Source organism: Euphorbia lathyris, chromosome 7, assembly GCF_963576675.1.
Source record: "Euphorbia lathyris chromosome 7, ddEupLath1.1, whole genome shotgun sequence".
NCBI classification, from domain to species: Eukaryota; Viridiplantae; Streptophyta; class Magnoliopsida; order Malpighiales; family Euphorbiaceae; genus Euphorbia; species Euphorbia lathyris.
In genome coordinates, this window is record NC_088916.1 from 16436785 (window position 1) to 16508873 (window position 72089).

Sequence of the window (72089 nt, forward strand, 5' to 3'; positions counted from 1 at the left end):
AATTCAAAAGGGTGAAGTCAAAATGGCATTAAGTAAGATGAAGTTGAAGAAAGCAGTAGGACCTGATGGCATCCCTATTGAGATTTGGAGATGTTTGGGAGAAAGAGGAATCGAATGGTTGACGACGTTCTTCAACAAAATTTGGAGAAACAATAAGATGCCATCAGAATGGAGGAAAAGTACCTTAATCCCTTTGTATAAGAACAAAGGCGATGTCCAAGATTGTGCCAACTATCGGGGAATCAAATTAATGAGTCACACTATGAAACTTTGGGAGCGAGTGATTGAACAAAGGCTAAGGAGGACGGTGAAGATCTCGGAAAACCAGTTTGGCTTTATGCCGGGAAGATCAACTATGGAAGCCATCCATCTAATGAGACAATTAATGGAGCACTATCGAAATAAGAAGAAAGACTTGCATATGGTTTTCATTGACTTGGAGAAAGCATATGATAAGGTACCAAGGGAAGTACTTTGGTGGGCCTTGATAAGGAAAGGCATTTCGCGGAAATATATTGACATCATAAAGGACATGTATGAGGGAGTATGCACGAGTGTACGTACTAGTGTTGGGAAGACTGAAGAGTTTCCTATTACGATTGGAGTGCATCAAGGTTCCGCACTAAGCCCATTTCTTTTTGCCATCGTTATGGATGAACTAACAAGTTCACTTCAAGATGGTATACCATGGTGCATGCTGTTTGCAGATGATATTGTGTTGGTTGAGGAGACGAAAGAAGGAGTGGAGATGAAGTTGGAACTATGGAGGCAAACTCTAGAATCTAGAGGCTTTAAGTTGAGTCGAAGTAAGACAGAATATTTGGAGTGTAAGTTTAGCGGCCGTAGGAGTAGGGAGGCAGGGACAATCATCCTAGATGGGAGAGTTGTTCAGGCCTCGGATTGCTTCCGGTATTTAGGATCTATTATCCAAACGGATGGAGAAGTGGATGGAGATGTTGCTCATAGGATTAAAGCTGGTTGGTCGAAGTGGAAGAGTGCTACGGGTTTCCTTTGTGATCCCGGCATGCCTAATAGATTGAAGGGAAAATTCTACCGGACGGCAATTAGACCAGCATTGTTATATGGTATGGAGTGTTGGGCAGTGAAACACTGCCACATCCATAAGATGTCGGTGGCGGAGATGCGTATGTTGAGATGGATGTGTGGTCACACGAGAAAGGACCGGGTGCGTAATGAAATAATTAGGACAAAAGTAGGGGTCACATATATTGAGAATAAAATGAGAGAAAACCGACTAAGGTGGTTTGGCCATGTGAGACGTAGAGCGCTTGATGCGCCGGTTAGAAGAACCGAAGAGTGGCAAAGGGATGTAGTGGTGAGGGGTAGGGGAAGACCTAAGCAAACTTGGAGGAGGGTGATCGAGAGTGATATGAGTTTATTGGGAATTGAGGAAAATATGGTAGTGGATAGGACGGAGTGGAGGGAGCGAATCTGTGCCGCTGACACGACTTGATTTTCACGGTTTTATATGATGGTTCATGTTAGCCGACCCCGAATCATTTCGGGACTAAGGCTTTGTTGTTGTTGTCAACCAAACATGGTAATAGAATCGCTATTGCATTCCATTACATTACAATTTTGATTACATTACGACTTTGATTACATTACATTGCATTACGGAATACCAAACCAACCCTTAAAGTATACTATAAATATTATGTAAACTTATTTAGAGATCTATCTTCTCTCTCTCAGATCTATTTCTCTTTTTCAGATCTGTCTTCTCTCTCTCAGATCTGTTGTCATGGTGAAGAATTTGTATGAAGATTGAGAGTTTTGAGATCTATCTCTTCTCTTTTAGATCTTTCTCTCTCTTTTAGATCTATCTTCTCTTTTTCAGATCTGTCTTCTCTCTCTCAGATCTGTTGTCATGGTGAAGAATTTTTATGAAGATGGAGAATTTTGAGATCTATCTTCTCTCTCTCAGATCTATTTCTCTCTTTTAGATCTTTTTTCTCTCTTTTAGATCTATCTTCTCTCTCTCAAATCTTTTTCTCTCTTTTAGATCTTTTTCTCTCTTTTAGATCTATCTCCTCTCTCTCTCTCTCTCGGCTAGGGTTCATGGTAAAGCGTGTTAGGGATAGATCTAGGGAGAGGGGGGCTGTGGCCGGCAAGGGGGGGTCGGATCTGGAGGGGATTTGCGGCAAGAAAGGGGGCGGCGGCCTGGTGGTTTGGGGCGAGAAGGGTGAGGCAGGTTTTGTTGGTGGCGAGCGTGCGCCTGGTGTAGATCGGGGCGGGGCGCTTGGCGGGGTGGAGGCAGGGGAATCCAGGGGCGTCGGTAGGGATCTCGTGGGCATGGATGGTGCATCGGCAGGGTTCTCGTGGGCACCGCCCATGCGGCTGGGGACGGATCTTTGCGATCCACAGGCAGCAGATTCGGCAAGGTTGTCGCGGCTGGGTGCGGATCAATGGGAGATACGGACGGCTGGGTTTTTTGATGCCGGGGGTAAGGCTCCCCCAATCTCGGGGGGAGAAGTGGGGCGGGGGGTACCTGGCATAGGGCTATACGCCGATAGTGCCGGGCACTGCCCAGGCGCTGCCGGCTCCTCGGCCGGGCAGTGGGCTGGGGCTGTCGGCGCAGTGCCTTGCGCGGGATCCTCTCCTCCGGGCTGTGAGGGGCAGGCAGGGGCTACGACGGGGAGGCAGGCTGCCTCGGGTCTGGATGTTTCTAATAATTCGGGAAGGGTGGGTGTTGTAGGAGTAGCTCATGGGAAGACGGTCTCCCCCAGACCTAGGGTTCAGATGAGCGAGATTGGTAAAAACTCTTGGAAGGACACGGTCATGGGGGTGGCTGAGGAAGAGCCGGTTTTAGAGGAAGTTTTAATGGTGGGAGATTCTGATGATATGTTTTCGGATTCTGATGAGGAAGATAATGGCCAGGAGGATCCTCTCTGTCCGATCATTAGACTTTCCGCTGCAGAGAAGCGTGAGCTTAGAGAGAAGTGGAAGGTGTCTTTGATTGTTACTGTCCTGGGTAAGCGAATTAGTTTTAACTATTTTGCCCAAAGAATACAAGCGCAGTGGGCAAGGAAAGGTAAAGTCAGTATTACTGACCTGGAAAATGACTACTATGTCATTAAATTTACCAGGGTTGAGGATTATAATTCGGTTATCAAGGGAGGCCCATATATCATTTCCAATCATGTTTTGGCCTTAAAGCCTTGGGTTCCTAATTTTAATCCTCACGACTGTTCGGTTAACAGGATCTTGACTTGGGTAAGATTCTCGGGCCTTCCCATTGAGTACTACAGTGAAAACTTTCTAAGTAAAATAGGAGGTTTGGTTGGTAAGGTCCACCATGTGGACAAGACTACAATTGGGGCCATTAGGGATAAGTTTGCTAGGGTATGTATAGATGTTGATCTGGCTAAACCTTTACTTTCAAAGTTCTGTGTTCAGGATAAAGTGTTCTTTATTGAGTATGAAGGTTTACATAACATCTGTTATGATTGTGGCATGTATGGTCATTCTCAGCCAAATTGTATCAAAAAAGGCCGGGTTTAGGCAGACTTTACCATTAGGTGTTCTCTACTTTCTTTTTTTTTACTTGGTTGCCCTAAAAGGGAGAGGGTTGTTATAGAGAGGGTTGAGAGTAGTGTGCGGATTACTGGAGGGAACCATGGGTATGAAGGGAACTTTGGTCCCTGGATGGTGGCAAAGAGGCCCGCTAGACGTAGGAATCAACCTGCAGTGGTTCACAATTGTCCTCCTGATATCAACACAAATTCTAAGTCCCTTTCTCCTAAAGCTACTATTATTCCAAATGTCAAGGAGAAGCCTGTCCTCAAAGCTAGAAAGGAGGCTGGGGTTTCTTCAGTAGCCTTGCCTGGGTCCAGATTTGGGGCCCTGATGATTGAGGAAGTTCAAGAGTCGGACCAAGATGAGAATCATATGGATCAGAGTATTCCAGGATTGGAGTCTGTAGATCCAGTCGAGAAGGTGGTTGAATCTGTGAACCCGCTTTTTGTCTCTAAGGATGAAGCCAAGGGGGGGACCCTGACCCTTGCAGCTAGAAGGATGAAGAAATCAAATGAGGTTAGTATTCCTGTTCCTGGTATTGATCCTGGGATTGGGAAATCTATGGGAGTTAACAAAACTAATATGAAAAAGCTTAAAGGAAAACAAAAAAGTGGCCTTAACACTTTGGCGTTTCCAGATAAGAGGGGGCCTGGGGGTACCTCGGTAAGGCTCTCAGGAGCCCCTAGTAAATACCTGGCTTAGGGTAGGGGTGTGGTCAGTTGTCCTCCTTTCTATGGATTTGTTATTTTGGAATGTTAGGGGTGCGGCTAGCAAGGCTACCCGTATCCATATTAATGATCTTATTAAGCAGTTTAATCCATCTTGTTTTGCTCTTTTGGAAACTAAGATTAGTGGTGAGAAAGCAGATGAGGTGGTTAAGAAGTTTAAGAACTGGCACTGTGTTAGATCGGAGGCAATGATGCGTCCCCACCTAAGGTTAGATGAGGACTCACTAAAGGATAAGTGTACCCCGTCGTTATCAAGTAATAAATTTCTGGTTTAAGTCCAGGTTATCGTCCACAGGATTTATTTCTGTAAGTATCAAGCTACTTGGTCTCGGATGTTATCTAGGCTTAGGGGGTTTTGAGTTTGGTTTGTTTAATTAATCTACTCCTAGGTTGAATTATACTAATCCTAGCTAAGTTATCTAATTCTAACTAAATTATCTAAGTTATTCTACGCCTAACTAAGTTACTCTGCCCCTAATTGATCTTTCATTAATGAAACTATTCGAAGGAACATGATATGAACGATAATAATAAAGATAGATTATCAAGTCTATTGAATAAAGACCTAATCTGAGTCACTTGTATTCAAGGCGATTAACCCTACTTACCCTCCTGAGGTTCCTAGCGCGTGATTCCCTAAGGTCGAAACTAGGTCTAAGGCTCAGTAAATTGGCGCTTAATCAACTAAGAGTTTGTCAATCTCCTAGGCTCTGACTAGGTCAGATTCAGCTCGCAATATGTGCCTACTAGATTTTGGGGCTTTTGAATGAGTTAAACTAATTGAATAAAGCGTAAGACAAGGATTAGACAATAAACATAGAACAAAACAAGAGCTAAATTATTATTAAAGGCGAAGGTAATTGTCACAAGATACAATAAGTCAAGTTCGGCAACTGTATCAAAGAGTACAAACATGGAAAGATAAAAGGAGATACAAAAATCCCTTTCAGGGAACCTGTTTACTCTGCAGCCGGTGACTTGATCTTAAGGACGGACCTTGATAATTCCTCGGTAGAAAGCTTTGAAGGAGCTTCAATGGAGGTTGAGGAAGATGGAGAAGATGAAGAGGAATTACAAGGGGAAAGCTAAAATAATTTACAAAAACGAAAGATTCCTAATTTACAATTGAAAATTCCTATTTATAGACGCGTCTCGGGCCTCGTTTTGACCTATTTTCGTGTCCTAGTTGGTGTAGGAAGACGTGGGGCCGAACGTGGCTTCGTGGGGGCGGAATTGGTCTTTTTGACCAATTCCCGCAGGGCTGCTCGCCGAGCAGGAAAGGCTGCTCGGCGAGCAGGGCTGCTCGCGCCGAGCAGCCCCCTGCTCGCCAAGCAGGCGCCTGGCGCCCTGCTCGGCGAGCAGGCCACCAGGGGCCTGCTCAGCGAGCAGAAATGGCCCGTGGGGCCCTACTCGCCGAGCGTTTTCGCCCGAAGCGCGCTCGATCCAAGCTCGATGAGTTCCGCGACCTTTTTCGTGCGACTTCACACCTGCACATGCATAAAAACTCCGGAAAACATTAGTCCAAAAGCCAAATTGATCCGTCAATCGCTTATTTTGAGCAAACGCTTCGTTTGGTGCGACTTTTGACAGACCAATTAGCTTCAAAAGATAACGGAATTCTAATACGCATGCTATTTCGGTGGTATTTGCCTAAATTGATTACAAAACGAGCCTAAACGACGAAAAGTAAATAGAATGTTCTCAATTCCTAACTAACTCACACAAAAGCATTTAAATGCGAGAATTGCTCGCTTATTAGCCAAATAACTCTAAAAACCGTCCTAAAACCGTACCCAAAGATAGGGGTTTTTGACCCCTATCAAACCTCCTCGCACTTAAAACTTTACTTGTCCCCAAGTAAACTAAAAAACTAAACCCGCCATCACAAGCAAGCTAGAAAACTTCCCAGTTTGACTAGGTGCTTGACACAATTTCGAGTATCTGTAATTACATGCATTCGGAAATACAAAGTAGAGACACGATATCCAAAAGCCGCATTTCAATTACAATAGGTCATAGTTTTAAGCAAAAAGGACACATGTTCAATTAAACGAGCTTGAGGGGATCGCTAAGTAAAACACCTCACCATAGGTAGTTCACTCATTCACACAATTTTTGGTGGCTAAGGTGTTTACTCTCGGCTTATGTTCTTGCTTAGGATTACGTTGATTTTGCACGTTCATCCGAGTTCCTCTACTATGTTATATGACTCCGATGATATCAAAAACAGCCTCTAATTGGGGTTGTAATGTGGTTAGAGGGTTAAAGGTACAACAAAGGTTAAATGTTCTAGCGCTACAAAAACAAAGTTTAAATGGCTTTAGCAAATATGAAGTGACTGAGCTTTTTATTCATCCCTTATTATTTTCGTTTTGGGGTGTTTTCTTTGAGACGTTTTTGATTTTTCTAAAAACTGGGGAATGGAGTTCTTCCCTTTTGTTCATCTCTTTTCTTTTCTTTTTCTTTTTCTGTTTTTCTCTTTCTTTCCCCCCCCCCCCCCCTTTTTTTCTTTTTGGGATAGTGATGCTCATTCACTTTTTAGTCTTTTGGCTTGCTACTGTAATGCCATAAACAAAGACAAAGCGCTAGAAGAAAACAAAGGCTCAGTTCGAGCTTTGCAAAAACAAAGGTTAAGTGGCGAACCAAATTGTGGTTCGCAAAAACGGGTTAGAACGAAAGAAAAATCTACAAACTACAAAAATGTCAGCTCAAAGGGGCTTCCTAGAGTGGATGAAAAAGAAAAACAAGGTAAAGAAAAGGGTTAATTCTAATGAGGCTGATTCATCGTTTACCATCTCAAATCATTGCATGTAGGTTCAACACAGTATTAGGTGCAAAATCTGTAATCTTCCACAAGTCAAAGCATTCACACAAAAATGTCAAGAAAAAGAGCTTTTTGATGTTCGCTCTTTAGGCTCAAATTTAGCTCACAATTCTTTGGGTTTCAATTTTGTGTTTACTAGTTTTCCCCAAACTCAAGTTTAATATCACATGCCTTCAATTCTTAAGTTATCTACCTAAGTAATGATTTTAGCATTTCATCAAAAGTAGGGTCTAAATGCAAACTGTAGCTCATGCTTTTACAGATATAAGAGTTGTGTCCTACGCCTAAACTAGTTGTCATGCAATTTTAGATTCGGTTCTCAGCCCTCAAAGACAAATAACGAAGTTTAGATTCGAAGGAGGTTCACGGTTTTAGGTCCTAAACATGAAAAAAAAACATAAACAAAACCTAAAAACGCTAAACTAAACTAGACACGACGCAACAAAAATTTAAAATTTATACAATTTTTGTAAGTTTGTCTACCCCTCCTCCTCACACTAAAAATATGCAATAAGTTCCAACATTGTATCATAAATCATGAAGTACGAGTGTAAAAAGTTAGGGTGGAGAAGACAACTTACTGATCGGCCGGGGGGTATGGCCAAGGCATGTTGTAGCGCTCGCAGTAGTCTGCCGCTACGTACTCAAGACCCGAAAGCCTTCGGTCCATGTTTTGCTCAAAGTTGGTGAACCGTTGGTCCATCTGCTGAACAGTGTTAAAGGTTCGTAGGTTAAGATCTCGCATTTCTGCCATCATAGTGCTGATGGCTTGGAACTGGGCCTCCGTCCCCGGTGCTTGGTGTTCCCTTTGGTCTCCTGCTGTCGCAGGTTCTTCTTCCTCGGGTTCCTTGTCCCTTTGTTGCGGACCCCGTGCTCTTTTTCTTCCCCCTCCGCTGGAACTTGCTCCTCCAGTTGGGTTCCTGTTTAAGACTTTTTGAAAAGTAGATTTCCCCAAAAACTTGGAGTTAAGCAAAGTAGGGTAAATAGCAATTTCGGGGTTGTCCAAATTTTTAAATTGGCTCTCAAGCAGGTTGGTAACTAAGTGCCCAAGACCTAGGGAACCACGTTTTCTGCTCGTTTGGCTTGAGAAGCCTTCAAATATGGTCTTAACATTATCCACATGTTTGTGGTTGGCCACGCACCACAGTATGAGCAATTCCGTCTTTGAGACTTTATTGCTCTCGTTTTTGCCCAATAAGTTGTGGGCCACAAATTTGTGAACAAGATTGAGAAGTGGGTCTAGGAGAGCGACTGGGCTAGCAGTCTGGGAGTTAAAGTCTGATATGCCTGTGAGTTGTTCCCAAGCTATATCTTTTGTTATAGGCTTCTCAAAGTCTGAGATCGCCTCTGGGTGATTATGAACTCCCATTAGGGCTGCTAGTGTGGTAGCATCAAGGCGGTAAGGTTTACCGTTTAGCCTAAAAGAATGCTTCCCACCGCCCAAGGGTAGCTCCTTTTTCCAAGTGGTCAAGAATTCTATAGTAAAGTTGTGATAAACCGGAGTCTGTGTTGTGGCTAGTCTATACCAGCCGTGGAATTTGAGGATTTCATTGAAATCCTTCTTTAAGCCTAGACTCGATAAAAAGGTTTGATCGACAACTACGTGTGTAGCAAGGTCTTGCTTGGAAAACCTATCGTACAAAATTCCCTCACGTTCATCAATAAGACCAAAGGGTGGATCATACTTAGCTTGGAGGCTTTCGTCGAACTCGACCTCAGATTCGGCTTCGTTCTCGACGACGATCTTAGCTTTGCCTTTCCGACCCATATTTCCTGAGGAATAGACCAAAAATGGAAGAGTTAGAAAATATTTACAAGTTTCAACATAAACCCCCAATAAACCATTCATAGGCAACAATCATAGCTTTAGGCACTTAGGGACTAAACCATAAGTATTTGGTCCCTAAGTCTTTTACCCGAAATTCACAAAATTCATGCAAAATTGAAGATACCCAATGACTAAAACATAAAAAGAATGCAATTCACAACTCTATTGACAAGTTTCTAACTATGATTTGAATAGTTGAACTTTGAGCTAAAATGGGGATTTTGCCCAAATTGAGCAATTTCTCCAAATATTCATAAATTGAGAATAGAAATCACACCCAAACTATAGATTAATCATTATGTTAACATAAATTACAAGGAAATTAAGAGTTTAAAAGCAAACAAGACATTAATTTGAGAAAAGGAAAAAAAAACCAAAACTTAGGTTTTTCTCAAACCTCAAAAATTATCACCCTAAGCTAAAATCTAAGCCTATGAACATGTTAGAAATCAAAAATAGGTAAAGATTCATACCTTATATCTTGAATTCGGGTTAGAATGAAGAATTTGGGGGTTTAGGTTTTGAAGAAGCAAAAGAGGAAGGAGAAGGGAAGAATGAAAGAATATGATAAAAAGAAAGAAGAGAGAAGGAAAGAAGATGGTGGAGAAGGGGATGATGAGTCACCCCCCCTTTTTCTTTTCTTATTCTTTTCTTTATTTTTTTTTTCTTCTTTCTTTCTCTTTTTTTTTTTTTAATAGAGTGCGGGGGAACAAAGTTTGACAGTATAAATAAACAAACGAGATCAAAATTCAATTAACCAAAATAATAAAAGGAAATAGGAGCAAAATAAAAACAAAAGGAAAAGAAAATGCAGAATCAAATTGTTCAAACTTTGGATTAAAAACCGAGGAGAACCCGATTTCTCCCCCTTACTCAATCCTTTCTCAGGATCTTTGGATTCTTCTCCGTTGTGCTCGGGAGAGAACCCTATGGCCTTTCCTGCCTGTCCCTATTAATCTGAGCCACCTGATTGCTCAAGTCCTTACAGAAGGCTTCGTTGTTGGCAAGCCTAGCTGAGATCTCCTTTAGAAGAGTGATCACTTCGTCAGATTCCTTAGGGTGTTGCACTAGCCCTTGATTTTGCTGTTGGTATGGGGGCATGCCAAGCCCCTGCTCTCTATGCTCTTGAACAAATCCGCTAGGAGGTCGGAGCACATTCTGATTTGAATTCCCGTAAGAGAGGTTCGGGTGCTGAGGCCTCCTGTAGTTGCCATTGTTGTTGTAGGAGTTGTAGTTGTTGGGGTTACCGTTGTTGTAGTTCTGATTGTATCTCGGCTGCCCCCCAACGTAATTGACCATATCCACCCCATCTCCAGAGAAAGGGCTACCTGCTTGACAATCCTTTCCATTATGGTCGCCGCCATAGTGCACGCAGGTGGGAGGTCGGCTAAGCGTAGCCAACAGTACATCCATCTTCCTACTCAAATCCGCAACAGCTGGATTTTGTTCCTGTTCTTCTACAACAAATACCCGCTGCCTAGTGGGGCCGACGAGCTTCTGTTCTTGCCACTGCACACTCTTTCTGGCCAGCTCATTAATCATGTCATATGCCTCTGCTGCTGTCTTTCTAAACAAATCTCCACCCGCTGCGGAGTCGACAATGGCTCTGTTTGTGGGTGTCAGTCCGTGATAGAAGACGCTCACTAACTGATGCTTGGGTATGTCATGATGAGGGCACATGCGCAGCATTTTCCTGAATCGAGTCCAAGATGTGTGGAGTGCCTCATGCTCGGGTTGGTGGAAGGATGTGATCTCACCCCTGAGCATTGCTGTCTTCGAGGGAGGGAAGTAGTAGGACAAGAATTCCTTCTCCAACCCTGCCCATGTTGTGATTAAACCAGGCTCCAGTGTTCTCAGCCATTCCAAAGCTTGCCCCGTCAAAGAGAATGGGAACAGTTTCAGTCTAGCAGCATCTTGGGGGACCCCGTTGGTCCTTGCAGTGTTTGCGCACATTAGGAAGCGATCCAGATGATCATTCGGGCTCTCGTGTGCTTCTCCTCCAAACAGTCCGGTCTGTTGGATCAAGTGAATTATACCAGACTTGATTTCATATGTGTTTGCCGGAATGTTTGGAGCAGCAATGCCTGACAGATGCTGATGTCGGTGGGGTGCCAGGATCTCACTCATGAGACGAGTGTCGCTCTCTGGTCCGGTGTTCTCATTGTTCCGTTCATTGTCAGTCATCTTGATGGGCTCGATAGGCTCGATGATATCGTCTTGCTTCAGCTTTCCGATCTGTTTGCTCCTGCGAAGAGTACGTTCAAGTTCAGGGTTAAGAGGGACAACCGGTATTTTCGCTGATCTCGTAGGCATACGCTGAGAAAAGATAAATACAGAAATAAATGAAAGCTGAAGGGAAATCATACAAATCATACAGTTTTGTACAAGTATAAGAATGGTATGGGTAAACATATACAGACACGTATAGGTGAAGTTGATAGCTACATGTTCGTACAAATGAATACACACAAGCGTAAGTATAAACAAGGATGGTTATCATAAATGAGTATATATAAATAAGTGTATATAAACAAGTATAAACGGTATAGATACGTAATAAAAAGAATCATGATTATAAACAAGTATATATGATATTAACAAGGAAAGTATTCACAAAGAATGCCTAAACTAACAAGTCGACCTTTGGTTCGATATTGCAGAAGAAATAAATCCCCGGCAACGGCGCCAAAAACTTGATGCGTCCCCACCTAAGGTTAGATGAGGACTCACTAAAGGATAAGTATACCCCGTCGTTATCAAGTAATAAATTTCTGGTTTAAGTCCAGGTTATCGTCCACAGGATTTATTTCTGCAAGTATCAAGCTACTTGGTCTCGAATGTTATCTAGGCTTAGGGGGTTTTGAGTTTGGTTTGTTTAGTTAATCTACTCCTAGGTTGAATTATACTAATCCTAGCTAAGTTATCTAATTCTAACTAAATTATCTAAGTTATTATACGCCTAACTAAGTTACTCTACCCCTAATTGATCTTTCATTAATGAAACTATTCGAAGGAACATGGTATGAACGATAATAATAAAGATAGATTATCAAGTCTATTGAATAAAGACCTAATCTGAGTAACATGTATTCAAGGCGATTAACCCTACTTACCCTCCTGAGGTTCCTAGCGCGTGATTCCCTAAGGCCGAAACTAGGTCTAAGGCTCAGTAAATTGGCGCTTAATCAACTAAGAGTTTGTCAATCTCCTAGGCTCTGACTAGGTCAGATTCATCTCGCAATATGTGCCTACTAGATTTTGGGGCTTTTGAATGAGTTAAACCAATTGAATAAAGCGTAAGACAAGGATTAGACAATAAACATAGAACAAAACAAGAGCTAAATTATTATTAAAGGCGAAGGTAATTGTCACAAGATACAATAAGTCAAGTTCGGCAACTGTATCAAAGAGTACAAACATGGAAAGATAAAAGGAGATACAAAAATCCCTTTCAGGGAACCTGTTTACTCTGCAGCCGGCGACTTGATCTTAAGGACGGACCTTGATAATTCCTCGGTAGAAAGCTTTGAAGGAGCTTCAATGGAGGTTGAGGAAGATGGAGAAGATGAAGAAGAATTACAAGGGGAAAGCTAAAATAATTTACAAAAACGAAAGATTCCTAATTTACAATTGAAAATTCCTATTTATAGACGCGTATCGGGCCTCGTTTTGACCTATTTTCGTGTTCTAGTTGGTGTAGGAAGACGTGGGGCCGAACGTGGCTTCGTGGGGTCGGAATTGGTCTTTTTGACCAATTCCCGCAGGGCTGCTCGCCGAGCAGGAAAGGCTGCTCGGCGAGCAGGCGCCTGGTGGCCTGCTCGGCGAGCAAAAATGGCCCGTGGGGCCCTGTTCGCCGAGCGTTTTCGCCCGAAGCGCGCTCGATCCAAGCTCGATGAGTTCCGCGACCTTTTTCGTCCGACTTCACACCTGCAGATGCATAAAAACTCCGGAAAACATTAGTCCAAAAGCCAAATTGATCCGTCAATCGCTTATTTTGAGCAAACGCTTCGTTTGGTGCGACTTTTGACGGACCAATTAGCTTCAAAAGATAACGGAATTCTAATACGCATGCTATTTCGGCCGTATTTGCCTAAATTGATTACAAAACGAGCCTAAACGACGAAAAGTAAATAGAATGTTCTCAATTCCTAAGTAACTCACACAAAAGCATTTAAATACGAGAATTGCTCGCTTATTAGCCAAATAACTCTAAAAACCGTCCTAAAACCGTACCCAAAGATAGGGATTTTTGACCCCTATCAGGCAACTGGCCGGGCTGGGGGGATTTGGCTTTTTTGGAGGCCAGATCGGATTCATTTTGATATTCTTAGCATGGATAAGCAGTTCATTCATTGTAAAGTGAGTATTTCCGGCAATACTCCCTTTTTGATTACCCTTGTGTATGCTGACCATATCTTGTCTAATCGAAAACGGCTCTGGGAGGTTCTCTATTCTATGAGTGTCAGCATTTCGGAGCCCTAGTTTGTGGCGGGTGACTTTAATGATATCGCCTTTATGAGTGATCAGAGAGGGGGATCCAATCATTATGTTAATCGATGTCTGCATCACAAGAATAGTATGGATTTATGTGGGATCTGGGGGCTTCTGGTCATAAATTCACTTGGAAGCGTAATAATACTTTTGTTCGATTGGACAAAGTCTACGCTAATGTCTTAGCTCTAACTTCCTTCCCCGAGTGCTCTGTGTTGAATCTCCCATTCCGTCATTCGGATCATTGTCCTATTTTGTTTAGACTTTTGAGATGTAAGCATCCTAGGGGTAAGAGACCGTTCCGGTATCAGTTGGCTTGGGAGTCCCATCCTAAGTTTAAAGAGTTCGTTCATGAGAGTTGGAGACCTCATTCGTATGTACTGCAAGCTGCTGAAGGGTTCAGGAATAAGGTGCAGGGGTGGAATAGGAATGTGTTTGGGCATATTATCAGAAGGAAGAACAAGTTATTAATGAGGATGGAGGGCATTCAACGCAGGTTGGAGGGGAGGTTTGATCATAGCCTTGAGGGCCTCCTCAGAACCCTTTAGAAGGAGCTGGAGGCTGTGCTTAGGCAGGAGGAGTTCCTTTGGTTCCAGAAGTCTCGGAAGTCCTGGATTAGAGATGGGGATCGTAATACCAAATACTTCCATCTCTCTACCCTGATCAGAAGGCAGAGAAATAGAATTGAGGCCATTAAGGATTCTAATGGTGATTGGGTTTATGAAGACGAGGTTATTCGGAACTTAGCCCTGGATTTCTACAGAGAGCTGTTCAAAGAGGAACCTGTTCTTTTGGAGAGGGCTCACTCTATTGCTACATTTCCTTTAATCAGTGAGGATTGTAGTCAAGAGGCCTTTCAACCTATTTCCCGAAAAGAGATTGACCAAGCTATCTTCAGCATTGGGGCTTCTAAAGCTCCTGGGATTGATGGTCTTCCGGCGGGCTTTTACCATAAGCATTGGGATGTCGTGAAGGAAGGCATCTATAATTTTGTCTTAGGGGTGTTCAGTGGTTCGAAGGATATTGAGCTGGTTAATAGAACCCTCCTGGTTCTGATTCCTAAGATTGATAAGCCTTCTTCCTTTTTGCATATGAGATCTATCAGTCTTTGTAATGTTCTTTACAAAACTGTTACAAAGATTGTGGCTAATAGAATCCATGGCATTCTTCCTGCGATCATTTGTCAGAATCAGGGTGGCTTTGTGCCTGGTAGACAAATGATGGATAATGTGGTGATCGCCCAAGAGATGGTCCACACGATGACGATTAGGAAGGGGAGGAAAGGCATTGTGGCTCTGAAGCTGGATTTAGAGAAGGCCTATGATCGAATTAATTGGGATTTCTTGATGGAGAGCCTTGAGAGAGCTAGAATCCCAGACAGTTGGAGAAGTTTAATTAAGGTATGTATTTCTTCTCCTGTGTTTCAAGTTATGGTCAATGGGGATATGTCGGAGGAATTTTCCCCGGGCAGAGGAATCCGTCAGGGGGATCCTATGAGCCCTTTCCTTTTTGTTATTGCTATGGAGAGGCTCTCTCACCTGATTCAGGATGCGATTGATAATGGGAGTTTCCACCCTGTGGCGATCAACAGCTTCTGTCCCCAGGTGACTCACTTATTCTTTGCAGATGATGTCCTTATCTTTCTTGAGGGTAATGAGGAGCAGTTGAGAGTCATTATGGATATTCTGGATTGTTTTTGTTCGGCCTCTGGGCAGAAGCTTAATATCCAGAAATCTAGGATGATGTGCTCTAATAATGTGAATCAGAGAGTCTGTAAGAGATTAAGTGATCTCCCAGGTATTCCTCTTACTGATTCTCTTGGGAAGTATCTGGGCGTTCCCCTCCATAGTGAGCGTGTGTCTAAAGGCTCCTTCAAAGAGACTTTGGATAAAGCTAATTCGAAGTGTGCCACTTGGAAAGCCAAGACTCTGTCTCTCGCTGGCCGCCTCACGTTAATTCAATCTGTTAATTGTGCTGCTCCCAATCACATCATGCAGGCTTGTAAGCTTCCGGATCCTGTGCTTAATGATCTTGACAAGATTAACCGTAGGTTCCTGTGGGGGGAAGCTGCGGAGGGCAGGAAGATCCATCTTGTGCCTTGGAGCGAGGTTTGCCAGCCTAAAGATTCTGGGGGTCTGGGTATTAGGAAAGCAAAGGACAATAATAAAGTTTTATTAATGAAACTCCTTTGGCTTATGTGGCAAAACCCCTCCTCTCTTTGGGTTCGCCTCCTTTGTGGTAAGTATCGGAAAGACAAAATCTTCGGGGGCCCGAAAGAGAGAGTTGCTAATTGGTCCTTCCTCTGGAAAGGACTTAGTGCTGTGTTTGATGAGTTCTGCTCGGGAGTTGGCCTGGAGGTGGGAAATGGTAAGTCCATTAGTTTCTGGTTTGATAACTGGATTGGGGATAAACCGTTAATTGAGGTGTGTTCTTCCCCCCCGCCTAGTGATATACGCAACTGGAGGATTGCCGATGTGGTTGACTCGGAAGGGGACTGGATCTGGTCAAAGTTTGATACTTTCTTTAGCCTTGAGACTCTCCTTAGAACGCGGGGAGTGAAGGTGAGTAATCAAGAGGAAGACTTGGATAGGCACTGCTGGGCGCTGACTAACAATGGAGTTTATTCTTGCAAATCGGCCTTTGAAGCTTTCTCTCTCTTTAGATCTGATCCTCCCTCGGATGTGTGGAAGTCGATTTGGACCCTTAAAGTTCCTTTCCGTATTAGGAGTTTCCTGTGGCTGGGCGTTAAGGACAGGCTTCTTACTAATTCGGATAGGCACAGAAGGCACTTGGCTGATTCTGGAGCTTGTAGTAGATGCAGAGGCCATGTTGAGATTTTGGGCCATGCTCTTAGAGATTGCTCTAATAGTAAAGAGGTTTGGAGGAAAATTCTCCCACACCATATTTTCTCTTCCTTCATGGCACATTCTGAGGTCGACTGGTTCTCTGATGGTGTTAGAGGAAAGTTGCTTCCATACATGGAGCATGGTGACATTTTCTTTGCTATTATCTGTCACCAAGTTTGGAAATGGAGAAACGAGGAGATTTTTGGAGATAAAACTGTTTTTATGACAAACTTAGCTGATTTCTTCTCGAAAAAACTTTTATCTATTATCGATAGTTTCAAAGGAGAGTCCCTTGCCAGAGCCTCTCAGTGTTGTGATGTCCATCTCGTGGGATGGAGCAGGCCAAGAGAGGGGGTTGTGAAGCTGAATACTGATGGTTCCTACCTCAGTAACGGTAAGATTGCGGCTGGAGGTGTGCTTAGAGATGCAGGGGCGCCTGGCTTTCCGGGTTCTCCTAGAATTTAGGGTTGGGTTCTTCCTTTTCTGCGGAGCTCTGGGCTATTCTTACTGGAATCAATCTTGCTAAAAGGCTGGGTGTTAAGAGGCTCTCTGTGGAGTCTGATAATTTGGAAGCAATCAAAATGATTTCTGAGAATCATTTTATGGGTCTTAACAGTCGCAACCTCATCAAAGCTATTAAAAGGCTTTGCTCCTCCTTTGAGTTCGTAGAGTTCAGACACATTTTTAGAGAGCAGAATCGTGTTGCTGATTGTTTGGCGGCGGCGGGCCATGAAGGGACGTTAGGCGTTACTACCCTTCCTGTTTCCCCTAGTTTCATCTCTCCTCTTCTCTTAGAAGATAGAATTGGGGTTAGCTTCCCTAGGCTAATTCCTGGGTAGTTTGTTGTTGTTGGTTTTTCTTTTCCTTTTCTACCAAAAAAAAAATGAAATATAAATTTACCGAGGTATAATTTATATAGTGCTTTTTTTAAGAATAATTTATATAATGTTAACGCATAAATTTAAAGTAGTAAAAATAGTGTAATCTTTCAAAAAAAAAAAAAAAAAAAGGTAAAAATAGTGTAATGGGTTTCTAAAAAAAATCTAAAATGATAATTTTTTTTGATATAACTGTAAAATAAAAATAAAAATAAAAAACTGATTTTATACTTAAAAAAAAAAAGTGTAATGGGTTGTGCGACCAATCTACAGACGGGTGCACCATAGTATTTGTACGCTTAGCCTTGTGTCTTCTCTACTCTAAATTCTCGGGGACTGTCTTTAAGCGTACCATTTCACTCCAAAACCCTCACTGTCTGTGAAACTTCCTCTGTCAAGATGATGAAGCTATCTCGACTACTGCAACAATCTAGGTTTGAACTTCATTTCCGTAGCTTCATCATTATCGTCCTTCATGTTTGCTTTTTCCTCTGTTTTCTATCCGCGAAATGTTTTTTTTTTTTTCTCTCTATCTGGTGTGAGTAAAGGAAGAAAACGATGTCTTTAACGTACCAACTAGGGTTCCAAGGTTTTGATTCGGGGAAGTCTTAGGATTAGATTTCAGTGTCTGCTATACTTATTGGCATTATGCAGGGAAAACTCAATAACGATTTAGCTTTTGGATGCTAGGATAATTTGAAGGTTCAGTGACGAAAGTTCCTCTGCTGTATGGAATTCAAGATATGTAGTTGTAGTCTTTGTTTGGCACACTTTCAGAGGCTCATGGATTCAAATTTTAGGAATAGGTCATGAACAAAAATGCTGTGAGAATATTGCACATATAAACGCCCCTTCAAACCTAAAATCTGGCTCGCTTATGTGTATAGCACTATATTTTCAAAATGTAACATAAAAAGGATGGTATGCCGTATGCCTATATCTCTCTTTTAACCGGACAACTAATAATGCAGTTCCTCCCATGTTCTTTTTGTAGTTCTTTGTCATTACCCTCTGGATTTTTTGTGTGGAGAAACATATAGAATTATACATTTGTTGAACTCTTGACAGCAGAATGCGCCTTTCGGAATTTATCTTTAGATGTCCTTTTTCTTGTACCATGTTTCTGGTGGCAGATAAGTTTTGTATTGTGCTTTTTTTTTCCCAGAAGTACTTGTAATTTTTTGGACACCTTTTATGCTTATTATATATATTAGTGTTGGGTTCTGAAAGTTCATGTTCATCATATTGACATGTCATTCCAATTATGCTAGGTCTTCAAACTTTGATCTTTGAACTTGTAGGTGATTTAGAAGTTAGGTTTTGTGCTGAACTTGAGATTTTAAGTTTTTTTTTTTTCCCCCTGAACAGGAATCAGATTGGGAACTCTGTTGATGCTAAAGATGCTTTGAAGTTGTGTGCATTTTCATCTCAGGCTAACCATTCCACCCTTCCCACTGCTAGACAGAATTATGCTACCAAAGGTAGTAATAGAATCAATTATAAACAATTTTCTTATTTTCTTGCAAAATTGGATAACGTGTCATTGTAAATCTGAAACTGCAAGAAGTTTTTCAGAACGGATATTTGCTCCATACTCTGTTTTCAAAGGAAAAGCTGCACTCTCATTTCAACCTGTAATGCCAACTTTTATTAAATTGGACGTAAGTATTCCACTTTTCTGTCTATACTTCTGCATGAATTTCCGTTGAGGCAAATGCAGGTTCTCCTCATTTCCTATACATGTTATGCAGTCTGGGCATCATAGGATTGAGCGTCGTGGTGTTATGCTGTTGACTTTCATGCCTTCTGTTGGTGAGCGCAAGTATGACTATGAAAAGAGACAGGTGAAGTTTCTATAAATTCACTTGACCTACAATCTCAATCTGTTTATTAAAGAAGTCCTGCTAGGATCCCACATTTTCCCCCTGACTCACCAGTGATTTGTATGTGTTTGTCATTCTATCATCTATCTCAATCTGTAACTGATTCTGTTGATATTTCTTTTAGCATTTTGCTTTGTCAGCAACAGAAATGGGAACCGTGATGAGCTTGGGTCCTACAGGTTCTTCAGAATTCTTCCATGATCCTTCAATGTTATCAAGGTTGATTCTCTAAGACTCTCTTATCTCGTTTGTTCAAATTTTGCATGCAATTGTAATCTATATACTGGACTCAAGACAAGTCTGCCCCCCCTGCTTTAGGTAGCATTATAAGGTCTCGTTCACTAATATTTTTCTCTGAACTTATGTCACAGTAATGCTGGTCAAGTGAGAAAGAGCTTATCAATTAAGTCACAGTCTGATGGTGGTGGTGGTTATTTCATATCATTGAGTAAGCTTTCTATTTCATCATGATTGCATTTGGGTAATTGGAGTTTACTCTCACTGTCATGCATTTTTTTTAAATATAATTGCACGATAGCAGAGGGCGAGCCTTGGTGCAACGGTAAACGTTGTTGTCGTGACCAAGAGGTCACTGGTCGGGCCGCTCTTTTTTTATAATTGCATGATAGCAACTGTTCTGGTTATAAAAATTTAACATCTAGTCTTTTTTTTTATGGTGGTTTTGGTGAGGTGAATAACTAATAGGAATCATGTTACTAGAAACTAAAAAGAGTCAATACAAATGAAGAACCATAACAACTCAAAAACAAAGAAACAATGTACAACTGGCAGAACAGAAGCTATATCTGCTAGTACTCTCCAGCTATAGAACACAGGCATTATTAGGTTAGAGTGTTCTTGTTCACTATTGCCAATTGTTAAGTAACTGTTTGTCTAAATGGGCAAAAGACATGCATTTGCTTTGCTCAGTTATTTTCTGTTACATTACATCTCTTCTTCCAGTTATGGTAAATGGCTGCCAGTAGAACAGCTTTTTTAATTCTGTTTGGAATGTTCTTTCCTTGTGAGTTATGCATTATGATTATGCACATGCACTTGTTCTTATTTAAAGCAAATCTGGGTGGAAGATATTTCTCATCAACTCCATCCATTCATACTTAAACTTTTCTTTTTCTAATTGAGCATAATATTAAAATACTAAGAACATGTGCTTATTCTTTTAATTTTAATTATGGATTATAGTTTGTAATTGATTGTATAGAATTTTTGTTACTGCATTTATGGTTGATCAAAGGTTTTAACAAGGATTCTGTCTAAATATGTTTTCTACAAACTGAGGGTATAATCCTTCTTTTGCCCTTAGTTCAGAATTTTCATTCATTGGTTTCTTTAATATTTTTTCTTAGTTCTTTATTTCGGAAAAAATGTAAAAGATGTCAGTACTCTTCCTGATGATCTCCTTCCTTTCCTGCCAAATTAATTACAAAAATTTATGTGCTCCTTTGGAGATTGCCTTTTGTTAACTAGAATGGAATGGAGAAAGAGAAACACAGTCCTAGGGGATGCAGCAGGGAAATAACATTCACTAGGCAGTTTATGAGATTTGTATGGGCGCTGTTTATTCCACTCCTTTCTCTTTCCCCCTCTGTGTCTATTCAGTAGTTACATATCCAGTCCATGCATATTTTGGTTTGAAGATATTGACTTGTAGTTTGGCATTACAATATACTAAATTTATTTCAAAAGTCCATTTTGACTATAAGAATTCATATTAAACTAAAACTGAGAAAAAAAAGACGGAGACAAAAGCAGACTGGAGGATATGTTTTCTTTTTGAATAATTGTTGCATCCACCATATATTCCTTCTTTAACTCCCTCCAGTTGAGACCATAAAAATTTAAAATCTTATATTGCTTTTGACAAGTTTCTCTGCAAGAACTCTAGTTTCTACTGTCATGGATCATGAGGATGATGATTGTGTAGTGTTTAACCCTCATATCTACCAAGGATCTTTCACTTTGTTGCACTGGTTCACCTGTTATTCTCTTTCAGTTTAGTAATAGTTACCAACAATTTCACTAACATATTTAAGTCCATGTGTTTAAATATGTTAGTGAAATTGTTGGTAACTATTACTAAACTGAAAGAGAATAACAGGTGAACCAGTGCAACAAAGTGAAAGATCCTTGGTAGATATGAGGGTTAAACACTACACAATCATCATCCTCATGATCCATGACAGTAGAAACTAGAGTTCTTGCAGAGAAACTTGTCAAAAGCAATATAAGATTTTAAATTTTTATGGTCTCAACTAGAGGGAGTTAAAGAAGGAATATATGGTGGATGCAACAATTATTCAGCTATGGAAGCCATCCATCTAATGAGACAATTAATGTAGCACTATCGAAATAAGAAGAAAGACTTGCATATGGTTTTCATTGACTTGGAGAAAGCATATGATAAGGTACCAAGGGAAGTACTTTGGTGGGCCTTGATAAGGAAAGGCATTTCGCCGAAATATATTGACATCATAAAGGACATGTATGAGGGAGCATGCACGAGTGTACGTACTAGCGTTGGGAAGACGGAAGAGTTCCCTATTACGATTGGAGTGCATCAAGGTTCCGCACTAAGCCCATTTCTTTTTGCCATCGTTATGGATGAACTAACAAGTTCACTTCAAGATGGTATACCATGGTGCATGCTGTTTGTAGATGATATTGTGTTGGTTGATGAGACGAAAGAAGGAGTGGAGAGGAAGTTGGAACTATGGAGACAAACTCTAGAATCTAGAGGCTTTAAGTTGAGCCGAAGTAAGACATAATATTTGGAGTGTAAGTTTAGCGGCCATAGGAGTAGGGAGGCAGGGACAATCACCCTAGATGGGAGAGTTGTTCAGGCCTCGGATTGCTTCCGGTATTTAGGATCTATTATCCAAACGGATGGAGAAGTAGATGGAGATGTTGCTCATATTAAAGCTGGTTGGTCGAAGTGGAAGAGTGCTACGGGTTTCCTTTGTGACCCCGGCATGCCTAATAGATTGAAGGGAAAATTCTACCGCACGGCAATTAGACCAGCATTGTTATATGGTATGGAGTGTTGGGCAGTGAAACACTGTCACATCCATAAGATGTCGGTGGCGGAGATGCGTATGTTGAGATAGATGTGTGGTCATACGAGAAAGGATCGGGTGAGTAATGAAATAATTAGGACAAAAGTAGGGGTCACATCTATTGAGAATAAAATGAGAGAAAACCGACTAAGGTGGTTTGGCCATGTGAGACGTAGAGCGCTTGATGCGCCGGTTAGGAGAACTGAAGAGTGGCAAAGGGATGTAGTGGTGAGGGGTAGGGGAAGACCTAAGCAAACTTGGAGGAGGGTGATCGAGAGTGATAGGACGGAGTGGAGGGAGCGAATTTGTGTCGCTGACACGACTTGATTTCACGGTTTTATATGATGGCTCATGTTAGCCGACCCCGAATCATTTCGGGACTAAGGCTTTGTTGTTGTTGTTGTATTTAAACACATGGACTTGTAGTACTCTAGCTGGATTGATCATCAATACAAATTTAGTAATCTGTGGCTTACTTGTTTCTAGTAGTGTAAACTTCGCTCAGCTTGTTCTATTGTTATTGCATGAAAAATTGAGATATTGATATTTTCATCTAATTCAGGTCTTGTTGTTGCTTTGACTTTATGTTTTTATTCTCTTTCTTATAGCTCTTTCCAATAGAATGTAGATTTTTAGTTGCTAGTTTCTCAATATGGTTATTCTTTGTGCAGGTGTTGTTAACAATATTTTGAAGTTTAATGATCGGTTCAATGTTCCTCTAACAGCTGGTGAATTTACAGTTTTAAAGACAGCTTGCAGTGTATGCCAATCCTTCTTTTCTACTTGCTGCTTCTCAATTTAACAAGAATGATGGCCCTTTAGTTTCCTTCTCCCCTTTCCTAATCCGATTTAGATATTTTTTGGACATGCCATAACTTTATAATCATCATAATCTAGTTTTGCAATCTGTATGAATATGAAAGGTGCTTCCTTATTTTTGCTTGGTTAGGAATTTTTGGGAACTTCAAAATTAACCAAATGCTATAACTGTCAAAGAACCAATTGAACTAAAAGCTTAAGCTGATAGTTAAAGCCCAAGAATAGTGTTATGTAAATTTCTGACACCCCTTACATGAATGCCCCTTGGGATTGAAGCATGTACAACACATACCCATCTTACATGTGCTAAAATTTAATCAACAAATGAGGTTGCCAGGATTGGAACCATCGACCACTTGGTCTAAGAGTCTCTGATAAGATGAAACCATAGTTTTGTTCCATGTTTAACTCTACTTGGACCTGGTCAGATGGCTGCTTTTTTTCTGTATACATTATTTGAAGCCAATAGAAATCCAATTTTACTTCATTCTGCCGTTTACTTCTCTGCAATAGAGGAGATATTTGTGCCTATTCTATAATGTTCATTGATGATCAACAATAATATTGGATTATATTGTATTCTCCTCTTTTGTTTGTTAGACACCGGGGGTATATTTTCACATGATGTCATCTATTGGTTTTTGTTTACATAAAACCATATTCAAACTTCAAATTCCAAAGTCCTTGGAATCTTGAAGGTGTTCCTAACACTTTCTTGCAATATTCAGACGCTGTAAATTGTGCGTCGAGAACAAAATGCTCTAGTTATTGAGATGATGTGTTCAGTGACCGGTTTTAACTGAAAAAGAAAGTGTACTACTTCAAGATGATCGATTGATTGATGGCCTGTTAGCAATTAAAATGGAAAGAAAATCCTAGAGGGTTGTGATGCCACATATTTATGCAAGTTCGCCATGTATTATGTGATTGTAATAATGTTTTGCATTCTTTTCTGCAGTTTGCATTGCCTTATATCATGGGGTGGGATCAGTTGACTGGCAAGTTACCTGAAGGCATGGCTAACAACAAGTACCTTAAAGTCGTGGTTGAAAAACCAGCTGTTGCAGATCGGGAGCAGCCTGATTTAGAATGGGACAGATGAAAAGGCTGATGATGCATGTTAGGATGTTTTCTGCGCGGCTTCATAGTACCATCTCATGCTTTGTAGATTTTGCATATTTTTGAATGGGGCTTTGGCTTTGGCTTTGCTAGACTGTACTTTTGCAGTGTTGAATTTGTCCCTTTAAACAGATGTTCTTTTTCCTCCCTAGTCATCTGAATGCCATCAGCCCTTGTAATCCGTAAGCGGCATATGCATTGCATAGCATATGTAATGTCTCTGGACGGTTTTCTGGAAGACGTACACATTTTTCCATGCCTAGATAGCTCCTGAATGAAAAAAATGCCTTTGTTGAGCTATAAAATGACGTCGGCTCGTTTTTCTAGTGTCTTATTGTTATAGTGTTTCAGGCAAAATGATTTCATTAGGAAACAGTTAGAATAAGGACTGTATTGAGCTTCATTTAGTAAAAAGCATACAAGTTTTAGGGCTAGTGAAATTAGTTTTTGAGATTTACACATGAGAAGTTAGTAGAAATGAACTGCTTGTGTTTGATAGATATTACAGAAAACCTACAAACTGATTGATAATGTGGTAACACTGACATGAGTTTCATATAGAATGAGTTGCACAAATTTAGGATCAATTGAAAATTTCACCGTCAAATCTGTCTTCAATAGAGCTTGGGTAATACCATTAGAGTCATTAGAGTCGAGTAGTGTTGGGTACCTGCAAAATCCGTATCCATTGCCATCCCTCACTACAATTGTCCAAAATTTGGAAGTCAAGGGAGGAATTCTTCCCATCCAAAATGAACGCAAAAAATCTTTATAGTGTAAAATATTAAGTAGTGTAAAATATTAAATAGGGTTAATTTAAAAAAAAACCCTATGGTTACATGGATTCACAAATAACGTTCTTGGAGTTAATTTGATCATTGATGACTTTATAATAGAAAATTTCAAGAATTAAAATTATTTAGTGCCATATTTTAGTTTGGAATTATATTTTTTATTTTTCAAAATTATCGTTTTTAGAGTAAAAGCTGAAGAATTAAAGTTGTTTAGAATGTCATCAAATTTTTAGAATTTTCTATTTCGAGATCATCAATGATCAAATTTGCAGTGTCAATTCAAAAGTCATTGATTTTGCAAATAAGTGACAAGCACAGTTCTTATTTTGAGGAAAACACACACAAGATGTCATTTGCAAATCAACGAAACCACATGGGTTATTTTTAATTATCTCTATTAAATATTAATGTGAATAGTTTACTAGAACCAATAATAAAATTTAAATATGTGTTAATAAAATTTAATATTAAAATGATTCAAAAAAATAATAATTTAATATTAAAATAAAAATATTCGGTCTTATTTAATTTCTCTTATATAATCATTAGAAATATGCACTTCAATATTGAATTTTATTATTTCTTGTTTGGATTTTATTATTGGTGTTATGTATAATATTCACATTAATATTTTTGAAGAGTTCACATTAATATTAATAGTTATTTTGTTTACCCATTTTACGTAGCTTTTGATTATGTGTCAAATTATAAAATTTTATATTTTGTAAAAAATTTAAATATTTGTTAGAATTTAGTTTACCCATTTTATTGCACAATAATTATAATTTAATACTAATAAAAGACGATTGAATGTATCAGACCTACCATGTTCTTATAATTTTTCATCAAATATATTATATTCTCATTAAGATTTTTGTTCATTATATTAAAAAATAATGTTATTTCTTTTTTCTCTCTTACCTTTAACTTATGATTTTTCTGTGACGGTGAATATGAATATTTCTCTCTTAATTTCATATCATAAGTATTGCTAAAGTGATTTTTCTGGTCAACTTCGACGGTGTCTCCCTTCCAGGGGTAGAGACAGGAGGGCGCGGCCCCCCCTCCCCCCTCCGGCCGCCGGAACCACTATGGTTACGAATAGTTTCATCCCCCTAAAATTAGTCTATATAGACTCTATATCATAATAATATTCCATTGTTTAAAGATAGATGAGATTGTTAAAAACACTTACTTTTTTAAAAGATCCTAAGTTCAATATTTATTTAAATTTTATTTTTTCAATAATTATAAAACTATGTTACTATTATTAATTAAATTATTTATTTTCATAACACTTTTGAACTCATTTTTATTATGTCTTTTCTATTATAAAAAATTAATTTCTTATCTTTGAGACTCAAACAACTTAATTTCTAAATTAACTTTTAAAATTTGAAAACTAAAAATAAAAAAATAAAAAAATGTTATAATTTTTTTAGAAACTAGTATTGAACTAATAAAAAAATTAAATATATCACATTACGATTACGATGTTAGGCTTGTCCAACATTCAAAAGTTCAATATTTTGGACCTATCAGGTACTCCCTAAATCCAAATTTCTAATTTTTTTTAGGTCTGTTAGGCATTTCTAAACCCAAATTTCTAATTTTTTTTGGCATGTTAGGCTTCTATAAATCTAAATTTCTATTTTTTTTTGGCCTTAGACCTCCTTAAATCCAAATTATTAATTCTTTTTTAGCCTCTTAGGCTATCTGAAAAATCAATGTTTTTAATTTTTTTTACATGCTCAGCCCTGCCTAAATCCAATTTTTTTTACATGTTAGGACTATTAAACGAAATCTAGCTTAATTTTGAGAAATTGTATATTAATACTTAAAATTGGTTCTTGACCATTCAAATTATAACACACATATATACAAAAAAAAAATTAAGCAAGTTCGATTTAGCAAAAAAAAAAAAAAATTTCCGAACGCCCGTGTAAAATCGGTCTCCCAACCGAATAATCATGTATTCGCCACTGCTCCCCGCTTATATTTGGCCCGAGAAAGTCACCTACGCACCTTTCCACTACAGATTTATGTTTGTAGAAGATCTGTAGCTGACTGTCATCTGCTACGAAATTTCATTATTCCGCTACAGAATTTTCTGTACCAGATCAGTTTTTTTTTTCTTTCTTGTAGTGTTTTATTTTCCATGTAAGAATCAAGGTTCGGAAAAAGAAAATAAAAACGTACAGGTTTTTTATTAGTATTTCATATTTCAAATTCCTTGATTTTCTATAAAAGGGAAAAAAAAGTAAGCTTCCAATTAATGAATATAATTGAACGATTAAAATAGTACTTATCAGCATTTCTCTGTCAAGAAAAAAAAAAAACATCACCATTTATATTTCTTAACTTTTAGTAATTAATATACCCTATTTCAGTTAAAAATACCAAAATCTTGTTATCTAAAATATTTCTTTTTATAGTTTATTGGATTTCTCGGTTCGAAGATCGTCGGACACCCTTTAGCTAAATTCTATCCCAATTAAAGTTTTTTTTTTTTTTTTGCGTACACTAGGACTCAAACTTGAGATATAACTTAAGCGATTTGAAGCTTTTAACCATTCAAGCTAACGGGTAATTATCTAAAATTATTACTACTGCTATTTAACAATCTTCTTAGAACTTAACAATATAACAATCTTCTTAGAATTATAGACGTAAGCATTTTTATAATGGTATCCCTCTTAAATCATTAAACGTTTAATGATTTAAGGAGGAACTAAGAGACTCTTGAAGTTAGATTTTGCCAAAACTCCTCAAGATTTAAACTAAGAGCCTAACAAAAGAGTCAAGTTAGATATGCTCTAGTAACAACAACAAATAACTAACAGTAACAGTCAGCAGCAACAACTAAGCCAAACATGCCAGCAACAAGCCTTTTAGCCCTTATTCCTAAGTCTAATGGGTGAGGTAAGGCCACTTTAGATTGTGTAACAGGGCCTTGCAGTTTAACTTGCTCACTAAAGAGTGCAAAATTTTGTAAAGAAAGAGACAACCAATGTACCTCATTTGTAAATGGAGTTGTCCTCCAGAACACCTGCATCAATAATCAATCAAGAGGGTGCTCCTATAAAATAAAAGACCATGCTGTAAGGAGCATAAAACTGTAGTTGATATAGGTAGGGGTCGAGAATAGTTAGGGTATCCGCAAGTAATGCCATTCCCGTACCCTTACTCTTTTGTTATTGGACCTACTCGTCCCATCCCATGCCCCGTCCGATTACCCTAATGGGTATAAATTTTGAATCTCATTGCCGTCTCATTTACTGTACCCGTTAAGAATCATCAAATAAATTACCAATTTAATGAAAACTTAAATAAAATAAATATTCTATAATTTTAACAAACCATACAAAAATTTAACAAACAAATTCAAAATTCAAACGTTTAAAGTTCTAAATAACTAAGTAAGTAAAAGACAATCAAAATAAGTAGTTCATCTTCTTACTTTTCATTTTTTCCTCCATTTTTTATCCACGTACATGATGGGTAACGGGTACCTTAGAGGTGTTCCCTTCTCATCTCATACTCGTCACGGTGTTCTTTTAAATCTCAGTCCCGTCCCAAGCCCTTTTATAAAGGGTTAGGTAGTTGTTATGAACCTTAGCGTAGGATCTAGTCACAGGTCTAGACACAACAGAGCTCTTCTTTGAATCTATATTGAATTGACAAAAAGCAGACTCGTCCTTGACAGAGCCCCTTTCTAATTCTGAATTTTGAGAGAATAAAAGTTCTTTCTTATTGAATAGAAAAAACCTTTATATATAGGCTGCAGATACAAAATAATTCCAGATCCTAAATTATAGGGATAATTATATCATTCCCTAAATTATAGGAATCAATACTAGCAATTAAAGGAAACAAAATAATGTTTTAAAATGACAAAAGGAAATAAATTTAAATTCTTGAATAGGAAAGTAAATAAAGTAAATAATAGGAAAGTAATCAGGATGAGGATTTCTTCTTTCTTTGGTAATGCCTTCCAATAAAGGCGTCCGTATCAGTAGTCCCATTAGAATCGGGTAGTACTGAATACCCACGAAACCCATACCCCTTACCATCTCTAGATATAAGGTTCAGGTGGCCATAATATTAGTAAAAGCAGTTGAGTAACTTTTATGTTAGGTTTTGAAGTTGAGTGGCCATAATGTTAGTAAGGACAAAGTTGAGTAGCCACGGGTATAATTTTGTTACGATTAGGGATTTTTGGAAGTAGTGAATAGAGAAGAATTAGGGTTGGAGATAGGAGAAGAATAAGAAGAGAAAGAGAACAGAGAATTAGGGAGAGAATATCAGAAGAGAGAAAGAAGGAAAGAGAGAGAGTTTCATTCAATATTAATCTGATACCTTTTCCATACAAGGCATGACTCTATATAGACCAACCTACTGCTGATGTGGCAGCAGTTACAGAATCCTACAGCTGTAAATAATACAACTGTTACCGCTGCAAACAGTCCTAAATAACAACTAATTAACACTTAAATGTAAAACAATCACCCGCTCTAATTTTTTTTTTTTTTAAAGTTTAGGTAAGGGTAGGTCTACCCACTCCCAAGGTCAGGGCAAACCACAGACCTCGATGAGGGTTTACAGTGGAATTTACAGATCACCCGCTCTAATAGCTAATAATTCCCCTTTTAATTTCTCTAATAATTCGAATAATCGTGACAAATTTACCCCATTAAAAAACCCTTTAAACAAATCAATCCGCTACATAAGAGAAATTCAACACATTGAAGCAACTTTAGTATGCTATATTCACACAAATATATGTTAACATGTATAATTGCCATGAGAATTGACTTCCATTCTATTTTCCAGAAAATGTTTCTGATTGATATGCATTTTTTCCACAAAAATTAAAATTCCGAGCTCACACATAAAAAATTTCACTTCTTTTTTCATAGTTTCCAAGTTCAATTGTTGGAATCAGAGAAAGACAGATCAATTTGTAAGGGAAGAAGGTAAACCAAAATATGGTGAATAAATACACAACATATTAAATGCATATAAGTAGCCTCAGCATTTTTTACAAAGAACTAGATAATCTTCTAAACTCACATGTAATATATGCATTGATTCTATTAAACATAGAGTGAATCTGATAATATGATTCCAACATGTAATCACAAAGCACATACCTCCATTCCAGAATCGGCAAGGCTGCAATTGATATGAGCTTCTATCCACTCATTATCCGAGCAAAGATTGATCCTCGTACGCGTTGAATAGTAAGTTTTCCAGTTTTATAATCAGTGGGTGCATCCAAAACCACCACAGATTGACACCCAAATTATAAACAGTATCAAGCAAACAGCTGCATCTATGGCCAGAACAATCCTCACTTGGCGCCACCACTTCTTTCGAATGCTTTGAGAGCTTGACCTGATCCTCACTGAACTTAAATCTTTTTGTAGTGAAATTGGAGAAGCTCCTGCACCTTGGCTATTAGAATCCAATGAAGTCAAATCAACTTTCACTCCTCTATCAGTGGATCTTCTGTGCTCTTCCAACTCAATATCTCTCAATGCAATCACATGATCTTTTAATTTCTTGTTACATTTTCCTAATAAAGGTGCTTTTGTGGAAGTACAAACTTCAATTTCTCCATTTGCATCACTTGGAGAAGGAGAGAGCCCCACATTATCAGATGAAGAAGTTTCAGCATTCCAACTATTGCTTGTTTGAGATACATGTTCCAACGAAGTTATCAAACGTCTAATAACAGGCACGAATTGTTCTTGTACATTGATTGAGCTCAAACTTGAAAAACTTCCTCTTGCTCCCTTTCTAGCTGCCTTCTTGAATTCATCTCTCAAATGCTCTAAAAACTTAAGTACAGCTGGATTACCAAGGCCTTCATCAACAATTGCAAAATAGACATAACCATCCTCCATTAAAAATCCAAAAGTTCTCTTCCCAATTGTCTCAAAATACCACTTATGATATGGAGGAGCACTTTCTAATGACAAGGCCACCAAATTGTCAATCTCATGATTTCCTCCACGATACACATAAAGAAGCCTGTTGCCTCTAGAGACACAGCAATACTGAACAGTGTTTCCAATTGAATCCATTTAAACAGTAAGATCCACCAAAAAGTCAAGACTTTATAACCACAAGCTATTTAGTGTCGAGAAGAATCTAAAACACCACAATTTGAAAGAACAGAAACCCAATCAATTCCTCAATAGATGAAGCGAAAACCAAGCAAAAAGCAAAAAACTCGTCGGCAACAAAGTCAAAACCCTCTAATAAATACCAACAGAGAACTTCAGCTATATATTCAAAATCCAGTAAGAAATCCCTCATACCTTTCCTCAAACCCCAGCCATATAGATAAACAAAGAAAAGCTAGCTTTCCATGGCTGTCATTAGCTCGTCAAGATTTAGCACGAACACAAACAATTGAATCATATTTAAGGCAACAACAACAGAATCTAGGGTTTCGCGATGACTTCTTAACAGTCAACATTTCCCCAAAATCGTTACCTGTAAAACAATAGCGGAAATTGATTAGCATATAACAGAGCAAGTAAGATCGAACTAAAAGATTATCAAATAAAGTCAAAGATCAAGTTAAGAAACTGAAAAAAAATTGCAAAGAGAAGCAACCAAACTGTACGAGGAGGATGGCAGAAAAGCAACAGAAAGATGAAAAAGTGGAATGTGAGAATAAACTAAAAAGAAAAGTTAGATACAGATCAGTAGATAGACATGATTACCCGTTGATGAGTTCTCAAAGTAGTTCAGATTAGGTAAATCCAGAGAGAGCAGATGAAGATTTCTCTGAAATGATGATTTTGCAAAAGAAAATATGTAAAATGATAAACAACTAAACATGTTATTTTCTGCTTTAGTTGTACAGAATTGACCGTTTGACTGCCTAATCACTTTGCTTACTCATGTATTTATTTGGGATTATTATACTTTAGTTTAATCTCCAGTAAGTCTCTGGATATGTTCTAACATTTTCACAACTATTTTTAATTTTCACACAAATTCAACTCATGAAAAACGGTTAACTAAAAAAAAAATGACTTAATAGCATTCTGAATATCTCCAAAAAAAAAAATTTTTGATTGGTAAAATGTTTTTGATAGCCCTTTCAATCTGGATAAAATATTCAATTAGTCATCTGAACTTTGTAAAATGTAATCGATTAATGACTCAGTTACAAAAAAAGTAAGTTAAATACGGAAGGTAAGTTGTATGTCTTAAAATGTTATTATATAAATCACAGAATTAATTAAAATATATTAAAAATGAAACTTTTACATACAAAACTATAAAACTTGTTTTCTTAAATATTAGAACTTCATAACCCGATCTTATTTGTTTTACTTTTTTTAAAGATGCGTGCAATATATTTTTCGTATTTAACTTATTATTATTATTTTTTTTTTTTGCAACTGAGAGATTAATTGATTATATTTTGCGCAAGTTTAAAAAGCTAACTAAATATTTTGTGCAAATTGAAATGGCTATTTGGACACTTTAAAAATTGAAGGGGCCAATCAAATTTTTCGAACAAATTCAGGCAACAAATAATGTATTAAGCCATTAAAAAAAACCGTAAGTAAGCAGGTAGTAAAAACTCAATGTGTATGCAAATTAAGAAGAGAAATTTACATTATAAGTTCATTTTTAAAAAACTGCCTATAATTATGTTAAATCATAATTTTGAATTATGTCAAGTCAATAAATTATTAATTTTAATCTATTTTAAAAATTAGAGTTTATAAATTAGGGGTTTAGAATATATTGTTTAAGATTTAAGATTTATGAATTAAGTTTAGAATTTGTAAATTTAGATGTAAAGGCATATCTTATTTGTTATATATAAAAAATAATGACATATTTAGAATTAAGTTTATTTAGTTGCAATTTTGCAGTGAGAGTTATGTTATTCATGTAGGAAACTCAATTAAAAACTAAAGTTTAATTTTTACAATCTTAAAAGTTAAAACTGATTCATAGTGTTCTTTTTAAGAACTCCAATATAGGCTTAACGTTTATAAACTAGTACAAATTTAATCATCGATAATTAAATGTGACACGTTATTCATATTACTTCAGTCACCGTTCCTCCACTGTTCTCCTTTTGCACCGAGATCGGTTTCTGAAAACAGTCTAATGGTTAAGTTAGTATCGAGAAAAGATGACAAAGATTAATGACCAATTAGAGTAAGAGAGAGTGCGAGCAAGACCCATTTACCATTAGTGATGTCTAGACCTGTCCACAGGCCTAGGTATCCGTCTAGGTCCGTGTCCTTTGAGCTGGGTTTGGACAGTGAAATTTGATCATAGGTCCAACCTGGACCAGATCCGAGAAAACCCGTCTTTTTTTATAATTAAAAATTATTTATATATTTTTAGGTGGGTTTGAGATTTGATCTTTAAGCTCGAACCCAACCCGACTCAAATCCGTCTAAATTAATAGTGGGTTGGATTGGGTTTGGACTAAGCATTTGTACATGAAAATACGGTAAGTCCGGCCCAACCCGATCCAAGGACAGATCTACTGAGGTCTTACTATTTATAAGAGTTGAATGTCGAGTCCACCGACCGCCATATCCTTGGGCTATGGCTGAGTGGGTCGGGCTCCTGCTGGACTGACTGGGCTTAGATGGTTCTATTGAGTTGGGCTGATCCACGAGTCCATATCCCTCATAAGAAAGCAACTTAATTTTAGCCTATATTTTACATCATTATATATAAAATAAATACAAGAAAATTGTGTCAATCAAGTTATTTTTATAAATCTTGTTATATTATACTATTGCTACATTGCCCAGAAATATCCAGCAGAAATTGTTTAAAAATCAGCCCTTTTAATTTAAACAATTGACACAAACATACAAATTCTAGTGTAGCCCATACAAAAAGTCAATTGTTATCTACAAATAGTATTGAATTCTGTATTATTTAACTTGAAATTAATATTTTTTAATTAGTGATTTTGTTTTTTTTAATGTACTATAAGCTTATAGATAATCATTCATGTTTGTCTAATGGGTGTAGCTTACAGGTGCTGCTTACCTATGTCCTTTCAGTTCAAAACGGAGAATTTTAGATATTTAGTTAGTTCATTTTTGCTTTTTATAGATGAAAAATAGCATTTTATAAAAACATGAAATTATATTGTTTTTGTTAGAAAATCATAAAAACAGTTTTTTTACAAGAATAAACAGCAAATCGTAACAGCAAACAATAAATATACAGAATGTATTTTCTTTTTTTAATGACTTAATAGGCACACAGCCCCCTAAACTTGTAAATTTTTTTCATCTGGCCCCCTCAACTTAAGGGACAACCTCTCAACCCCCTCAACTCTCTAAAAACATCACATACAACCCCTTACATCTCTATGTTCGGTCAAAATATTGACCCGTATAGAAAACGCGCTTGACTGATGACCATACTAATGTCACGTGTCATTTTTTATTAAAATTTTCCATTGAGACCCCTGTTCGGCGAGCAAGCCCATTTGTGCTCGGCGAGCAACTACCAGAGATGGATTTCGATCAGAATTCTTATGCTAGAATGGAAAATTTTAATAAAAAAATGACACGTGATATTAGTGTGGTTAACAGTCAAATGCGTTTTCTACACGGGTCAATATTTTGACCGAACATAGGGGTGTAAGGGGCTATATGTGATGTTTTTGGAGAGTTGAGGGGGTTGAGAGGTTGTCCCCTAAGTTGAGGGAGCCAGGTGAAAAAAAGTTACAAGTTTAGCAGGTTGGGTGCCTATTAAGTCTTTTTTTAATTTATGTTTTGTTTCAAAAGGCAACACAACCTCCCTAAGCTAAAGCAAATAGTTGTTCATATAAGTCAACTATTTGCTGATAGGTTCAAATAGTTCAAACATTGCATATCATGTATTCATATGGAAAAGTAAGAAATATGTATAGTATAGTTTAAGAAATGATGTGACACAACACAATAAATAAAAAAATAAATCATCATCTATATCACAATTAATCATATTTTATACTCTCTGTTTTTTTTTTTAAATGTGTGTACGAAAAAAAATTGACTGTTTGGAAGTTATTATCATTTTATAAAATCAAGAGAACGTATAATAAGGTGCTTTCTATGCTTTGTTTTTGACAAAGTAAGCTTTACTTTGTTTTGTCTACCATTGGATGAGCTTACTTTGTCAAAGTTCATCATCATCCAATGGTGGAAAAAACAAAGTAAGACTTACTTTGTTAAAAACAAAGTAAGTATAGCCTAACCCCGTATAATAATATTTTCAAAAATACATTTAATGTTAATTAATAATAAATAAAATATTTAGTATTTGTAAAATATGCGAAAGGATATATCAGTAAAATAACACTATAATTATCATATTTTAATGGATTTCTTAATTATTTTATAAAGTGAAAATATTTACTAGTTATGTATTAACAAGTTTATCTGGAACACGGAGAGAAACCAGTTTTCCTTTCAAAAGTTCACAAATGATTAATGCCCCATTTATTGATACTAGAAAAGTAGTTTTATCCAAATTCATAAAGAGATTATGTGCATCTCTTTCATTTGGATTTTATCCATCATCCACATATAACATTTAATTAAATTACACAAATGACGGATCCAGGATTAACTGACACGGGTGCTCCAATACCTACCTCAAACCCCATCCCGACCCTTCTAAATCCATCCCTAACTAGACTGCCTAACTGCAAATACATCATATCCACAATACTATGCTTTTCATGGCAACCATGGACTCCTGATATTCCTTTTCAAGCAATTTCTTTTCTTTCAACAGAAACATCATCATGGCTGTCTAGCTCCCTCTTCTTCAAGTAACCAACATGATAAAGAGTATTTAGCTACGGTGTTGCCTGCTCCGTATCTCGGTTAATCTTCGAAATTACGCTGCTTACAGAGAAACCATTAATGGATTTCAGTAATCATAGACTTTCTTAAGCTATAAAACCGGTGCAGATTAATAGAAGTTACTTTCTTAGCTAAATATGCATATGTTTAGGGCTGAGCACATATCCTTGAGATACTAGATTAGATTGAATATCCGAACAAAAGGATTCAGAATTGAAAGGAACTGTTGAGTTTTATTGATCGAATTTGTTCAATTCGGTAAAAAAAAAAAAAGTCAACATTTTGGTTCAATTCTTGATCTTTTTCATCTTCAGCGGTTCAAGCCAGTATGTCGAATTCTGGCATTAATTAACAGATATGCAACAATAATCTAATGGCAGTTTGAAGTGGTCAAATTATGAATACCAAGCAGCAGTTTCTGATTAAATGGTAACTTAAAATGGAAAATTCTTTTATGAAAAGTGCACAAGCTGATGAATAAGGAATTGAAAATTACCCGGGAATCCGTTCGTGCTCTTCAGGTTCATGTCTGTCAACTGTAACTTCTACCCTCTCACTCTCAGCAGTACATTCAGATCTTCCATCCTCTGCAACGGCAGTGTTACAAGTCCTGAAGTCTTCATTATGTGGCTCTGAGAGTTGTCTAGATACCAATTCTCCACAAAACACTTCCCCTGACTGACCAGATGTTGCGCCAGTGCACACCACTGTACAACATTCCTGAGGAGTTTCCGCTTGATTATTCGGTGTTTCACTTGGCATTTTAGCAGGTGGAATTAAAGAAAGACGGCAGAGAGGACATGTAGTATGATTGGAAAGCCAGTGATCAATGCACTCCATGTGAAATGTGTGACCACAAGCAGGTATCTGCTGGAGTCTTTCCTCTGCTTGGTAGTCTGCTAAGCATACAGGGCATCTGTAATCATAAGACCAATCCGTCTTCAGATAATCGAAAGCTTAGAAATTTGATACTATCTTTCGGATATAAAGTAATGCATATTAAGATATAATGTAGCTTAAAATTTGTTATATGATCTTTCTTTCTTTCTTTCCCTTTTATGAATCCACAAAAATACTTTCAGATGATCAGTGAAGGCATTTACCACACTTAACATGCGAGGTATATGTCTTGACGACCATCATATGTGCACAAAAACTTTCGATACACTGAATCATGCGGCTATTGACTGCTCTTCCGCATCAAGAATCTCGTTACATTGGAGAAATCCACACCCACAACCACTGCTGATGGGCAGGGATACAAAATAAATGAATAAATAAAAGACAAATACATGCTTTTTTCTTATAAGAAAATGAAAGAATATATAAGATGCAAAACCAATATTAAATCCACTTGAAGCACTTCTTTAATGTTTAGTCATCATTTTTAGTGATGATTCAAAAGCTCAGATCCTATAAGCACATTTATTACCTTGCCATTTAAAGAACCAAAATCATCCTTCAGCCAGCAGATAATATTAAAGCTGGCACGAGATTGTTTCATCGAATTTTAATGATTATGTAGAACAGTTCCTCTTAATACCCATAAGAAAATATATTAAGAACCATATTTTCCGGCAAGCCAAGTCACATAAGCCTTTTGAGAAGTGGAATCCCAAATAATACAGTTTTGGCCTCGTCAGGCTATGTTGTGCTCAATGCTCACAAAGAAACTTTGCCTCAGCACAGAAATATCCACTGGACCAAGGTCACTAGATCTTACGTTATTTATATTTCTTAGTAAGCAGTTTAGAAATGGAATCAACAGAAATCATATCCAAGCATAAAGTGTCAGCCTTAGTTTATGCAAACTGAAACGTCATGGAGGTTTCTTGAAAATCCCGCATGACTCGGTTATAAATTGGATCAAAGATAAAATCTAAATAATAAAAGATCTGCAAGTCTTGGTTTATGCAAACTGAACCATCGTCACCAATTTGGCTCTGTGGAGCTAGAGCATGATGCATATGGCTATATCTTATCAACATTCTAATATGCAATCCTTACAGCATTCCCTAATGCATTAAAGATCTGCATCCACAGCTATCTACAGCTTCATCTTTATATTAATGCCTCGGATCATATAGACTAACGAAATGGTCTCATACGATCCAAATAAAGACAAAAATTTGAGGTGTGAAACCACAACAAAGTTGGGAATCAAATCCAAGCAACAGAAGGAATGTTAGAATGATCCATTCACTGCTACATATAGCAGTAAGATGAATCATTCCTGTTGATCATGTGTGCTTCTGCATTTATAATACACCATTAAAGTTGCAACCATGAATCACATTCTGGTCAGTGAAATCTCTGGCAGGACACTTTTAGAAGCTAAGCAGCAAGAAAAAAAATCAGCTGCTATTGCAAGTTTGTTACAAAAGCATGAGGAAGACAGTCTCAACTCAACCACATGATTACATTTTGCAACGCAAAACACGAGAAGCTGCGCATAGTTTCTTGGATCAAGGATAGAATCTGAGAAAAAAATGGAATAAACAAGTGGATGTGGATGAATTTCAAAACAATCAAGACTATACTCATCATGCCATAAAGGGTAAGGAACTGTACTTAACCTAAACAAGCATCCATACTTAATTAACAGAAAATACAACTAAGTATACCATAATTAACAGTAAGACTACATAATTTTCACAACATAAATACTTCTGTTCTCTTTTCTTCACAAATACCGAAAACGTTTCTATATGGAAAAACTCGAATATTGTGATTAAAGTGGATGTTAAAAGGAGAAACTGGCAAATGAAATACTTGTATTCTCATATGTGACAGAGACAACAGTTAATAAGAAAACCTAATCAGATAAATCAAGTAGAAACCAAAAGTACACAAAAACATATGCAATCAAAGAAAGGGTACTTACTGTGTATCTTTAACAGTGAAGCTCTCCTTGTACACAACAATGGGTAACATCTCCCTTAGCTCTTTCTTCAACCCCAATTCCGCCTGCAAAATCACAAACAAGCAACAAGCACATCAACACAACAAGAAGAGATGCCCAATTTTTGAAAATGATTGACATTAACTTTTTAGGTAGAGGGCGAGATCTTACTCTAATGATATCATTGTTATCTAAATTAGCCCGCATTCGAAGAGAAGCCCAATCGACCCTTCTACGGCGAAGATAGAACAAGTAAAACAAGAAGAGGAGAATGAAAGTGAAGAAAATTGGAACAGAGAATATGAAAGCTTGGTATAGCTTCAGTTCAGTTGAAGCTACTGAAGTAGTAGAAGATGAAGAAGAAGAACGCGGAGTAGGAGATTCTGATTTGAAATCAGACATTACCAACAATATTCTACCAAATCCCAGATGAGAAAATGCAATGTTTGTAGAAAACCCAGATCAAAAAACACAAAATTTCTGGAAGAGGAGAAGAGAAATGAGGATTAGAAATCGAATTCAAGAGAAATTGGGGGAAGTTAGTAAAATATCGAAATGGGAAGAGACTGAATCAGGAAAAGTGAATTAGAAGCGAAGTTGCAGAGATCACAGGTGAAGTTCAGACAGGGTATGGTAGATGAAGAAGATCATTAATTAATAATTTAATTTAATTTACTGCTACTTGCAGCTTTTTAAGCCAAAAAAAAAAAAAAAAGAACATCAATTAAGGAGAAAGAAAGAAAGAAAGAAAGAAAAAGCTCTAACTGTTTCTGAAGAATAAAAATGGCTGGGAAAATAACTATAAATTCCAACATAAAACCGAAAACATCGTCTTTTACCCTAATTCATAGGTATGTCTTAATTTTTTTTTTTTTTTTTTTATGGAAGTCTCATCAAAATAATATCTCTATTACGTAGCGATTGAGATTGAGATTTTTAATCATTTATAACTAAGGTTGATTATAAATATAATTTTTTTTAATGAATTAGCATATTTCATTCATTAATCCTTTGTTTGTTTTGGGGTAAATTACATCCATAGCCGTTGAATTTTACCCATTTTAATATTGTGCCTACTGAACTTTACATTTTTTTTAATACCGATGGTAATTCAACGCCTTAAAACGACCGTTGACAGTCTCAAAATAAAATATTTGAAGAGTTAATGATATTCTAAGGAACTTTAATTCTTGAAAATTTTCATTTTGAGGTTATTTAGGTGTTGTTTGGTTAGGAGAAATAGTGGATTTTTAGAGAGAGAAAACTAAAAAAATGATTTTTGGAAAATAGAAAAATATGATTTCATGATAAATGTCGTTCTGAACAATTTTAATTATTGAAAATTTTCATTTTGAAGTCGTTAACAATCATTTAGAGGAGTTAGTTAAAGTTGAGTAGCTACGAGTATTGAAAAGTGTAAAGTTCAGTAGATATACTGTTAAGAATTACAGTTTAGTGGCCATAATATTAAAATAGATAAAGTTAAATCGCTATAAATATAATTTACCAGTTTTTTTGGATATGGTTGGATATGGTTTAAGGTAAGGTAAGGTAAACTAATTGTATGAATATTTTATTAAAAAAATAATTGTATGAGTATATATGTGTTTGTTTCGAGGTATAAATGGTAGTAATATTTGGATGATTTTATTTACCTCCTAATCTGGAGAGGGTGATAGTTAGTATCTTACTTTTCATATATTACTATCCAGTTCTTATTTTATTTCCATTTTTATGTTTAATATAAAACACTAATTAAGGATGTATGAGGGAGTATGCACGAGTGTACGTACTAGTGTTGGGAAGACTGAAGAGTTTCCTATTACGATTGGAGTGCATCAAGGTTCCGCACTAAGTCCATTTCTTTTTGCCATCGTTATGGATGAACTAACAAGTTCACTTCAAGATGGTATACCATGGTGCATGCTGTTTGCAGATGATATTGTGTTGGTTGATGAGACGAAAGAAGGAGTGGAGATGAAGTTGGAACTATGGAGGCAAACTCTAGAATCTAGAGGCTTTAAGTTGAGTCGAAGTAAGACAGAATATTTGGAGTGTAAGTTTAGCGGCCGTAGGAGTAGGGAGGCAGGGACAATCACCCTAGATGGGAGAGTTGTTCAGGCCTCGGATTGCTTCCGGTATTTAGGATCTATTATCCAAACGGATGGAGAAGTAGATGGAGATGTTGCTCATAGGATTAAAGCTGGTTGGTCGAAGTGGAAGAGTGCTACGGGTTTCCTTTGTGATCCCGGCATGCCTAATAGATTGAAGGGAAAATTCTACCGGACGGCAATTAGACCAGCATTGTTATATGGTACGGAGTGTTGGGCAGTGAAACACTGCCACATCCATAAGATGTCGGTGGCGGAGATGCGTATGTTGAGATGGATGTGTGGTCACACGAGAAAGGACCGGGTGCGTAATGAAATAATTAGGACAAAAGTAGGGGTCACATCTATTGAGAATAAAATGAGAGAAAACCGACTAAGGTGGTTTGGCCATGTGAGACGTAGAGCGCTTGATGCGCCGGTTAGGAGAACCGAAGAGTGGCAAAGGGATGTAGTGGTGAGGGGTAGGGGAAGACCTAAGCAAACTTGGAGGAGGGTGATCGAGAGTGATATGAGTTTATTGGGAATTGAGGAAAATATGGTAGTGGATAGGACGGAGTGGAGGGAGCGAATCTGTGTCGCTGACACGACTTGATTTTCACGATTTTATATGATGGTTCATGTTAGCCGACCCCGAATCATTTCGGGACTAAGGCTTTGTTGTTGTTGTTGTTGTATAAAACACTAACTAAGAATCTAAAGTAATTTATATATAATTTTAGGTGCCTTCTATGGTTACTGACCATTATTTAGTGTTTTTCACCATGTGATGATGGATTGTAAAATTAATCTAATAGTGAAAACACACAAAGTAAGGCTTACTTTGTCAAAAACAAAATAAGCATAGCCTTTATCATAATTTTATCGGGTTAGACTATGCTACCTTTAAATCAAATATAACATTCCTAAATCATCACTTACCTTATTTTATTTTTAAACATAAAAAGTACTTTTATAAACCATTATTATATTTCGCTCAATTTACCTTACTTTACCATATTTTAATGATGTTCCATCCAAATAAAAGAATAATGAGGAATAAAACCTCATTCAAATACAAAATACAACCGATACAAGATCCATGAAAGAAGTAAAAAACCTACATAAAGCAATAAAAAGTTATAAAAGCTGCAACTAAAATAAAAATATTATATTTTCTTTTGTAATTTTTTGTTTTTTCTCCATTTGTGGATGGTTGTAGTATGTCTCCGTATATAAGTGGTTTCTATCGGACTGTCACTATTCTCTACTAATATTAGCTCTAAAGATTTATTGAGAAAGTTATCATGCTGAGGCTCATTTAAGATAAATACTTCAATCTGATCATCTGAATCAAACTCTCCAATTGATTTATCTCCAGTTAAATCAATTAGTGGACAACGTTTAATGCAAATATCTCTTATTAAAGTATAGGAATTATCATGTTGATTTTCTTTTAAAGAAATAAAATCAATCATTAGTTCCTCAATAGTTTTTTCTTCATCGTCGATATGTCATGGTGAATTTAGACCATCATATTGATATTCGAACCAAGAATTTTAGGTTCGTCCTTCCAATTTGAGTAGAATGAGCTGAAATTTTTTTCTATCGACGAATGTATTCTCCATGAAAAATCATTCATCGTCATCTTCCTACAAAAGAATCATTAAAAAAAGGATGAAGAAAAAGATCAAAATATTTACAAAAAAACGTTTAAATATTTACAACTCAACCATCCCTGGCAACAGCGTCAAAAACTTGATGCGCGTTTTACGTATACGTGCATGTGAAGGCAAGTGTACGTTAGTCGTGTATCAAGTAATAAAGTGAAAGTAGAGTATCGTTCTCACGAGGATGGTAATTATAAGTACTAATCTTTTTTCTTACTATCTATTATTTAAACAATCAAAAGGTAGAGTTTGTTGGACAACCAAGTTAAGACTTAAACAAAGAATTGAAGGAAAATAGGCAAACGTTTGGCAGCGGAAATATAATTTTTTTAACCTATTTCCTTTAACCAAGATCCGTTAATCGTTATTTCATATAAAGAGGGATAGAAGGAAATACCTTTTGATGTTCTATCTACTTTTGCAATCGAAGTGCCCCCAACTCTTACTCCGAGTTCACGAGCACAAAACAAAAACACAATTCAAACAAAGTTAGAACTCAACCGTATAATAGCAACCAAAGTAAATTGCCTCTAATTAATCAACACAAGATCAAGAAGTAAAAGAAAGAGATGAAAATCAATTGATCGGAAGCAAGCGGTGAACGATGATCCACTACAGTAGGGGGTCGAAATTCACTCTCCCCGGGATTGCTAGGGCTGGCCGAAATTTACAATAAAGGGGGTATATATATCCTCTTCCATCTAAACCCTAGTCAGATAGAATTAGGTTACTGAATAAGAATTTAATTCGGAATAAAACTCGTATTGTTATTATCTATAATTATATTTAAATATAAAGATAATAATAACTTATTGATAGGATAATAATAGAAGCAATTTAATCTCATTAAACTTCCTAACTTATTTATCCTATAATTAATTTAATTTAATTCATAATCATAATCTAATTATAATTGTTTAAATTAAATTAATTCCTTTATGTGTTTATAACACATAAATCGCCCCCCTATGCTACTGGGCCTTAGTGGACTCAGTTGGGCTTCCGTCAATTAATTAACATTTGTTTCTCTTTTGGGTTCCAAGTCTTATGTGTAACCCATTAGGTTCTTATTGCTTCTAGCCGTATACAACCATTAAATTAATTTTCTTAGAATTATATTTAATCTTTGTATAACGGAATGAGTATGTGAACTGTGATTGGCAGATCCGAAACATTTCCCCCAGAGCTATAAGAAGACAGGTTGATTCTGTCGTTGACCTTTCCATATTAGTTACAGTATAATTCGATCCTTCATCAACTACATCCTTGAACAGAATCTTATGACTATGGATAATGTCAAGTCATATATAGCGAGACGTTCGTTTTACTTGTACAGGCCGAGTTAACTCCAATTAGATAGGTTAAGTGAAATCTGCATTTCAAGTCTTAAGCTATCACATTGCAAGGATTTAGAGTTAAGTCTTCCACAAGCGATCCTTGGACGTATCTCCCATTTATCAGCAGTGACAAATGCTCAATCCAATGTATAACTATCCTGCAATTACTTCATGTGATACCCAACGTCTGCCGTACACACCCCAGAGTCATCCCTGTTATGGATCGTGTTACAACAGGATCAAAACATCACATTCCATAATCCAGAATCACTAATTAACATTCCTTTGAGTCTTAGGATTACTTATACCTATTAATACTAATGAGATGAACATGTGACAAGGATAAATCTACCCATCCTGTTATCTCAAGTCGGGTCCCCAATCCTAATGAAATCCTTTCATTGGATCCATGTAACTGTCCAGATATCTGCATATCTGAAGCTTGTGAGATCAGCTCTTTGTCTCGAAAGAAAACATTGTTACATGCAAGTCTCAACAGTGTTATGTCAATCCCTATTCAAAACATATCACTTGACTTGGGGTGGCTTTAAGTTTATTAGTTTATTATAATGTTTCGTCTCACTTCATGCTTGTATGAACACTTTATAATGACTTTAAATAAACTCAGGGATTTCCTTTTATTAGACTTATTTAGTTCTTTAAAAGAGGTTGCCTTTATACAGTTATGAAACCATATCTTATTAAAACAAATGACATAAAGAATAATTCATTTACATTAGGTTTATATCCTGGAACAATTGTCTATAGGACACTAAAGCCCAACAAGAATGAAATGAAAATTATACAGATTAGGTGAGATATTACTTATATTGAAAGAAACTAAGGCTTCTAGCTTCACTTAACCAATTTGCTTGGTAATAACACTTAACCCCTTTTTAAGTTGTTTTATCCTTTTTAAGATGGCGATTTTTCTTATTAACTAATAGATTCTCGAGATTGGTTCTAAACTCTCGATTATTTACTTTCCTTTGATCCGGCTCAAGTAATTAATCTAGAGAAGCATTAAGTTTTATTAATCCAAACCTTTTTAACCTACTTTATCTTGGTCCGGCTAAAGTGATTACTTAAGATTCAAGAAAAATCGTTTGAGTAATTAGTTCTAAACTTTCGATTAATTACTTTCCCTTGGTCCGACTCAAGTAATTAATCCAAAGGAGCATTAAGTTTTCTTAGTTCCAAACCTTCGATTTATTACTTTCCCTTGGTCCGGCTCAAGTAATAAATCTAAGATTTGTAATAAGATTCATGAAAAACCTTGGAAAACCAATAAGCCACACTAAATGGTCATTAGGTCCAACTTATGAATTTCGATTAGTCAATTTAATCACGGTCAATATAAACGATTAATTATATTTAAGTAGGAATTTGGCCCATCTCCTATAAGCATTAAGAATCATAAGTTAGTTCTTAAAAAGGATAAATATAGCTTAAATAGGTTAAACATAATTACCATATAATTAAGGTTAAGATCCGCTTTTAGCCTTAGTCGAGGGGGTTTTAGCCCATGATTAGATTAAAACACACCTTAGAAAGATAGATAATGGAGTTCATATTAATAAAAGAGATTAACGTTTAGAAGAACGGTGATGACAATTGTCGAACGAACTTCTCGGTAACTTAAAACTTACTTTTATTGGATGAACTTTTGCACAAACAACACTTTAAGAATAATAACAACAAATACAACAACAAAAACAACTGATCCTTAAAGAGAAGAATCAGCAAAACAACATTATAGAGGGAAGAATTAAGCCTAAGCTTGGTGTGCCTTCAAATGGCTCCCAATGTCTCCTTTTATAGCAAAATGGCACACATACTTGCAAAGACCAAATCTCATTATATCTCATAACTCCTTAATCTTCTATACTCAGCTTTAAAGAGGGTGGTGGAAGACTTTGACAATTTAGGAGTAGAAATGAGTAAAGGTGGGAAAGGAATCATAGGCTTCAAAATGTTCATCAACTTAGGATAATTTTATGGACCTGTTACACTTCGAATTTGGAGATTATTATCATTATTCATTTGTACATCTTTCTCTTAGCTTTCCAAAGCATTTTGAATCGCCTCAATCTGAGTCCGTATAAGGGAGATACGATGAAAATACGAAAATGTGTCAAATCTGTCCTAATGTGAACAATTGGACCTGAAATCTGTCAGCTCCATCTCGATGAGATGTTTGTGCATCTCGACGAGATGCATGTTGAATGTCACTAAAACTCATTGTTTTACTCCGTTTTACTTTTGAGTTCTCGCCTTAAGCCACGATTATGGTTATTTGTGTCGAAACCTTGCGAAAGTGCCTGAAAAGCACACGAAAATGACTTAGATACATAAAATGAAGAAAATATACAAAAACCATTATTAAAATTTATTAAAATGGTGCAAAATAACTATAATTAAATACGAAAAATGTTATAAAGTATGATGATAACATATGCCTTCCTGGTTATGATGTTCGCATAGCTCTTTGTATCAATAAATACGGGTAAATTTCATCAATGATGTACAACCTTGTCTCATTTCACACTTTGGTGTACAACCTTCAATTTGTCTCAGCAATATGTACGAACTTATAGGTGACCTCACACTTTGGTATACAGCAGGTAAAAGTGACCGGTCAACGCGAAGTCAACGCGCCACATCAGCAGTTTGACCGGTCAAAAAGTCAAAATTGAACAACCTAATATAAAATTACCTATATACCCCTATCCATCCATCTTCTTCCCTCTCTTTCTTTCTCTCTCTCTCCCAATTTCTTTCTCTCCAACTCCAATCTCTCTCTTTAAACTCTTTCTCTCTCTTTAATTATTAGGGTTGATACTAGAACTACCACTTCCAATGATCTATCAAATAAATCCTTCCCATTATACTATAATTTTCTCACCAGGAAGTAGAAATTTAAACGAAGCAGAAATTTCAATTAAGCAGCATTACTAAACATTATGAATCATTCAGGAAATTGCAAATTAGTTATAGCAATTGGTTAAAACGGTGGATTAGATAGGTAAACTAAAGGAAAAGATTTCCAAAATTGAAAATGGAACGACCATTTAGCCTCTCCTCCTGATTCAATCTCTTCACCGCCATCACCATATCCCATAAATGACCAGTTCAACTGATGCTGTGAAAGATTAATAAATTGCTGCTGCACCGCCTGATTTAAAGTTTCTTGATAACGTGGAAAAGATTAAGCCACTAACATGTAAGTTCTTTTAACAGCGCTCATTATAACAACTACAACCGCCACTGACATTATACTACTTGGTGTGACAACCTTCGATCCAGTCTTCGAATTACGAGGAGCTTGGGAGTTGATGTCCTTTGTTTAACCGATTCCGTTGAAGACGCCAGTGGACTCGCTTCAGGTGAGTTTGCAGATGTACATGTTTGCGTTGGCAAACCTAGAGAAATTGCAGGAAACGATGATGAAGATTAATCAAATGGGATGTTCATTGCGTTGATACTACCACTTCTGCCGCCACCATTTATGTTCTGAACTTTTTGGTGCTTAATGGCTATTCATTTTCATTAAATGGGTTATGTGTTATCACTTTGTGGGTTGCGATGCAGAGATAGAGAGACAAAATTAGAGAGAGGAATGAGGAGTTTTAGAGTTAGAGAGAGAAATTTAGGGAGTATAATGAAGGGGAGGGTACGATGGTAATTAAATATAAGGTGGGTACCTATTTTTTTAAGAAATGAGTTGAAAAAGAGTGAAATGACAGATTTGACCGGTTTGACTAGTCATTTTTACCTGTCGTACACCAAAATGGGAGGTCATCTATAAGTTCGTACATATTAGTGAGACAAATTGAAGGTTGTACACCAAAATGTAAAATGAGACAAACGTTGTACACCATTGATGAAATTTATCCCAATAAATACCCATCGGATAGTGAAGTTCTCAATGACCATGTCAATTACCAAGGCATCCTTATGACCTTGCTTTGGGGTGTTTTCAGACTACCAAATGAAAACTTGGAGCTTGACTCATAGAGCCTAAATCTATTATTGGAAGCTTTTTTCCTATTTATTGTATGGTTTCCTGGTTGTCCTTTGATAATCACATTGATGACCCCTTAGGAAGTGTGTTCCTTAGTTAGTGACTCCTTTTGCTCGGTAGTAGGCGCTTTTTAGAATTTCTATAGGATGTGGTTAAGGATTCCTCTTTGCGCCATTTTATACAGCTCGATTGTAAGTTGTTTGCAATCTTTGGTATCATGACCCTCGCTCTTGTGAAATTCACATTAGGCCTCATTATTGTGATGCCCCAATTTTTTAGTTTTAGGGGGTAGTCAATTTATTTCTTGTTCTTTTCTACCCAGCATAACACCTCCCTTTTTTAATTGAGAGGTATGAAGTTCCACTCTAGTTATTCCTTTTTCTTCTTGTGTGGACTTTATCTTTATATCCCCTGCGGTGGTGCTTTGAGCTACTGTCACACCCGACCCTAAACGGCACTGGGTATGAACGAAAGACATGACGACGAACGTCTATCTGTCTAAAAGTCAAACCTATTCCATCACTTCTTAAACGTAAAAGCTTATTCATTTATCCCCCTTAATTCAATCATCATATCTTAGGACTCATTATATTCTTAAACAAAATTTTCCTTATGAACTCATAAGACATTTATTTAGATCATCTAAATTTTATTTATTTATTTGTTTGTTTGGCTTAGACTTGATAATTCTATCAAGCTTCCTATGTATCCCGAATGCAACGTCATTTAAAATTTAAAACGGGAATCAAAGCCACGTAGTTCTACTCGATACTTCTATCACATTCACGATGATCCATGAATATCTTAGGTATTTCACATCACAAATTCAACCTCAGATTCGTGTTTCATGTCCATAACTTAACGTAATAACATTACCTTAAGATTAAGTATCTAACTAGAGCCTACTTGACCAAATCCGTTCATTTAATACAATCATTTAGTTCTTTTTATAGTTTTACTCACCTCACCTTGTTCAAACACATTAATTAGCAAACCAAAACTGAGCAACCTTGTAACTCGATGAATTACTTGAATTACATGATTTCTTAAATTTGTCTGGTCTTATATTTAGCATATTGAACATCAATAAGATGTGTGAGCTTCTTATCCTAACATTTAAGAAATGGTTTCAGTCCATTGAAACTCAAAAACACCAAAATTAACTATCCATGAAGGACTTGAAATTAAATGTACTCAAGAGAAAAATAAATCACTAAGCATGTCATTTCCAAGCCAGCAAGCAAGCAACAAACATAGGCTCCATGAATAATTCATACTTTCAGAATTTTAACCAACAAAATGCATAAAAACGTTGCATCAAAGATCTTTCAAGTGAAATCACAAGATTAAGCAAATAAATGACAGGAAAGGAGCAGATCCACTATATCTAAAGCCAAACGTCGGAACCTTCACGTATCAAAATCAAATTGTTCTATATTTACTTGAACAAATTCCAACAATGAAATGAAAACGCATATAATTTTTGAGCTCACCATAGCAAGAACCACATAGATAAAAAGAGAAGGAAATGCAGTCTGTTCATTTCCTTTTTAACTGTTCATATATATATATTTCTAATTGTAACATTAAAGCTCCTTTGAGTTAGAGATCAAAATCTCTGAAATCATGAACACATTTTCTCAAATCCATATAAACTTAAAAAAGAAAACTCGTTGAATCGCACATATATAAATATGCTAGAATCCCAATTACGAGCTAAGATTACTCTCAAGAACTTCCAAAAACTGACTAAATCAAATGACATGAATCAGACCGATCAGTGAATCCTTATACTCGAATTAATTATGATGAAAGACTCTTCAAATCCCTAGACTTCTAAAAGAACATATTGAATCATGTAGCAAAGAAGTTCAATTTCCTAATTCAAACCCCCTTGAATCTTCCAAAATTTTTCTTAATCACATAAATTAACCCAAAAACTCTAGCATAGGAGGTTTCAAGATGGACACTTCTTACCTGCATGCCGATTCAGTATAGCAAATAAGCTTAATGTCCTAATTTCCAAACTTAATGTCCTAATTTCCAATCAGGAAAGAAAAGAGAGGAAGCAGTTCAATCAGTGAGAGAGACCAATTCATGGAGAACCTTTTTCTGTTTCCCTGATTTCCAATCGAGAAAGAGGAGATGAACTGGGTTTCTCTACTTTCCTCCCTCCCTAGTGCGTTACCTATCAGAAGAAATCTGCCCCTTTTCAGTTCAATACGGTTTTGGGACACGTATTTATCTAGGAGAATGGGGTTTGGGACACGTATCCAGAAGAATGGCCATCTGTTCCACTTCCTGAATATAACATCTATAGGATATGATTTGTTTTAAAAAAATTGTAATTTATTCCCTAAATTATTAAATTGTGCAATTAGGTCCCTCAATCCTACCTTTCCCCATTTTAATTTGTTTTAAAATTTCAATTTAGGCCCAAATCTCCAGCTCTAGTAATTAGGCCTCGTTTATCACTTCGTTTCATGAGTGAATAGAAAATTAAGAGATTCAATTATTCCGTATCAATTGAAAAACTGAAAATTCATCAGTAACCCGAATAATTAATCGGGTTCTATATGGACCTTAATTTATTTCAATCATAAAAATATCAACTTATAAAAATTCGAAAGTTTTGGACACGAACGTGACAGTTCTCTCCCCCTTAAAGAATTTTGTCCTCAAAATTCCTAAAAAAAATTTATTCTCAATCTTAGCTATTACAAGTTATTACCTTAAAAATAAAAATTCAAAAGAAACACCCCACATTATTTCAAGACTCTAAAATATGAATAGTCCTTTCATACATGCCAAACATTCATCAGAATCTTTCAAATATGCTTTAAACAAAATATTCCATTAAAAACATACGTACGCATCCATCAAAAAGTACATCCCCTTTGTCATATCTCTAATCATATCCATATTCGAGATGCTCATAATATTACCTAGTCCCGCATGGTCTTACCCAACACTTCTTTGCCATGCCCGACAGGTCTTTCAACTATGTACACAGGCCATGTCCCTCACTGAACATGGTCTTCAGATATCGAAACCAGCCGTCTGGACTACTCCCGATGGATACGAAACATTTTTCTATTAAAATTCTAACAAGATCAAAACTCACCAAATATCCAACCAAACTTCGATTTATATAAAATTTTCCATCAAAATAACAGTTTAACCAAAATTTCACAAAAAGCACCAATTTTAAACCCAACTCCTTTTTTTATTCATACGTACCTGATAGCGCGAAGTCTAGTGGTCGTATTTCTTACGACGAAATGTATATTACGATGATTGTGCTATGATTATGGGTGTGGTCTTTCTAAGTGCTTTGTATCTACTAGACGTCACTACTTAGGGGCAAGTGTACCCCGTCGTATCAAGTAATAATCCGGTTAAGACCGGGTATCGAATCCACGGGATTTATAATTGCAAGTATTAAACGACTCGGTTTTATATGTTATTTAAGCGGTGAATACTTTGAGGTTGATGGGGGAACCAACTACAAACTACTCCTAACTACGGGTGAGGCAAATTTATGTAACGAAACTCTTAAGAAGTGATACGGTTGGTGATAAGTTATAACTATGACAAATAACGACTCCTAATGCACATAAGGTTAATGTTTTGCTCTTGCAAAGACGACTATGTGTAGTTCAACCGACCCGTGAAGTACTTAGACGACGTGGTTCCTAGTCAAGGCGTGTCTAATGCTTGGGACCAGAAATTAGGGCCCGTAAGTTCCGTGGTTTGTCAATTCCTACGGTTTCCGGGTTGTCACTTCCGGTAAGGCAACACCTATATGAATCCCTAAAAATAGCCCGAATGGCGTTGGTAGTCGCGTTCTCCTCCACAACAATCAATTATAAGTATCAAAACAAGTAACAAACATCAACACATATATAGAAAAGAAGATTACGAATCATAAATTATAAATATGGAAGGTGTAAATATGGATTACAAACAAGCCTAGTACATAGGATGAGATCAAGCTAATTAGCAAGTGTAAAGGGAAGAATCCACCCTCGGAACTAGCTAACCGGACTCAAAAGCCGTCTCTAAGGACTTGAATGGTGGAACTCTCGAGCTTGGTGTGCGGGGAGATGGAGCGATACTTCGATGGAATGCCGAGAGCAACGAACAAGCTCTCGAGATGGAAGAGTTTTATTACACAAAGCCTAAAAACACAAATATAAACTAAAACAAGTATAGTTTTTGCTCTCTAAAACATATGGTATGGTCTTGTTTCAAATGGAGTTTAAGAGCTTCCTATTTATAAACATCAAGCAAGGGCAATGTTGTAACTTCACAAAGCACAAGTATGGAGCAACATTATTTGGTGCAGAAATCCCATGATACGCCCCGCGTAAGTGCCCATTCCGTCAGAAATCTCCTGCATGTGGACCAATTCCATGTCTTGTTGTCTCAAGCACGCCATGCGTAGCTGAAATACGCCCCGCGTGTTTGAGTCTCTGAAGTTTTATTGCTTGAATTGGAGCTTTTACGCCGTGCGTAGCTGAAGCACGCCCCGCGTAAATGAGTCTCTGAGCTTTTATCATCGAGGAATTTCCTGGTACGCCTCGCGTGTATGGCGATACGCCTCGCATACGAAGAGTTGACTCAAGGAGACAGTGCAGTCTGACTTTCAGGATTAGACCAATTATTTCCGACATGTGTCATACGCCCCGCGTAGGGTGGCACATGCCCCGCGTATGCTGAGTCAATTCCACATGGCGTCTGCGGATAAGACAATTATTGCTGACACCATGTTTCACGCCCCACGTAAAGGATGATACGCCCCGCGTATTTGAGTAGATTTTTGCTCCTTGCTCGTACCTAAAATACAAATCTTGCGAGCCGAGTTAGCTTGACGTTTTTATTTCCTAAACTAGTCAAAAATACGGAAAATTAACTGAAAGTACGAAGTTTATTTTTATTTCTTTATTTTATCAAAACGCTTTATTTTTGTAATTAAACTTATTTATTTTATCCAAAATCAACCCGTAAATCACGCTAAAAGATAGGGATAAAATACCCCTATCAAACCTCCTCGGACTTTAAAGTTTTACTTGTCCTCAAGTAAAAGAAATCGAAAGACAAGGGATTGAGAAAATTAAGAAACAAACCGAAGGTTGGTTTTGCTAAGTGCATGATTTCAAAGTTACGGTTTTATGCAAAGGTTTCGGTAAGTACCTACGCAAACAATTGAGTACAAATCTTGTTTGAAACCTCCATGATCAAGATTAATAGGCAATATTAACGGGGGTTGATTATCTTTTGAGAACCCGATAGTACCTCACCAAGGGATTTCGCTCTTACGCTCAATTTTTTTAGGTGGGTCGGTGTTTTAGCACTCTTCTTTGCACTTACTCGAGATCATGTTGAATTTGCATTTTCATCCGGGTTTTTCCTCCTAAAATATGGTTAGGCAACATTAAAAATGAACCCGGAGGGGGGTTGCAATGTGGGTGGCTTCTTTAGTGGTTAGTTTAAAGAAACTCGAGTTCAAAAATACCGTTTTGTGATGGCACCGTGTTTTTGTTTATCTCGGCCTTGGCAAATTTTACAAAATATACTTTAAAATTGCTCGGGTGGAGCTTGAGAATGCCTTTTTATTTTTATCGTATCCTTTGTTTTGATAGAGGCACAAAAATAATATTTTGAAGGCTTATGGTGCTCGTTTGTTAAGGCCGTGACTTTTTCCGAGTAATTTGGATGCAAATTGATTTTGTCGGTATTCGAACAAGAGGAAAAATGGTTAAATGTTAAAAGGGGTATTAACAAAAAGTTGGTTAATAGGCTCGAAGGGGTTTCCTAATGTTTAATGAAAACGAGAAAAATAAATTAAGAAAAATTAGCCTAAGTGGGTTCGGTTTATCATCTATTGCCTTTTTACCAAAAATAAGTGTACTTAACCCGGTATTGGATGCAAATTCTATGAGTCGAGTGAAGTCAAAGCTCTCGAAAACTTGTGAAAGAATTAGAGTTCTCGTACGAACTCCTTTCGGCTCAAAAATACCTCACAAAGATTCGGATTTAAATTGTGTACTATCAAGTCTTCGCTAAATTCTCAACTATCCCGTTTTTATTGCCTTTTCAAAGTTCATTATGGAGATAACATTTGGGTTAAGACTCAATGTCTTAGTTTAGTACTAACCTAAGCTTTGCACAAATTCCCTAATTTCAAAACCAAGACTAAAATTCCTTAATTAGATCATCCCCTTTGTGTGCCGACAATATTTATATTTAAGGACAAACAACGGAACATTTAAATAATTTCCGAGGGGGGTTAATGTGTCGGGAAAATTTTTAAGAATTGATAAATTAGTTTAATTATTTTTGTGTTTATTTTATTTTTATTTTTGTTTTTGTTAGTGCAAAACAAACGTTAAGTGCGGGGTTGCACGACCCTCCGCATTATTTAAAATGACGCCTATTCCAAGGGCTTCGTAAAAAGAAGTCAAAACAAAAACAAAAATAAAGGTAAGGAAGGGAAAGAAGACCCTTAGTGGTCAGGGGCCCTACGCGAGGCGTGCCCAGGGGGGCGCCCCGCGTAGGGTGGCGGTTTTATCTCTTTTTGAGTCAGAAACTCAAATACGCGAGGCGCAGGAACAGGGCGCCCTGCGTGTTTGAGTTTCTGAACGTTTTTAAGTAGGAGAATGCAGGGTACGCGGGGCGTACCATGGGGTACGCCCTGCGTGGTGTTATTTTAAACAACAAAAACAAACACAACGAAAGCACAAAACACAACCGGAACTTAACGATATATATTAGAATGAAAACATCGTACACTAAAAACATGAAAAATAACACAAGAAATAACAAAAACAACATCAAAAGGAAATACATAAAGAAAACATAAAAAGAAAAACGGAAACTATGGTTGTGGTGGAGGCGGATTGCCATGGATGTTAAAGTAGGAGGCGAAGGAGTTGGTGAGGGAATCGAAGCGAGCATCGAGATGAACCCGATCCTCCCATTGTTGTGCTTCGATGGAGTCGAAGCGGGTGTTGAGGGTGGCGAATTGGGCGTCATAATGAACCCGGTCCCGGCGTTGGTTATCCTCCAAAATATCCAAACGGGCGTAGATAGAGTTGAAGTCGTGGAGAGGTGGTGGGCTAAAATTGAGACCCATGCCTGAATCCGAGTCCCCTTCCTCATTGGAGTGAGCCGCCCCCGAAGTCTCACCCGGGCCGGAAGTTGGACGCTTTAAGGATTTAAAAGCGTTTTTGTCCAACGGCGAGGCATAAGGCGCGGGAGGCGCTCAATGGCGTCGGAGCCGAGAGTGGAGAGGGCGAAGATGGTGATGAGGTGGCCAAACCCGAGCTTGGCCCATTTCCGGATGGGTGTGGCGCGGAGGTGGACGGCCACGTGGTAGGCGAGGTCGTATATGAGCCTGTTGGCACAACAGTAGAGGGCCAACAGTTCATGTTTGTTGACCTTGGTGGACTCGGATTTCCCCGTGAAGTAGAAGGAGATGAAGCGGTGAAGGAGCTGGAGAATAGGGTCACGAATACAAGCCGGGTGGAGGTTGGATACGTGATAGTTATCAGACCCGGTAATGGAGGTCTAAAATTCGAGAGCGGAGACACCATCGGGCCAATGGGCGACGCTAGGCTCCACTTGGTGAGTGAAGTGGTTGCGAAGCCATTGGGTGTCAATGGTGAAGGGACGGTTTTGGAGGCGGAAGTTGAAAAGCGCGGCTCCGGGCACCCCGTTAGAGGTGAGGGTGGTGAAGAACACAATTACCAAGGAAGGGTATACATGGTATTGCTTATTATAGATGTCGTGCCACCCGAGGACACGGAGGCGAGCTTCAAAGGAGGTGCCGAGATCATGTTGATCAAGCACGCTATCCGGGATGAACGGAAGCTCTTAGACCGTGGCCGCACAAAGTTCTTCGTACCTGTTGGACTCCTCCTCGGTTAGGAGATGAAAGGGGGCCCGGTATTGCCGTGTGAGTGGGGGTGTTCCCTCCCATTCGGGAGGTGGAGATGATCGGTTTTGGGTGCGGCCGGTACAGGCACGAGTGGCCCGAGGGAGACGCATATCGGCGGTGTTCTTTCGCCTAACCATGGTGGGATGTGAGGGATTGATAGAGAGTGGAAGAAGGTTGTGAGAAAGTTGAGATAGTTGTGAGGAAGAAGGAAAAGAGGAAGGGAAGGATATATATATAGGAGGGAAGTGGGGATCCAAGCAAAACTCGGATCCCCAGGAGGGATACGCGCGGCGTGAAGCGGCCACGCCACGCGTATCCCACCTCTTGAGCGTCAATTACGCAATAGGGGCACGATACACGGGGCGTACATGGGGGTACGCCATGCATAGTGTACCTCCTGCCCTTTTGGATGGAAGAAAAAGGCAGGGACGCGGGGCGTAGCCGCGCGTAAAAACGAACTTGGAACAATCTTTTTCGGTTTTTAGATGTATTTTGAATTTTTTTTTTTGAAGTTTTGATTTATGATGTTATGAATGAGGTGTTTAATGTTTTTATGGTTTTTATATTTAATTAATGTTTTTGTGTGTTTTAATTTTGAAATTAAGAGGGTAGTTAATGCAAAATTTATTGTGAAGGAAGGTTGAGGATTTGAATTTGAAAAGGTGGAAGTTGATTGGAGAGGAGAAGAGGTGGAGTGGAGAAGTGGGAAAGATTTTTGGGGAAGAGGAATGATGGGAAGTTATGAAGAAAAAGCTGCCATGGGGAGTTGTGATTCACAACTCCCCGAGGATACGCGCGGCGCAACCCAGGGTACGCCCCGTGTGTCCTCTATGTGGCCTTTATTAAGACGAATTAGGGGAGGTACGCGGGGCGCGCCTCTAGGTACGCCCTGCGTAGTGTGTCCTTTATTGAGTGAAATGGGCAGACATACAACTACGCGGGGTGTAAGGGGTTGTACGCCCCGCGTATCTTAAAATTTTTGGATTAATGTGAGATTTGTTTTTCCTTTAATTTTATGAAAATAAAAGAAAATAGGATAAAATAAAAATAAAATAAAAATGAAGAGCAGGAAAGATGAGAAGTAGAGCAAAAGATGGAAATGAAAATAAAATAACAACAATTCAAGGAGATAATACATATAGACAAGTGGTTCGAGAAATTCAAACCGATGCTACGTTTTAAGTCGAAGTAGCTCGACTTTCTTATATGGCGGCTCATTGCAAGATGTCTGTGTTGGAGCTTGACGGGTCCGAACTTCCCCTATTCATGAGTGTTATTGCTTGTCTGGATTCCCGATTCTTACCCCGCGGGTTCTGCTCAGTGTTTACCGGGAGGGTTCCTAGAGGCCTTTCCTGCTGTTGACGGTTCAAGTGGGCTACTTGGCGGCTCAGATCCCTGCAAAACACTTCGCTATCGGAAAGACGGGTTAATATGTCCTTCAACAAAGACGTGACCGATTGGCCGTGTACATTGTTGGAAGGTAGAGCATTCCGATTACCGGGCGTGGCTTGTGATTGCCCGAGCCCGTTTTTCCGATATTCTTGCTCAAAGCCGGATGGGGGCCTCAACACGTTATTATTATTGCCATATGACAAGTTCGGGTGTTGGTATCGAGGCCGCCAACCGTTGTTATTATTACTATGGTGGTGATAGGAGTTCGGATTAGGATTATACCTTGGATTTCCTCCTACGTAACTTACACTCTCGATGTCGCCGGCGAAAGGGCTACCGGCTTAGCAGTTGAGTCCGTCGTGGTCTCCACCACAGTGATTGCACATCAGGACCTGTGCACTTTTGTTGAGGCTTAGCTGGGCAATTAATGAGTCAAGTTTCTTATGCATTTCTGCTATGGAGCTTTTTGGAGCCTCTTTCTCCACAGCAAACATTTGGTGTCGCGACGGGCCGGCAAGCCGATCCTCTTGCCATTGCACGCTTTTCCTCACGAGCTCATGAATGAGCTCATAGGCCTCACTAGCTGACTTCCGAAATAGATCCCCACCTGCAGCGGAATCAACAGTCGCACGGTTAGTGGGGGTTAACCCATGGTAAAAAGTGCTTACCAAGTCGTGCTTCGGGATGTCATGGTGGGGGCAGTTTCGGAGCAACTTCCGGAACCTAGCCCAAGCTGCGTGAAGGGCCTCGCATTCCAACTGCCTAAAGGACGTGATATCGGTCCGTAACTTGACTGTTTTGGACGGCGGAAAATAGTAGGAAAGGAACTCCTTCTCGAGCTCTTCCCATGACGTGATGGATCCCGCCTCCAAAGAGTGTAGCCACTCCAATGCTTGCCCTGTCAAAGAAAAAGGAAACAGCTTTAGTCTAACAGCCTCAACGGGAACACCATTTTGCCGAGAGGTGTCGGCACACATAAGGAATTTGTCGAGATGTTCGTTAGGGTTCTCGTGGAGTTCCCCTCCGAATTGACCGCATTGTTGTATCAGCTGGATCATGCCGGTCTTTATCTCGTATGTGTTGGCCGGTATTGTGGGGGCGATAATTCCGTTACGGTTTTAGGGACGGTGCGGAGCAAGGATCTCCATCATCGAGCGTGTGTCGTTGCCCCCGTGAATGTTGTTCATGTGTGGCCTTTGGTTTCCTTCGGGTTGGTTGACCTCAGCATTGGGGTTTTCCATCTTCTCTTTTCGAATCCTACAAAGAGTACGTTCAATTTCGAGATCAATAGGAATACGAGAATCACTCCGAGATCGGGTATGCATAAAATAAGTGAAATAAAATATAATATCAACAAGAAAGAATAATGTTAGTAAAAGTATATATAAACAATTTATACAAAAAGAATGCTTAAACTAACAATAAAACGTTTTTGTCTAATATTGCAAGATGTTATAAATCCCCGGCAACGGCGCCAAAAACTTGATAGCGCGAAGTCTAGTGGTCGTATTTCTTACGACGAAATGTATATTACGATGATTGTGCTATGATTATGGGTGTGGTCTTTCTAAGTGCTTTGTATCTACTAGACGTCACTACTTAGAGGCAAGTGTACCCCGTCGTATCAAGTAATAATCCGGTTAAGACCGGATATCGAATCCACGGGATTTATAATTGCAAGTATTAAACGACTCGGTTTTATATGTTATTTAAGCGGTGAATACTTTGAGGTTGATGGGGGAACCAACTACAAACTACTCCTAACTACGGGCGAGGCAAATTTATGTAACGAAACTCTTAAGAAGTGATACGGTTGGTGATAAGTTATAACTATGACAAATAACGACTCCTAATGCACATAAGGTTAATGTTTTGCTCTTGCAAAGACGACTATGTGTAGTTCAACCGACCCGTGAAGTACTTAGACGACGTGGTTCCTAGTCAAGGCGTGTCTAATGCTTGGGACTAGAAATTAGGGCCCGTAAGTTCCGTGGTTTGTCAATTCCTACGGTTTCCGGTTTGTCACTTCCGATAAGGCAACACCTATATGAATCCCTAAAAATAGCCCGAATGGCGTCGGTAGTCGCGTTCTCCTACACAACAATCAATTATAAATATCAAAACAAGTAACAAACATCAACACATATATAGAAAAGAAGATTACGAATCATAAATTATAAATATGGAAGGTGTAAATATGGATTACAAACAAGCCTAGTCCATAGGATGAGATCAAGCTAATTAGCAAGTGTAAAGGGAAGAATCCACCCTCGGAACTAGCTAACCGGACTCAAAAGCCGACTCTAAGGACTTGAATGGTGGAACTCTCGAGCTTGGTGTGCGGAGAGATGGAGCGGTACTTCGATGGAATGTCGGGAGCAACGAACAAGCTCTCGAGATGGAAGAGTTTTATTACACAAAGCCTAAAAACACAAATCTAAACTAAAACAAGTATAGTTTTTGCTCTCTAAAACATATGGTATGGTCTTGTTTCAAATGGAGTTCAAGAGCTTCCTATTTATAAACATCAAGCAAGAGCAATGTTGTAACTTCACAAAGCACAAGTATGGAGCAACATTATTTGGTGCAGAAATCCCATGATACGCCCCGCGTAAGATGGTCTACGCCCTGCGTAAGTTCCCATTCCGTTAGAAATCTCCTGCATGTGGACCAATTCCATGTCTTGTTGTCTCAAGCACGCCCTGCGTAGCTGAAATACGCCCCGCGTGTTTGAGTCTCTGAAGTTTTATTGCTTGAATTGGAGCTTTTACGCCGTGCGTAGCTGAAGCACGCCCCACGTAAATGAGTCTCTGAGCTTTTATCATCGAGGAATTGCCTGGTACGCCTCGCGTGTATGGCGATACGCCTCGCGTATGAAGAGTTGACTCAAGGAGACAGTGCAGTCTGACTTTCAGGATTAGGCCAATTATTTCCGACATGTGTCATACGCCCCGCGTAGGGTGGCACACGCCCCGCATATGCTGAGTCAATTCCACATGACGTCTGCGGATAATGCAATTATTGCTGACACCATGTTTCACGCCCCGCGTAAAGGATGATACGCCCCGCGTATTTGAGTAGATTTTTGCTCCTTGCTCGTACCTGAAATACAAATCTTACGAGCCGAGTTAGCTTGATATTTTTATTTCCTAAACTAGTCAAAAATACGGAAAATTAACTGAAAGTACGAAGTTTATTTTTATTTCTTTATTTTATCAAAACGCTTTATTTTTGTAATTGAACTTATTTATTTTATCCAAAATCAACCCGTAAATCACGCTAAAAGATAGGGGTAAAATACCCCTATCAGTACCTCATACCTCTTTGCCTAAAAGATTAAAACAAGTGAAAATATAAGACATAACGCTCAATAAGTAATAGAAACTAATTTTTACTTAAAATAGCTATACGTATATATTTGTAAAATCATTTAATCAAAAGAATACCTTAAAATTAATAACTTAGAACAACATTTTTATTCAATTATCAACTAACCATATTTATATCCAATATTTTCAAATCAACGTAATCAAAACATGATGATCATTATATGAACATCTTACAAAAACGAAAGTTCAAATCAAATTTCAATATCGTATCCATCACCGAGTATCCCCTCATATATCGATCTATACCACATAAACGTATTCGAGACATCTCTTTAACATTGCCTAATCCCGTATGGTCTTACCCAACACTTCGTTGCCATACCCGATTAGGTCTTTAGACTGTGTACACATGCCATATTTCTCACTAAATATGGTCTTTAAATAATAACCCACCTATCCGGACTACTTCTGATGGATACCAAAAATACTTTCTTTCCAAAATACTCATTTAAAGTAGGAGTATATATATACATAATTTCCTTTCTTATAGATGAATCTCATAAAGTTTCTGATATGAATTCTATTATTTCCTCTTGTCACAATACCAAACAATTCATAACTAAAAATCAATTAACCCGAGAATTCATCATAAGTTCCTCATAACCAAAACTTCCATTAGAAACCCAAAATACTTATAAATATACTTATTTTCTTTAATTCGATCTTAAACTCACGAATAAGAACAAATTTATGAAAATCTGAATTCAACTAAGTTGTAAAAGTTTAAAATTGTTCAAAATATTATACTGATAACAGTTCAAACAATTTTAAATCCAAATTTTCATAAGAAGCTATATATATATTTTTCACTGGAATATGAACTGTTAACTAGAATAGTCAAATCGAATCAAAGCCACCCATTGAATACGGAACACTGAAATTCTATCAAAGTCGACTGTCCAGATTCTTTCCCTTTCTTTCACTCTCAATTACCACCTTTTTTTTAAAATTGAATTCTATATAAACTCTTATAAACCTTTCTTTTTCTTTCTTTCATTTTCGTTTCAATTTTTTTTAAACGGTTAGCTTAGCCTTATCAGATTATCAATCTTAATTTATTTTCTCAAATAGTTCTTTAAGATTATTAAACATTCATATTCCCAATGTCCAACCACACTAGGTCCGAAGAATATAACCTAGAGCTCTGATACCAAAATGTCACACCCGACCCTAAACGGCACTGGGTATGAACGGAAGACATGACGACGAACGTCTATCTGTCTAAAAGTCAAACCTATTCCATCACTTCTTAAACGTAAAAGCTTATTCATTTACCCCCCTTAATTCAATCATCATATCTTATGACTCATTATATTCTTAAACAAAATTTTCCTTATGAACTCATAGGACATTTATTTAGACCATCTAAATTTTATTGATTTATTTGTTTATTTGGCTTGGACTTAATAATTCTATCAAGCTTCCTACGTATCCCGAATGCAACATCATTTAAAATTTAAAACGGGAATCAAAGCCACGTAGTTCTACTTGATACTTCTATCACATTCACGATGATCCATGAATATCTTAAGTATTTCACATCACAAATTTAACCTCAGATCCGTGTTTCATGTCCATAACTTAACGTAATAACATTACCTTAAGATTAAGTATCTAACTAGAGCCTACTTGACCAAATCCGTTCATTAATACAATCATTTAGTTCTTTTTATAGTTTTACTCATCTCACCTTGTTCAAACACATTAATTAGCAAACCAAAACTGAGCAACCTTGTAACTCGATGAATTACTTGAATTACATGATTTCTTAAATTTTTTTGGTCTTATATTTAGCATATTGAACATCAATAAGATGTGTGAGCTTCTTATCCTAACATTTAAGAAATGGTTTTAGTCCATTGAAACTCAAAAACACCAAAATTAACTATCCATGAAGGACTTGAAATTAAATGTACTCAAGAGAAAAATAAATCACTAAGCATGCCATTTCCAAGCCAGTAAGCAAGCAACAAACACATGCTCCATGAATAATTCATACTTTCAGAATTTTAACCAACAAAATGCATAAAAACATTGCATCAAATATCTTTCAAGTGAAATCACAAGATTAAGCAAATAAATGACAGGAAAGGAGCAGATCCACTATATCTAAAGCCAAACGTCGGAACCTTCACGTATCAAAATCAAATTGTTCTATATTTACTTGTAAAATTCCAACAATGAAATGAAAACGCATATAATTTTTGAGCTCACCATAGCAAGAACCACATAGATAAAAAGAGAAGGAAATGCAATCCATTCATTTCCTTTTTAACTGTTCATATATATATATTTCTAATTGTAACATTAAAGCTCCTTTGAGATTGTTGGCCCAAAATAAAATAAATTTTATTTTATGTATATAGAAAGCTTGGGTTTAATTTTAGGGTATAGTTTATATTCTTCTAGAAAAATAATAATGGTAAAATAAAAATAAAAATACATATGTAAACTAACCTCCAACCGATGAGGGCGTCTTGCACCACGCGGGGCATAACTTAGAACACACGAAGCATATTAGCCAGCTCGCGGGGCGTGGAGGAAGCTACTTCCGAAGGACAATTCAGAAGCTCAACCACGCGGGGCGTAACACCAGAAACGCCACGCGTAAACCTTGGCAATAAGACGCTCCAGGTTCAGAAGCTCTTGCACGCGAGGCGTTCCTTCTCATACGCGGGGCGTAGATCAGGCATCCGGAGAAGTTATACTTCAGAAGCTCAACCACGCGGGGCGTAACACCAGAGACGCCACGCGTAAACATCATCGACAAGACGCACCAGGGTTCAGGAGCTGCACTACGCAGGGCGTAACCAGACCTACACGGGGCGTGTTCTTTCTCTCGGTAAGCTAGAAGTCAGTTCTCAACCGGAGCCTGTCGTCGGTCTCCGACTTCTCAGAGCGCATCCGGACACAACCACGAGCTCATCCCCTCACCTAGGCCCAAGCCTTTCAAATTCTCTCTAACCACAAGGTAGTGGGGTGATGTGGCATGGTAGTTAGTGGTAGTTAGTGGTAGTTGGAGGAAGTTGAGGAAGTTGATGATGTGGCAAGGTAGTGGGCAAGGTTAGAGAGAAAAATAAGGGTGAGTTGATAATTAATTACCAAAATGCCATAATTAATTGCCAAAATGTCATTCTAAAAAACTATAAATAGACCCTCTCACTCTCATATAAACACACACTCAACACAACAAAAACCCCCTCTCAAAGCTCCAATGCTTAATCTCTAGTTCCTTTTGTTCTTAGTTCTTCAAGTTCTTTTTTTTTTGTTCTTCAAGTTCTTAGTTTTAATTCCTTCTTTTAGCTTCCTTTAGCTTTAATCCATGTTCCAATAGCCTCTTTTCAAGTTTTTTCAATTCAATTTAGCATTCTCAAGCCTTTAATTTGCTCAATTCATAGCTAGAATTCTGTTTTCAAATTAATTTTCCAGATTCGTCCAAGTATTTTCAAAGCCCGATTTCGTCCGTTTAAAGTCATTTTTTGCTTTCGATCCCTTCAACAAAGTTGTTCCTGACGTCTTGAATTTCAATCCAGTATATTTATTTTCCCAATTCCGTGCTCAGAAACTATAGTTACAAGCCAATCTTTACAGCTCAAATTCTTTTAGATATTCTGTTTCCAGAATTTCCCAGATTCGTCCAGTTATTTTCAACTCCCAATTTCGTCTATTTAGATTCCTTTTTAGCCTTCGATCCCTTATAGAAGTTTGTTCCTGACCTCCCGAAGTTAAATTTAGCCTATTTACTCGTCCAATTCCGTATTCTTAAGCACTCAAACGAGCCCACCAAAGTCAAAGGTTAAATCTGCCCCATTTGCCTACCACACGTTTAGTCATTACCAAGAGCACATACCATACGGGCCCGACCGGCTGCAGCTCTCCGAGAACCTCGCACCAACACCAAAATTCAACGTCAATCCGAGATAGCTATTGTGGCTCCGAGTTTGTTGTTGAATTTTAATTTATTTTATCGCATTTCAATTCTTTGTATTGATTTGTTTATTATAATTCAATTGATTATCTATATGTTTAATATAGAGATGTTTCAATTGTAATTCATTTCATTTTTAATGCTTACTTTGAACACATGTATTCAAACACTTATCCATATCAATAAATACCAATTTTCCCAAATCTCGTGTCAATTTCGCACTTTAATTTCTTTATTTTATACAACTTCAATTTACCCGCATTAGCTTAAATAAAATTGATTCATCTAGCAAAGTTTCTATAACGGCGCTAGAGACCCAAGAGGGACTTTTTTCAATCCTTGCGTCCCTCGCCAATCGCTTATATTAGATTTCAAGTTTTGGCGCGCAAATTCCATAAACTTAACCATTTTTTTATTGAGAAATAATCTTCTCTGGCACGCCCGCATCCTAACCACACGTGACAAGGTTGAAATTAGCTATTCGCAAAATATCGCTAACAATTTTTGGCACGCCCAGTGGGACCTTTTGTTTTTTTAGGCTACCAAAAATTGACCTAAAACGTTTTTTTTTACACAATTTATTATTTTCCGGACCTCGTATTGCATTTTTCTCGCCCCACTTTACCTTACCAAAATTTATTAGCTAACGCTAACAATTTTTGGCACGCCCAGTGGGACGTATTTTTAAGCTTAGCCAATAATTTAAATACCAGTTTTCTACGTACATATTTTTTGTTTTTTCAATTGAGCTTTGTGTTCATTCTTTGCTTCATCAGTGCTTTAACCAATATTTATTTATTTTTCTTGCTTAATTCAAGTTACTAATTTAGTTTAATCATTTTTGCTTACCGTATTTCACGGAGAATGCCTCTGAATATCAATAGGTGCAAAGCAATCAAACCATAACGAGGACAACATACGAAGATGCAAGGGATGCTACGATACCGGTGTATTTTGGTGGTTTCAATCGAGATCGACATTTTACAATAAGTGCAACCGGATTGTGGGTCCATTGGTACACCGTCTTTAGATGCTACGACGATGGCTATGTTCAGTTTATTCATAGTGAAGAACATAATGTTGACTGTAAGTGTTGTGCTTACGTTCAAACCGCGTCATTCTATGATGATCAATATGGTTGCTATGTGGAGCAAGTCCAGGAGTCCCATAAAAATCCACATGGTCCTGATTATGTTGAAGTATGGGAGCATCTTTGAATGAGTAATCCTTATTGGCGAAATAGTTATATTTGTAATTATAGGGATGAAAACCTCCAGTTCCATCGTCCTTGTCGGCAATCTTGCTTCGAAAGAAGTACGATCATGACACCAGTCGAGCATAAGACCTATGAAAAGTTTGAGTGCTCCGATATGAGCTACGACCAAAACTCTCTCGAGGATTCCAGTCATGTGGTAGAGGTGGAAGCAGTCCAAGTGGTTGAGGATGATGGAGAAATCGAATCATTACTTATGGAGGAGAACCAACCAAAGGACGATGAATATCAACAAAGAATGGACCAACTCGAGAGCCTACATTGAAAGCTATTGGGGGGCAATCCAAAAGGAAGAATTTCATCACAATACGAAGTTAGAGGCATCTCCCACACTCCCAACTCCTCCAAAAACAAAGATGCCTAATGATGAAACGATAATAGAAAGTCAAGAGCATGGAGATGATCCCTATGACTATGATTCTAAGTCCATGCAAGAGGATGGCGCCGCTTCCATTGATCTTGATTTGAGGGGCATCCACGAAACTCCTATAGCAATTCAAGAAGAAGAAGGAGATGTTTCTAGGAGCTATGACTCAGAATCCAGCGAAGAGGATGATGTCGTGTTTAGTGATCTTGATTCGGGGGGCAGTAAAGAGGAAACAATTCAGCAAGAACCCACTCTAGAAGTATTGCCCATAGATGCAAATCCCCCAAAGTCAATAGAATTTCCAGGGAGTCCCGACGTGAACAAGAAGATAGTTGTACAAGCCCAGGAAGAGGATGAAGATGTATCTCATGACCTCAATTCAGGTTCCAGCCAGGAGGGTGACGACCCATCAAGCACTTCTAACTCGGAGGGAATCCACGAAGGACCTGTAGAAATTCAAGAAGATGAGGAAGACGTTTCTTGGAGCTATGATTCAGAATCTAGTCAAGAGGATGAGGTATCCAACCAGGGGGGCATCCAAATGGAAGAGGTGCAAGAATTTATTCTAGAAGAATCTCTCATTCTTGTGAAGTCTTTAAAATCAGAAGATCTTATCAAAAGTTGTGATATCGAAGAAGAAGCGGCTTCAGAAACACAGGAAAATAAAGAAGATATTTCTACGATTGTAAGTCGCAACTCAGTCATGATGAAGAAAACTTCTATGATCATGGTTTGGGGGGCAGTTAAGATCAAGAGATTAATCGAGAATCCACCCCAGAAATACCTCTAATGATTCTTCCAACAACTCATGTTTTTCCAGAGCCTATGATCACTATGAAGTTTGTTAACTCGAGTAGAAGATCAAGTTTGCAACCCATGATTCTACTTGTCATCAGTCTACTTCAGTTGTCCTACCATCCAGACAAGTCACAAGGTTTTTACTTCTTAACCGTGTTTATTCATTTAGACTCTAGTTTACAAATACTTTTTATTATGCGGAAAGAGAGTCATGAAAATAAGAGTCTAGACATGGAAACTCATATCCCTCTTGTAGAGATGTTACTGAGCATTTTATTGTATGAGGCTATAACATGATTTTGTACTTACAACATAGCCCATAAGACCATTCATGGCCAAAATAAGTTGACGTTTTCGCCAGCACCAAAAAAAAAAAAATTCCAGTTTTCAAAATAAATTATTTATGTTCATGTTTCCATTTGGTTCATATTTTCTACTTTTGTTTTCGCATCTTCTTCATTTGCTTCAAACTCTAACTCACAAACCAGAACACTCAATCATTACCATTTCTAAATCGTATTTGTTATCTATTAGTTGATTCCGGTTAATTAAAATACTCAGAACCAAGCTTTTGGTAATTATTGATCTCAAAATCATAATTTTCATCAAACAACTGTTCTGGTTAGCCCCTTTTCCCAAAATTGATTTCATCCGCCATAAACCACCTTTTCCTTCAAAACCAATCTCAATTTCTTCGTTGATATCCAAATTATAACTCTCAACTTTCATTTTGTTCAAAACGATTTCCTATAACCTCAATTTTCTCACTCGAAATCATCCCATGCCATTTGATTTTTCTTACATCGGATAACTCGTGTATTCGAATTTTAAAATGATTCTGACACGTCCAATTTCTACGTCAAATTCAAAAAATTTCAATCTGATTATTCTAGAAGTCTATTTAGATTAGATAAACATTATACACTCCTCAATTCAAGGCAATCGTGTCCAAATCAATTTCCATCATCATCATAGCTTCAAGCTATTTTTTCATTAATCTGGAATCCTTCAATCCATTTTCATATCATTTTCAGACGCAATCTCTGATTCTAAAGTATCAATTATCTCAGAACCAAGCTTTTGGTATTTATTTGATCTGAATCAAATTTAATCCCATCAAACAACTGTTCTGAACAACTGTTTTGATCTCACACCACTCATCGGTCACGAGGTCAAGTTTGTTAGTATTTATTTATTTTTGCACAATTATCTCCATTAATTTCGTCGTACATATTGCTTTGTAATTTTCCTGCTTTATGTCTCACATTAAATTCCATGAGCTCAAACGAGGCTCTTATAAAAAAAAAATCCTAAATACATTCTTTTGTGTACAAATTTTTAATCCTAGTCAATTTATACACAAAAGAGGGGGGCAATTGTTGGCCCAAAATAAAATAAATTTTATTTTATGTATATAGAAAGTTTGGGTTTAATTTTAGGGTATAGTTTATATTCTTCTAGAAAAATAATAATGGTAAAATAAAAATAAAAATACATATGTAAACTAACCTCCAACCGATGAGGGCGTCTTGCACCACGCGGGGCATAACTTAGAACACGCGAAGCATATTAGCCAGCCCGCGGGGCGTGGAGGAAGCTACTTCCGAAGGACAATTCAGAAGCTCAACCACGTGGGGCGTAACACCAGAAACGCCACGCGTAAACCTTGGCAATAAGACGCTCCAGGTTCAGAAGCTCCTGCACGCGAGGCGTTCCTTCTCATACGCGGGGCGTAGATCAGGCATCCGGAGAAGTTATACTTCAGAAGCTCAACCACGCGGGGCATAACACCAGAGACGCCACACGTAAACATCATCGACAAGACGCACCAGGTTCAGGAGCTGCACTACGCAGGGCGTAACCAGACCTACACGGGGCGTGTTCTTTCTTTCGGCAAGCTAGAAGTCAGTTCTCAATCGGAGCCTGTCGTCGGTCTCCGACTTCTCAGAGCGCATCCGGACACAACCACGAGCTCATCCCCACACCTAGGCCCAAACCTTTCAAATTCTCTCTAACCACAAGGTAGTGGGGTGATGTGGCATGGTAGTTAGTGGTAGTTAGTGGTAGTTGGAGGAACTTGATGATGTGGCAAGGTAGTGGGCAAGGTTAGAGAGAAAAATAAGGGTGAGTTGATAATTAATTACCAAAATACCATAATTAATTACCAAAATGCCATTCTAAAAAACTATAAATAGACCCTCTCACTCTCATATAAACACACACTCAACACAACAAAAACCTCCCCTCAAAGCTCCAATGCTTAATCTCTAGTTCCTTTTGTTCTTAGTTCTTCAAGTTCTTTTTTTTGTTCTTCAAGTTCTTAATTTTAATTCCTTCTTTTAGCTTCCTTTAGCTTTAATCCAAGTTCCAATAGCCTCTTTTCAAGTTTTTTTCAATTCAATTTAGCATTCTCAAGCCTTTAATTTGCTCAATTCATAGCTAGAATTCTGTTTTCAAATTAATTTTTCAGATTCGTCCAAGTATTTTCAAAACCCGATTTTGTCCGTTTAAAGTCATTTTTTGCTTTCGATCCCTTCAACAAAGTTGTTCCTGACGTCTTGAATTTCAATCCAGTATATTTATTTTCCCAATTCCGTGCCCAGAAACTATAGTTACAAGCCAATCTTTACAGCTCAAATTCTTTTAGATATTCTGTTTCCAGAATTTCCCAAATTCATCCAGTTATTTTCAACTTCCAATTTCGTCTATTTAGAGTCCGTTTTAGCCTTCGATCCCTTATAGAAGTTTGTTCCTGACCTCCCGAAGTTAAATTTAGCCTATTTACTCGTCTAATTCCATATTCTTAAGCACTCAAACGAGCCCACCAAAGTCAAAGGTTAAATCTGCCCCATTTGCCTACCACACGTTTAGTCATTACCAAGAGCACATACCGTACGGGCCCGACCGGCTGCAGCTCTCCGAGAACCTCGCACCAACACCAAAATTCAACGTCAATCCGAGATAGCTATTGTGGCTCCGAGTTTGTTGTTGAATTTTAATTTATTTTATCACATTTCAATTCTTTGTATTGATTTGTTTATTATAATTCAATTGATTATCTATATGTTTAATGTAGAAATGTTTCAATTGTAATTCATTTCATTTTTAATGCTTACTTTGAACACATGTATTCAAACACTTATCCATATCAATAAATACCATTCCCAAATCTCGTGTCAATTTCGCACTTTAATTTCTTTATTTTACACAACTTCAATTTACCCGCATTAGCTTAAATAAAATTGATTCATCTAGCAAAGTTTCTATAACGGCGCTAGAGACCCAAGAGAGACTTTTTTCAATCCTTGCGTCCCTCGCCAATCGCTTAGATTAGATTTCAAGTTTTGGCGCGCAAATTCCATAAACTTAACCATTTTTTTTATTGAGAACTAATCTTCTCTGGCACGCCCGCATCCTAACCACACGTGACAAGGTTGAAATTAGCATATTCGCAAAATATCGCTAACAGAGATAAAGATCAAAATCTCCGAAATCATGAACACATTTTCTCAAATCCATATAAACTTAAAAAAGAAAACTCGTTGAATCGCACATATATAAATATGCTAGAATCCCAATTACGAGCTAATATTACTCCCAAGAACTTCCAAAAACTAACTAAATCAAATGACATGAATCAGACCGATCAGTGAATCCTTATTGTAACACCCGACCCTAAAAAGCATCGGGTATAATGGTTAAACTAAATAACGAACGTCTATGGGCCTAAAGTAAGATACTAATTTCTAATGGTTTAATTTAATTTCACTAATTGATTTAAATGTCAGACACGACCCCAAAAGGCATAATTTATGACGGGAAGGAGTTATGTACATCTAACAGTTAAAACACGACTATATTCATATTTATTATGTATTCGGCTTGGACTTGATAATAATTTATTATCAAGCTTCCTACGTATCTCAATATTTCTAAAGTGAGAATCAAAGCCACGTAGTTCTATAATAATTAATACTTAAGACTCGCCATGTATAGAAAGATATGTATTTAAAATATATTTAAACAATATCATTACTTCTCTAATCAATTTGTAGAGATAAAGTTTCAATACTTAGAACTCCATAATTTCTTAGTAATTATGAAATGACCTCCATATTTTTCTAATTACTTCAATTTAGCTTTAGTATATATATAACCATTAGTAATAGATTACTTTTCTCATGAATTAACCAACGATTTAATTAATTAACCCACTAATTTATATATAATTACCCATATGACAAAATTTTAGTTCTAAAAATTATACGAGTTATATATCATTTAATATATATTTAGACAACTAAACCTTAAATTAGATAAAATAATAATAATCAATCTATTAAATTTTGACTAAGCTGCAAAAATTAAACTTGCTCGAAATCATACCGTCACCGGGATATCATTTCCAATCGCCGAGATGTCACCAACCGGAATATCATTTCCAGTCGTCGAGATGTCACCAGCGTTGTCTAATAATAGATGGTGAAAATAGGTGGTGGTTTATGCTGCCGTACGGAGTTTGACGGTTCTGGTTTCACTTGCCGATTCTTCATGGCTTGACCGAAACAAATACCCAAAGTCTAACTCTAAACCCCAAACCTTGAAATTAATCTTTAAAACTTTAAACTTGATCAATAAATCTGATTATTTTAGAAGAATGAGTGAAAATATTCTCAAATAACTATGATTATGTATTTTTTTTCTTTACTCCTTTTTTTTACCAAAAGTGAATATTTCCGTCCACTATGTTCATGTTATTTTTTGAATTTAAATATAATAAAACATTGTCATTCTAATATTGTTAGATATGTCAATGTAAATATGAAATTGGACATGCAATTGGACATGTGTCCAATTACTTGTCACAACATAATTAATTATTATTTTTTATTATTCTTTTCTTTTATCTTATATATTTATATCATGTATAGAATATTATTCTCAACTTACCAAATAGCTATAATTAATTGATAAAACCATATGTACTTTTATTTTTCTTGTTTAATTTAATTTATTTGTCCATGTCTAGTCCCTTTTATTTAAAATTGATTAATAAGGGTGTTACCATGTCATTCTTTCATAGAAAAAATTATAGACCAAATCTATTTGTTTCCTTTTAACCCCAAATCTTTTAATTCTATGTAATTGGCCTTTATTTATTATATTTTTACCTCTATTTACTGTTTATTATTTTCCTTTATTCCACTCTCCCTTTTTTTTTATACTTAAATTCTTTTTGTGGGTAAATACACAATTAAACTATTAATTGTTGGTACCAATTGAAGAAT

The 72089-nt window shown here is 37.5% G+C and overlaps 3 protein-coding genes across 5 annotated transcripts; 1 reads left to right on the forward strand and 2 right to left on the reverse strand.

Annotated features, from left to right (window-relative positions):
• Positions 1 to 17412: 17412 nt before the first annotated feature.
• On the forward strand, positions 17413 to 24359 carry LOC136235170 (single-stranded DNA-binding protein WHY2, mitochondrial). The gene is made up of 8 exons (XM_066024719.1): positions 17413 to 17569; positions 18504 to 18616; positions 18711 to 18796; positions 18887 to 18979; positions 19143 to 19237; positions 19390 to 19466; positions 22764 to 22852; positions 23870 to 24359. The coding sequence occupies exons 1-8, from the start codon at positions 17535 to 17537 to the stop codon at positions 24011 to 24013; spliced, it is 732 nt and encodes a 243-aa protein (XP_065880791.1). The 5' UTR covers positions 17413 to 17534; the 3' UTR covers positions 24014 to 24359.
• On the reverse strand, positions 24048 to 31711 carry LOC136235169 (phytolongin Phyl1.1-like). 2 transcript variants are annotated; one of them, XR_010691689.1, is made up of 3 exons: positions 31562 to 31711; positions 27841 to 31328; positions 24048 to 24700 (listed from the first exon to the last, which is right to left on the reverse strand). XR_010691689.1 is itself a non-coding variant. In XM_066024718.1 (3 exons), the coding sequence occupies exon 3, from the start codon at positions 30911 to 30913 to the stop codon at positions 30089 to 30091; it is 825 nt and encodes a 274-aa protein (XP_065880790.1). In that variant the 5' UTR covers positions 30914 to 30980; positions 31151 to 31328; positions 31562 to 31711; the 3' UTR covers positions 29717 to 30088. The 2 variants fall into 2 exon arrangements, 1 of the variants encoding a protein (XP_065880790.1); XM_066024718.1 differs by lacking the exon at positions 24048 to 24700 and having other exon boundaries at positions 29717 to 30980; positions 31151 to 31328.
• A 3589-nt stretch (positions 31712 to 35300) lies between these two features.
• Positions 35301 to 39387, reverse strand: LOC136201424 (RING-H2 finger protein ATL7). 2 transcript variants are annotated; one of them, XM_065992088.1, is made up of 4 exons: positions 38766 to 39387; positions 38577 to 38659; positions 36189 to 36608; positions 35301 to 35734 (listed from the first exon to the last, which is right to left on the reverse strand). In XM_065992088.1, exons 1-4 carry the CDS (start codon positions 38994 to 38996, stop codon positions 35686 to 35688), a joined length of 783 nt encoding a protein of 260 aa, XP_065848160.1. In that variant the 5' UTR covers positions 38997 to 39387; the 3' UTR covers positions 35301 to 35685. The 2 variants fall into 2 exon arrangements, with proteins under 2 accessions (XP_065848160.1, XP_065848161.1); XM_065992089.1 differs by having other exon boundaries at positions 35301 to 35731; positions 38766 to 39385.
• Between the last annotated feature and the right edge of the window lie 32702 nt (positions 39388 to 72089).

Excerpts from the sequence above, each read along its gene's own strand:
- LOC136235169 (XM_066024718.1), bottom strand. The coding sequence starts at position 30,913 with ATGGATTCAATTGGAAACACTGTTCAGTATTGCTGTGTCTCTAGAGGC.
- LOC136201424 (XM_065992088.1), bottom strand. The coding sequence starts at position 38,996 with ATGTCTGATTTCAAATCAGAATCTCCTACTCCGCGTTCTTCTTCTTCA. Across the intron at positions 38,660-38,765 it reads ATAACAATGATATCATTAGA|GCGGAATTGGGGTTGAAGAA; the intron begins GTAAGATCTCGC and ends GTGATTTTGCAG. Across the intron at positions 36,609-38,576 it reads TTCACTGTTAAAGATACACA|ATGCCCTGTATGCTTAGCAG; the intron begins GTAAGTACCCTT and ends TTATGATTACAG.
- LOC136235170 (XM_066024719.1), top strand. The coding sequence starts at position 17,535 with ATGATGAAGCTATCTCGACTACTGCAACAATCTAG. Across the intron at positions 18,617-18,710 it reads ACAGAATTATGCTACCAAAG|AACGGATATTTGCTCCATAC; the intron begins GTAGTAATAGAA and ends GAAGTTTTTCAG. Across the intron at positions 19,467-22,763 it reads TGGTTATTTCATATCATTGA|GTGTTGTTAACAATATTTTG; the intron begins GTAAGCTTTCTA and ends TTCTTTGTGCAG.